The sequence below is a fragment of the Rana temporaria genome, chromosome 12, assembly GCF_905171775.1.
Source record: "Rana temporaria chromosome 12, aRanTem1.1, whole genome shotgun sequence".
Lineage (NCBI taxonomy): Eukaryota > Metazoa > Chordata > Amphibia > Anura > Ranidae > Rana > Rana temporaria.
In genome coordinates, this window is record NC_053500.1 from 125,766,325 (window position 1) to 125,834,399 (window position 68,075).

Here is a 68,075-nt window from a genome sequence, read left to right on the forward strand (position 1 = left end):
AAATTACCTTTTTTCCTTTAGAAATTACACTTTTCTAAGTACGGGAAACATGCGGGCTTACTTTACACCCCCCCAGGTACGAAATTTAAAGGAATATTTCACTTTTATTGTTTCACTTTAAGCATTATTAAATTTACTGCTCCCGAAAAAACTGCAGTTTTTAAAACTTTTTTTTTTTTTGCATTGATACTAATTCAGATTGATGTAGTGTTCAACATAAGCTTTACATGGCCAGATTATAGCCAGTTTGCCTGCCTGCCTGCTTGTCAAACATCTGGCTGCTGCAACCCCAAGTCATTCATAAAGTTGCCAGCATTTTTCTTGATTGCCGAGGAAAACGGTCGTGTGTACGAGGCTTAAGACTGGGATGCCATTAAAGTTCACGTGCGTGTAAAGGCCGGCATCCTAATATATTTGTTAAATTAGTGTATCTATCTATCTATCTATCTTTCTTATCTATATATCCATCTATGTATAGCAACTTTAGATACTTAAATTCATAACTGTTTGGGGATAACATTTCTTATACTGTATATCCTCTGTGTGAAAGAAATGGCCATAAATCCTCAAGTAGTCATTCGTATTATACAGAGTGATACCAGAGGGCAGCTGGTTAATTAACCCGTAACTAGTGTATCCACATGCAGCAATTCGCTAATCAGATATAATAACACGTCACCATCCAGTCTATCAGTGTCCAATTTCATGTAATAATGTACTGCTAAATTCACTGCGATGGCCATTGCTTTGAATTATTATCTGCCGTGTCCAGGCACAAAGCTATTTCCAAAACTCCTGCTTCAGCACATCTTACTACTAAGGTGTTATACATTTCAATAGAAGGTGCAATATTTTCTACATCAGGGGTGTAAAAGTGAAAAAAAAGATTTTGGCATTTTACAATGTTCTACAACTCTGTGCAAATTTAAACATATCATAATGTAGTATGGAGCACAATTACCGGGTGACAAAAAAGAATAGCTCACTAAAAGGTAAGGTAACAAAACCAGCTTTGGCTGCAATATTCAGCTTCATTCCAGGAATTTTCTCATACATACACTAGCAGGTCCCGCCTTCTGGAGCCTGCAGCAATTACGATGGACGTCGCACGTCCTGCGGTCCTGGCATTGGACCAGTGGGGCATCCATCATAGGCACTGCAGGCTCCAGAAGGCAGGACCTGCTATGTCACTCGGCCGCACTCAGCCCCACTCGGCGGCGCTCGGGATCAGATCGTTCCCCGGTTGGGGGCTAACAATTGAATGGTTCATGTCTTAGACCTGGGGCTTTTCGGGGACCTATTCAGGGCTTCCCCCCCTCCCGACGCCACTGCCTGTAGGTAAAACTCATGCATGAGAGTTTACTCCCACTTTAAGTCAAAACTTTTTTTTAAATTGTATAGATATCGTAGGGAAGATGTAAAATCTTTATTAGCTTATTTATTGCCGCCTGTGTGCTGCTGGGGAAATTTCCTTTTATGTGATACTAAACTCTGCTTTAAAAAATAAAAAAATCTATTAAATCTATTCAAGTATGTATTCCTAAAGGGGTTGTAACGGAATTTTTTTTTTTTTCATAATAAGCATCCTTTACCTGCAGACATTCCTCTTTTCACTTCCTCATTGTTTGTTTTTGCTCAGAAGTTGCTCTATTTCTTCTCTGTTCTGTTCACTTCCTACTTGTCTGATTTTACTGACCACCGTGAAGGGAGGCTTTACTGCGGTGGTCAGTGACGTGCTCACCCCCTCCTGGGAACTACATCTGTGTGGCAGGATGCTCTCTACATGTTAGAGACTTCAAGGAGGTGTGAATTACTGGGCGTGTCGCAATGCATACTGGGAAATGTAGTTCTTACATGAACGAATGATGCAAACCAGGAAGTGAATGAGAGAACAGAAACTAGAATGCCAGAGGTGATATAGATGAAGAAATTTAATAGGTATTTACTCGTTTTTTAACAGAATCATTACACTATTCTGTCTGTCTACCTTGCAGACATTAATTTTAGGCAAAAAAAAAATTCCTTTACAAATCCTTTAACTCAAAAAAGTATTTTTTATTGCTCTCAGCATCCTCCAAATAAATTAAAAATGTTCTTGCTTTGCTCCTACGTTCATTCTCCATGGTCCACTGTATGTCGTAACATAGCCACGCTCTCATACTCGCTCCCTAGATTGACTCCGGACTATGGGATTTGTAGTGTACATGAGCATACCTCCTAACATTTTGAGATGGGAATGAGGGAAACCTACTAGCAAACATATGTAGGTCTATGACACGCCCCCTGCCACACCCCCTTAAAGGAGAATGATCACCCCCAAGAAAGGTTAATAAAATCCACAAATGCTTTTTTTTTTACCACTGGTATTCCTTTATAATGTCTTTTAAATTTACAAATGCAGCAATTTAGAATTTGGATGAAAGGTTTATCACTGGGAAAACCTTTTTGAAAGATAAAAAGTGCATTTTATATACAACTATATAGATGAGACCAAAATGAGGGACAAATGAGGGGGAAAGAGGGACAGAGGGACATTGCTCCAAATCAGAGACAGTCCCTCGAAATCAGGGACAGTTGGGCGCTATGCATAGAGCATTACACATGACCTCAACTAACATGCACTGCTTGTTCCAAAGGGGAGTGAGAAGGAGTTCACAGAGGACATTAAAAGGAGGTCGGATAACACAGTAAGTAACAATTTCATGAAGAAAAAGATAAAAGAACCACTAAGTAGTAGAGGTGTATGGATTACTTTTTGGAAAATGGGGATATCGCTTAAGCCCCGTACACACGATCGGATATCTGATGGAATCTAATCCGATGGACTTTGTTGGATATCCGATGAAGCTGACTTTCATCAGTCTTGCCTACACACCATCAGTCAAAAATCCGACCGTGTCCAAACGCGGTGACGTAAAACACTATGACGTGCTGAGAAAAATGAAATTCAATGCTTCCGAGCATGCGTCGACTTGATTCTGAGCATGCGTGGATTTTTGACCAATGGACTTCCACACAGACGATCGTTTTTTTATCCATAGGAAAATTTTAAAACATGTTCTATCTTTTTTCACCGATGGATAACAAACCGGTGGGGCCCACACACGATCGGTCCGTTTTCATCAGATAAACCGATCGTGTGTACAGGGCTTTAGTGTCACTTCCTATCTTGGAGACACAACAGTAAACAGGAAATCTATCTAAAGTGAATGGACTTATTTTATTAGAAAGCTATCATAAAAGTAGTGGGCGAAGTTTGCAAGGGGAGCAGAACACCTCCAACAGATAGAGTGGTGGCTCCCAAACATCCTTGCTAACCTAGCATGAGTAATATAAATTCTATGCAGAAATGTATACGGGATCAGACAATCTCTAGTAGAAAATAGACATTGTAATGGGGCCCCCCAAATATTGTCCCAATCGTCGCTATCCAAACCAGGGGCCACTGCCACCCAGGCCAGCCTGCAAGTCCCGGTCAACATGACCGTTTTAGGAAAAAGGATAGACGCCAATGTTAAATGTTACTGGAGTCTTGCAATGCCAAGCTGGCCAAGAATTTCCATAGACGCCATGCCAAGCTGACCAAGATCTGCCTGGAGCCAATGCAAAACCGGAAATGATGCACAGCGCCGTGGCCCCCAAGAGGAGGAAGTGAAATTACATATAGGCATAAATCAGGTAAGTGAACAGAAAAAATAATAAAGTGCTGCATGGTGAGGAGTGCAAAATGTGGGTGAAATTCCACTTTAAGTCTTACCCAAAAACTAAAATTTCACTTTTGGGTGAATCGATCCTTTAAAGTGGAGTTCCACCCATAAATATAACATTACACAGTAGTTTTAAAAAAATGTCATTAGTCCTTTACGAATTTTTTTTTTTTTTATAGATGCCTTCAAAGTGTTGTTGCTAGGCAGAATAGTTAATCTTCCCACTTCCTGCACCTAGGTGCCTAACCTACACCGCACAGACTCCTGGAATGTAGTGGGTGTAACTTTCCAGGAGTCTGTGCACTCCCCAGTCTCAAAGAATCATGTGACTTGGACAGCACAGGTGCTGAAACCTGATCTGACACTGCTTGTGCAGCACTGAGCATGTGCGAGATTTGCAAGGCTGAAATCCAGGAAGTCATACAGTCTGGCTTCATGATGCCCACACTTAAGATGGCCCCAGTCAATTTCTATTTTATAAAGTGTCTAAATGCTGTAACAACCTAACAAAACGGACCTTAGTTTACAGACTAACTTTACTAGAATACATTAAGCTTGTGTATTACAGGGGTATTTATATTTAAAAAGTGAAATTGTGGCCGGAACTCCGCTTTAACGACTAAAACTGTCTTTTCTTATGTGGCAGCTGATAGTAGTATTTGGTAATCCCTGTCGGCTAGGCGCTCTGTAATAGTAAACAAGATGTCTCTCTCACAAGTGGCTCTTGTGTGATTGACAGTATGTAATTGCTGTGTGAAGGGTCTAGGGGTTAATGGGGTTTGGGATGTGAAGCTTATATTGCAGGTGCCATTGATTCTCCGCATCTCTGCGTTCTCCAAATTTCTTTCTCTGTTGTCCTTGAGCTAACATTAAATTCTGCTTCTCGTCAGTTTTTGTGTTTTTATTTTTTGCTTTTAACTCTGAATCATCCTTCACCCTCTTCATACTCCCTATTTATTCTATATATACGTGCACGCAAACACGCACACAGTTAATCGCTCTTTGTCTCTAATTCTCTTTCTCTCCCCCTTCATATTTATCTCCCTCATTTATGTAACATTGCCCCTCCCCTGGCCATTACAGAGCCCCAAGAGCTAGCTCTCACTGCGTCAAACATCTTGCGTAGAAATGGACGCGGACCAGGAGGAGCAGGGTTAAATCAGCCCAGCTGAGGCTGTCGGGAGGAATTTACTTCCCTGTGTTTAAACTGAGTGGGACATTTATCACTTCCCGCTCCAAATGGGTTTGTGTCACTGGCTGGCAGCTGCAATAAGTCAACCGCCCTGCTCTGCTTGCTTGCCCCATCTGTCACTGTCACCCAAGGGCCAAGAGGGAACCCAGCCCTTGAGCCCGCTGCTGTCAGGGCATCATCCAGTCTTTGCCGTACACGCGAATGTCACATTGCGACTGTGCCACTCTGTTCCAATGTCACAAATGAGAATTCCTATCTGCAGAAATGTATGCATGCAGTCATAAGGGATGTTGGAGGTTTAGCACATATACTTTTAGCTAAAGAACAGTTTAAGGCAGGGGTCTCAAAACTTTCTAAGCAAAGGGCCAGTTTAGTGTCCTTCAGGCTTTAGTGGGAGCCAGACTGGGGCCAATGGGAGTAGATATTGATAATTCCCCAGCATTAGTGCTCCATCATTGGTTCTAATGGGAGAAATAGTGCCCTATTGTAGGGTGACCAGACATCCCCAGTTTCAGGCGACAGTCCCCTGATTGAGGACACTGTCCCCGGACCAAGTCTGTCCCTGGTTTTGTCCCCAGATTGGATTTAGTAGGGGGCAGGGGCAATTTCAAAGACAATCAGTGCAGAATTAAAATAAAAAAATGAATTACACCCCCCCCGCTCCGCCGTGCCTACTACCATAGGGGGGTTGTATTTTTCCCATTATCTGTGCCCCTTTCTGATGATCATGTGCTGGTCAGAGCAGAGGGAATATTTCTTCAGTTTCGGGCGCATGCCCATTCAGCTCCGCTCTCATGTTCTTCTGCCTTGGCTCAAATCCTGGCCAGCCACCTGCCTTCCCTGGCAGAGTGATCTTCCTCCACCTCCCATCCAGTAGTAGTCGGGGCCTGAGGAATAAGACTTGAGAGGCTGTAAGGCAGGAGTCGCTGATTGTTGCCATTACTAGTAAAAAAAAAAATGTCCCCGGATTTAATTTAAAAAATCTGGTCACCTTACCCTATTGTTGATATTATTAAGAAAAATAATGCCCCATTTATGAGGTTAGTAGGAGGAATGGTACCCCATCATTGGTGTCAGTTGGTGGAATAGTGCCCTAAGGGCCAGATAAGGGCAAGCAAAAGAACCACATCCGGCCCCCAGGCCGCGGTTTGGAGACAACTGGTTTAAGGCAACAAGAGACATTGGCCACTGAGCTACTTATACAGGCCATATATGGGTCAAATTCTGAACAAATTTTCTTTTTCGAAAATCAGTAATGTTGTCCATTTTATAATCTGATGTTGCCACCATTGATTGTGAAATATCGACCAACCAAGCCTTCAATTCCCCTCATGTTGTAACAGAAAATAAACTTTGTGGACCGGAAATCTTCTTTTCTTTCCAGGTCACAGTTCATGTGCATTTCTCTTTTGATTCAATTTCTTACACAATTTTCTGATCATTGATTAGAAATTTGTTAATTTTTCAAAACATTTCCAACATGCCCGATCACTCAAATTCGATGGCCGCATGAAAATTGGCTGTTGCTGCGGCCCACTAATGGTGCGAAATTGGAGGGAAAATTCATATTTACGATTTTCAAAAGAAAATTTGTTTGGAATTCGGCCCATGCATTGCCGGCTTTATGCTGTCTGGTACAAGACACAGCTGTGCTGAGATGAGTAAGTTCAGTTTATCTTAATTTGAGTTCTGTGTAATGCATGAAGCCAGATTTTTACAGATCATCAGTGCTGGATTACACTCTATGGAGGCCACTTGGCAGCTGAAACCTTGGTGGCCCCCTTGCAGGTTTCTGGAGGTTTCTCATGTGGTGTGCTCTAGTGGGATAACATTGAATTAAGTAGTAGCTCCCAACGGTCCCTGATTTCGAGGGACTGTCCCTGATTTGGAGCAATGTTTTGCGGTGCATACTAGCTCGTTATGCCTTTTGCCTTACAAGTTTAGAAATAAAAATCAGCGGGTTTACTACCGCTTTAACCACAGCCCCACAAAACCCCTCCCCCTACATACACCGTCCAAATCACATCAAATAGTGGGTGTGGTCAGTCAAATTTCATTAAAACAGTAGGAGGGTCTTAAAGGGGCATTTTGTTCAATTCAGTTGATACGTTCAATTTGTATTCGGAATTTTTATTCAGAATTTTAGAATTTAAAGTTTTTTTCTATTCAAAATGTTCAAATCGATACATTTTCCAATCGGTCGAAACTAAAATGTTGTATTGTTTTGAATGCAGCAAAGTGAACAAACAAAAGAAAAATCTTCATCAAATGATTACAATGTTTTTTTGAATTATCTTTGGTTTAAAAAAAACAGCATTATTTAAAAAATGGTACTGTAATAACACAAAGAAAAAGTCGCGCTAATATGGCCTAATTGGCACTGTGTGCTGAAACCAGCTACCCAGAGGTTAAATTAAACAAAATAATAGTGACTGTAAGTGAATCAACTGGTCAGTAATTAAATCAAAATGTGATACATTGAATGCATAATATACATGTGAAAATCAGTAAACAGTCACAAATGAACCGTGATCCAATATAGAGTCCATCATATAGGAAAGAAAGTTCATAAGTATAGTCTCCCAAGTGAGAAGGTCATCAAAACATCCCAGGAAAAAAGGTGATGGGAAAGGCACTTCCACCAAGGTCACAGACTGCCTCTTACCGAATTTAAATGATCTCTAAATTATAGGAGATCAAATACAGCATTAACGATGATATCCTTGAAAGGTTAATCCAATGACCATCCACCATTCTGATAATTCTGAGCTGGATTAACCTTTCAAGGATATCATTGACTCAGGATTCTGAGCCGCTGCACGCCTCCGGGGGCGCGCATCGCGGCGATCGTTGTTGCAGGGTGTCAGTCTGACACCCCGCAACACCGATCAAGGTAAAGAGTCTCTCACGGAGACTCTTTACCACGTGATCAGCCGTGTCCAATCACGGCTGATCACGATGTAAATAGGATAAGCCGGTAATCGGCTTTTCCTCACTCGCGTCTGTCAGACGCGAGTAGAGGAGAGCCGATCGGCTGCTCCTGTGACAGGGGGGGGGGGTTTGTGCTGATCGATCATCAGCACAGCCCCCCCGAGGATGCCCACTGGACCACCAGGGATGCCCACTGGACCACCAGGGATGGCCATATAGACCACCAGTGTAAAAAAAAAAAAAAAAAGGATGCCACCCTAGACCACCAGGGATGAGGAGGACACACAAAATGGATGCCAATCAGTGCCGCAATGGATGCCAATCAGTGCCCACAATGGGCATCACTGATTGGCAGGCATTGTTTGGCACTGATTGTCATCCATTAGTACAACACATACAATAGTGCCCATCTATGCCCATCCGTGCCACCTATCAGTGCCCATCCATGCCGCCTATCAGTGCCCATCCATGCCGCCTATCATTGCCCATCCAAGCCGCCTATCCGTGCCGGTCCGTGCCGCCTATCCGTGCCGCCTATCCGTGCCCGTACGTGCCGCCTATCCGTGCCCATCTGTGCCACCTATCCGTGCCGCCTATCCAAGCCCATCCATGCCGCCTATCCGTGCCGCCTATCAGTGCCCATCCGTGCCGCCCATCAGTGCCGCATATTAGTGCCCATCAATGCCATCACATCAGTGCCACCTCATCTGTGCCCATCAGTGCCGCCTTATCAGTGCCCATCAGTGCAGTACCATCAGTGCCCATCAGTGAAGGAGAAAACGTACTTATTTACAATGTTTTATAACAGAAACAAAAAAAAATTCTAAATATTCGGTCATTTTTTTTATTTTTTTTTGCAGAAAATAAATATCCCAGAGGTAATCAAATACCACCAAAAGAAAGCTCTATTTGTGGGTACAAAATGATAAAAATGTAGTTTGGGTACAGTGTAGCATGACTGCGCAATTGTCATTCAAAGTGCAACAGCACTGAAAGCTAAAAATTGGTCTGGGCGGGAAGGTGTATACGTGCCCTGTATGGAAGTGGTTAAAGAGAATTCTGCTAGTTGTTATGGGTTCCCACACTCAATACTTTGCTTTTTGCACCGTTTAATGAATAAGCATCTATTTTCTATCATTTCACCCACTGGTTAATCATGTCACTTCTTTCTTCCTACCTAATTTTTCAGCTTATTTTTTCCCATTTATTGGATCTCTCCTACCTCCTCCTCACTTCTACTTTATCGTCTGTTCCCATTCATCTCATCCTGCCGTTCTGTTCAGTGATAAATCTCCTCAATGTAGAAGCATTATCATGGTGTAACAGGAGATCAGCAGCATGACAAGGGCAGAGGGGCGCCCAGATAAGTACCCGACGATTGTCATATAGCTGTACTCAGTGATAGATCTGTGGACCAAAGGGCTTGCATAAGGGCGGTTCGCCAAAGACTGTTGTATTGGCCCCTAGGATAGAGAAGCACCCTCATGAGTGTCACTGACGACCCATTAAGAGCAACACAGGTCTACAAAAATTATTGTCTACATTTCTAAGGGCAGATTTTTTTTTTTACATCACTAATATATTCCATTAAATGGGGAGAGTTGCTACTATGCAAATCAGCACATTTTCTTAAATCATACCTACAATTAAAGTGTTTCTCAACTAATATGTAATATACGGCCATTTACTGGTCCTTGGTGTGGTGGCTTTTTTTTTTACGTTTATTTTGCTTTATTGTCACCTGGCAGTCCTGCAAATAACACTTCATGTCTGTGGGTGGCTACATCACCCCTCCACTATATCTATAAAGGGAACCATGTTTGCCACCCTAGGCTAATCTTCTGATATGGACTATAAATATGTCTGTATTCCTTCATATCCATTACAGGGGGTGCAGGTAGGGCTGCTGTTAGAAGTTATGGGGCCCCATAGAGCCTACCTGACAGGGCCCCACCCTGGCCAAGAGGTACTAAGGACATATGTAGCATTACCCCTATTGGAGCTGCTGGATTTTTTGGGCAGCGTGTTACCTCTTGGCTCCTCCGAAATTCCTAGGGGTAAATGACGCATATAGCATGTAGTAGAAGTAAAGGAATGTCCGCAACAGGTGCTCTTTGCTGTGCTTTTTATTACCCAGCCGGGTAAAAACAGTAAACTTGTGGTGAGGAAAGTAAAGCTGAAGAAGATAGGAGAATAGCAGATTCAGGCGTAATGATAGGAAACAGTCCTGCTCCCAAACGTAACACTTCTCTTCACCACTCCCGCCCGAATGGGTTTAGTGTACCCGGACAGACCCCTCTCACTGACCTGGCAGCCGGAATATCACTCAGACAATTGTAGGATGAAGTCTCTGCCACAGACCCTCCTCGGTGAACTTGAACTTGGGAGAAAGTCTCTGCCACAGACCCCTCTCAATGAGCCTCAGAAGATACCTCTGCCACAGGCCCCCTCTGGGTTGAATTATTGGAGATATGCCTCCTTAATTGAGTTACGTCTGGATCTCCTTCAACTTGGCGCCCGGGTACTGACCGACAGGCGATCAATCCCTCAGTGTCCGGCTACCTTGATCCCCGGTGGTTTGTCTAGGCCCTTTTGGACCGCCAGCCTCTCAATGGCGCTCCTCAGACCGACTCCCCACCGAACAGCAGTATAGCTTGGGATCTTCAAGAATGGGGACCCAGTCACTCACTGGATCCCCGTCGCTGTTCAGATGTTCCGGGTTAGCATGGGCCCGGAACCAGGAACACCGCGTGGCACGCACGCCCCGGCCAGGTAAGCCATAACGCTGGGGCGCCGCGATGTGGCCACCCTAAAGGTGGGTGCCACACTGGACGAAGAAGACCCAGAACCAATGGTGTCTGTCCCATAAATACCCCTCCCAGCATGCACAGCGAGGACAAACCCCCGTGATTGGCTACTGGGAAGAGCACCCAAACCTTGACTCCACTGCTGCCACCTGCAGCACCGGGCCTGGAAGAACACCCCAGTACAGCAGAATGGACTCACAGCACAGCCAAGCTGAGATAGAGACCACATTTGGCTACTAACAATTAAGATCAGAGTTTAACTACACTCTGATCTACACATACATTTAGATAGCACCCGTACTGTAAGGTACATAGGCGCTACACATAGATTTATAGTGGCGACTAGTGCTCAGTATTTTGGGGCAGCAAACTAACACCACTCCCCCCCTCGCAGGAGACAGATGGCGGCGATCAACCCCCCCCCCGCGCGCGGGAGATGGACAGAGGCGATTCCCCCCCGTGCAGGAGACGGACTAGAAAGAGTCCTAAGACTCCCTGGCCAATCGGAGCTTCCTGATTGGCCAGGATGCAAATAGGCAGTTGACCTATACAAGCGCAAGTGGAAAGAGTACCCAATATGTGCAAGGAAAATGAAAAACATAATTTTTGCTTGCACATTATTGGATGATGGAAGTCAGCAGAGCTTCTGCTCATTTACTAAGCTCTGGAGCAACTGCATTTTGCAAACTGCACAGTCTTTTAACTCCTGAGTGTCTTTAGTAAATCAACTCTATTGTGAGAAGCTTGGGACACCCTAGTTTCTGAATAAGGGCTCTTTCACACTAGCAATGCTCTCTGAAGAATGATCCATATTCAGATTGCTCTTCAGAGAGCACTGGATAGGCAGGGAGGAGGGGTTGTATCGCCTCCATAACACCTGCTTTAAAACCCTTGTAGCCCCCAATTGAATACATTGCGATTGGCGGATGCTACGCCCTCCATAATTGACAGGGGGGGTATAATTCCTGCCACGGCTGTCAATTTTATTTTATTGCAGCCACAGTATGGGTATGCCCCTGCAGCTAAAAGGGAATCAGTTTGTGAAATTTCCCAGGACACGGTGAAACCGGGACAAGGGTCTAATTACCGGGAATGTCCCAGGAAATTCAGGACTGTTGGCAACTATGCTGTACTCCAATGGCCTCCACAGTCACCAGATTTCATTCCAATGGCGCGGAGACCAAATCACCAATACAGCCACAGTATGGGTATGCCTCTGTAGCTAAAAGGGAACCAGTTAGGGAGAGGCACCCATATGCCCCCCCCCACCCCCCCCCCCCCCCCAACCTCACGTGTGATCAAGTCCTAAGAAAACTGTCTGGATGTTCAGGTACTGGAGGTAATTGCACAAGATTAGGAACATTTTTCTTTTTATTACTTTGGCTTTTCTTCCAACTTACCACTGCCAGACTTGCCCTCTCATCTGTGGTATCACTCTGCCTTTTGTATTTCATTCTCTTTGTTGAATATAATAGCAGTTCCAGAATACATCAAGAAATACATGAAATACCAATGCTGCAAGAACACACTTTAGTTTAAACAGAAATACTGTATTGTAATCACAATAGCCTTCCATCATCCATCACCACTCATTCCCTCCTTCTCCAATATATGCGTATTACCTTATTTATGACACTTAATCGCCCCATAATATAGCTAAACTCCCATTAGATAATCAGCCCTGTGTTCAGAGTATATTGCAGACTTTACAATCAGCCCACCATCATTTTTACAACTGCAATGCCTCAAAATATTAACCACTTCCATACCGGGCACTTACGCACCTTCCTGCCCAAGCCAATTTTTAGCTTTCAGCACAGTCGCACTTTGAATGGCAATTGCGCGGTCATGCTACACTGTACCCAAACAAAATTGGCGTCCTTTTTCCCCCACAAATAGAGCTTTATTTTGGTGGTATTTGATCACCTCTGCGATTTTTTTTTTGGCGCAACAACTAAAAAAAGACTGAAAATTTGGAAAAAAAATAAGTTTTTATTTTTTTCTGTTAATTTTTTGTAAATAAGTACGTTGGGCACTCATGGGTGGCACTGATGGGCACTCATGGGCGGCACTGGGCACTCATAGGCGGCACAGATGGGCACTCATGGGTGGCACTTATGGGTGGCACTGATGGATACTTATAGGTGGCACAGCTGGGCACTGGGCATGGATGGGCACTGTGGGGTGGCACTGATGGACACTGTGGGGTGGCACTGATGGACACTGTGGGGTGGCACTGATGGATACTGTGGGGCGACACTGATTTACCCATGTTGCCAGTCAGTGCCCATTTGTGGGCACTGATTGGCATATATATATTTTTTTAATGCTTTTTTTTTTTTTTTTTACTTTTTTTTTTGTTTGCCCATCCCTGGTGGTCCAGGGTGGGCTTCCCTGGTGGTCCAGTGTGGCGATTCGAGGGGGGCTGCACTGAGCTGCGCTGATAAACAATCAGCGCGAACCCCCCCTGTCAGGAGAGCAGCCGATCGGCTCTCCTCTACTCGCGTCTGTCAGACGCGAGTGAGGAAGAGCCATCAACGGCTCTTCCTGTTTACATCGTGATCAGCCGTGGTTGGACACGGCTGATCACGTGGTAAAGAGCCTCCGTGAGAGACTCTTTACCGAGATAGGTGTTGTGGGGTGTCACCCTGACTGACACCCTGCAACAACGATCGCCGCGATGGTGGGCGGCAAGTGGTTAAATATCCAAAAAAAGGCCTGCAATAGACTTTTCCCTGGTCCAATTCCAGGATACAAATTTTCTGTTCTTGCCGCTGATCCAAATCTATGATGATGTAAATATATGCATGTAGAAGAAAGATCACACTAGAATACATTAGTCAGTATGAGTATGAGCTCTCTCTCATCAACAGGCCTTTATTCAGGGTCACAACCCCTTATATAAACTAAGTGACATAAGCAAACGTCATCACATATGGGTGCATCTGATTGGCTCATTCATATGGTCTTTCTCTTGTTACATCTTCCTGGCCACGAGGCAAGCATTCCAGAGCGTTCAGTCGCCATTACTTTTCACGGTGGGAGGGGATAGAAAGGAGGGGGTCACGGAGTAGAAGTGAATTGACATCTGTTTTTCATCTATATATATATCTTAGTCAAGAAAAATACCACTGTCTTGTTACACGAATACTGAAATACACATATACATACTGTGACAGGAAGTCAGGTAAATCTGTGGGTGTTGTCACAAACGGGAGATACATTTCTGCCTTGTTTAGACAATACACCAATTGTTATTAGGCGTCGGCTGCAAAAGTAGCCAGAAAAGGTTTAAGGGCGTTGGAAAACTTCAGCTGTTTAGAATGAGGCAATTAAAGCCTCTATAAGTAATCCAGAGGATTACCACTGAATTGCTGCATCCTAAGGCTTTCTGAGTGAAGGAGAGCAGTAGCTGAAAGTCTTCTTAGGAGGTGAGGTGGTGACTGATTTTTCTGTGTGATAAAAATCAAAAAGATACTATTGTTTTTCTGCTGTATGACCAGCAGTGTCTGCCCAGCACTAGGCTGTGCCAGACTCCCTAGATAGGTTCCTGTGTGGTGAAGGTAGACGCCCCAAGTGGCCAGGGTTTATTTTATGTTTGATTTTGTTTATGCTGTTTGGATGCTTGCACTTGTTTCCAGCAAGATGGACGAATAAACCAAAATATTTGTTTTTCAACCGTCTTCGACTGCCTTTCTGTATAAATTCAGTGTGTAGTGAACCCATCCAGGGGGTCACACATCCAGGGGTTCCCTTCACTGGGTGTATGGAGGGTTTACATCCACTTTAAGGGCAGAGGAGAGATCTAGAGTCTAACAGACCCCAAATTTAACAAAAGGAGTACCTGTCACTACTTATTGCTCTTATAGGGGATATTTACATTCTCTGTGATAACAATAAAAAGTGATCAATAAATAAATAAAAATTAAAGGGACAGTGAAAAAATTAAATAAAAAAGCAAAATAAATAATTTAAAAAAGATGAAATAAATGAAAGCACCTCTGTCCTCCCCTGGTTTGCATGCAAGCATCGATCATTGTGTCATATGTAAACAGCAATTGCACAATGCATGTGAGGTATCACCGCAAACGTCAGATCAAGGGCAGTTATTCGAGCACTAGACCTGCTCTGTAAATCTAAAGTGGTAAATTGTAAAGGCTTTTAAATCTTTACCAAACAATTCGACAATATATTGTGTTTTTTTGCATTTTTCCAATCACATCGTTTTGCTGAGAGGCATGTTGAGTCCATGGAATTTTATGTTTTGCCACAAGTTTCTGAGAAATTATGGAACATTTTTATTAAATTTTTTTTTACACAAAGTTGTCACTGAAATGATATATTGCTCACACGTGGCATGGGTATATGTGAAATAACACCCTAAAATACATTATTCTCCTGAGTTCAGGGATACCACATGTGTGAATTTTTTTTGTCAGTCTAGCCACGTACAGGTCCCCGAAAACCAATCACTGCCTTCATGCTTTCGAAGAGCGTAAATTGCTCATTTCACTTCCTTATTACCTATTACAGTTTTGGAGGCCCTGAAATGTCAAGATAGCACAACCCCCCCCCCCCCTCAAACAACCCAGAAAGTAGACACCCCAAGGTATTTGCTTAGAGGCATGGTGAGTATTTTGCAAATCTCATTTGTTGCCACAATTTTTTGAAAAGAAAAAAAATGAAAAAAAAAATTATTTTTTTATTTTCTTTTTTCAATTTTTAAAACCTTGTGACAAAGGTCGATTTAACTGACAATTAAAAAAAAATTAATTGCTGTGTACCGATAAAGTGTTTGGGTTTGGCTTGAAGAAAAGGTGGCAACCCTAGACTCTACTAATTCAGAAGTACATTAAAATAGAGAGCAACTAAGCATGTGCAGAGCAGAGTGAGACAGTGTATTACTGCATTTTAAACAGTATAGACACTTATTTTTAATGTTTTACATATCTATACCTGCAAAAGGGGCCAACCTGAAGTCATCTAGCAGCACTTCATTTTCTGACTAATGTTCCACTTTAATAAATCAGTTCAGTCCGAGTCTAGCGCAAGTAGTAGACTAATATTAGTTAGATAATGCTGACCTCTGCTGGCCTTATGAGGAATTGCCGTAGTAAAGACTTCAAATATAAGCAATGGTTAGTTAGGGCGCGTGCGTCCACATCAGGGCACAAGTCCTGCGGGAACGCGTGGGAACGGAGTTCCTGCACTTTTTTCACAGCAGGAACTCAGTTCCCTTTGCAGGACTAGAGCAGCCGAGCCGCCCGAGCCAATCCTTCACTAAGCGGCGATGCCCAGCTCGAGTCACTGTCAGGGGCAGGCGAACCTTAGTAATCCTTTATGTTACTGGCCGCTCCCTGTATATGGATTCATCGGGTAGTGTGCGGGTATTCCGTCACTTCCTCGATGCCGCAATGTCTCCTGGGAGCTTTTGTCATTGTTCCCAGGAGACATTGCGGAGGTCTGCCGCGAGTTATCGCGGGATTTAGAAAGAACTTGGATCGAAAAAAAAAAAAACATGCGGTTTAGTAATTATGCATATGAGCGTATCATTTTTTTTTTTTTTTGGTGGGGGAGTGGATCTTGGGTGGGAGTTCCCACACTTTTTTCCCCAGGACTTGACCCCTGGTCCACATCACAACATGCAATAATGTGTTCTATAACCCATGTAAACGCACTCTATGTGTGCTACAGTGTGTTACCAATTATTGTTTATTGGAGTGCAGCGCACTGTTTTTAAAAAATGAGGTAGGGCTTATTAATTGCTGAATTGAGGTGTGTTGTTCAATAATTCCTAATTGCCCCTCACTTGGAGGGATGGTCGTTTTTGTCCCTCTTTTCTCTCTGTTGTCCCTCTGTAAGGTCGGATGTGTACACCTTTATAAATAAATGTACTATTTAAAGCGGAGGTTCACCCACAGCTTACACATTTTCCCCTTAGATTCCTGCTCGTTTTGTCTAGGGGAATCGGCTAGTTGTTTTAAAATATGATCCGTACTTACCGTTTACGAGATGCATCCTCTCCGTCGCTTCCGGGTATGGGTCTTTGGGAGCGGGCGTTCCTATTTTGATTGACAGTCTTCCGAGAGGCTTCCGACGGTCGCATCCATCACGTCACGATTTTCCGAAAGAAGCCGAATGTCGGTGCGCAGTATAGAGCCGCACCGACGTTCGGCTTCTTTCGGCTACGAGTGACGCGATGGATGCGACCGTCGGAAGCCTCTCGGAAGACTGTCAATCAAGAAGGAACGCCCAGTCCTGCAGCCCATACCCGGAAGCGACGGAGAAGATGCATCTCGAAAACGGGTAAGTACGGATCATATTTTAAAACAACTAGCCGATTCCCCTAGACAAAACGAGCATCCATCTAAGGGGAAAAGAGAAAAAAAAACAAATTGGTTGAACTCCCGCTTTAAGGGGTTGTAAAGAATAATTTTTGATTTTTACCACCATGCCACAGCTGTGATGTTTTGCTTTGTGGCCACCATTAAAATTATACCCCATGTGACAGCACTGAAAGCTGAAAATTGGCATGGCCTGGAAGGGTGTGAAAGTGCCCTGTAGGCAATTAGTTAAAGTGGTTGTAAACACTCTCTGACATGTTTTACCTACAGGTAAGCCTAGATTAAGGCTTACCTGTAGATGTTTGCAATATCTCCTAAATCTACATGGTTTAGGAGATATTTGCCAAAAAGAATGCACTGATGGTCTGCACCGGGTGCACGTGTTTTGTCGTGTTCTTTGAAATAATAAAAAGATTTAAAAAAAAAAATGCAATATGCAGTGCATTCAAATTTAGCGCAATGCCCTAAAAATGTGTTAAAAAGCGATATATGTTTTTGACAAGTTTTTATTATATCTGAAGTTAGGATCATTGCAACAGAATTGTAGGAATACAGAACAAATCTGGCCTTGTCACTATTACTCACACCTGACCAATAGCTTTGATTTTCAATGGCGACTTTCAAACTATCAGCATCTAAAAAAGCCCAGCAAACAGCCAGAAACCTAAGTGCCCCCCTGGCGTGTACTTTCCTTTTTCACATGATGTTATTTGGTGGTCACAATGGGGTATACAGTATATGCCTACAAGGTAATGAAACCCTCTCCACTCACAGTCAAAGTGTAATAAATTGACCACTTTACTTGGTCAATATCATAAAATCATGTATACTAAACACAAATAAAAGCCTTAAAGCGGTTGTAAACCGCATAAACTTTTTTTTTTTCCCCCAAACCTGCAATGCAAAAGGCATAATAGGCTAGTATGCACCGCATACTAGCCTATTATGAAATACTTACCTCGGAACGAGGTGTGTACCCCTTACCTGGTCCACGCCGAGCAGGATGTCATCTTGCTCCGGCGTGTCTTCCGGGTATCGCCGCTCCAGCGCTGTGATTGGCTGGAGCGGCGATGACGTCACTCCCGCGCGTGCGCGCGGGAGATTTAAAATCGGCAGGGTCCGGCGATGCCGGTCCTTCAGCCGTGGATTCCCCCCTGCACATGCGCCGCCCGCATTGCGGGGGTAATATCTCCTAAACCGTGCAGGTTTAGGAGATATTATCCTTACCTACAGGTAAGCCATGTTGTAGGCTTACCTGTAGGTAAAAGTCCAAATAGTGGGTTTACAATCACTTTAAGTATTAAACATGTAATCAATTAAACCACAGATGAAATACCTACTATAAGGTCTTGTTCACAATTGCGGCCGTGTTAGACCCCGGCTATTGCTTTGTGCAATGAAGGGAGCAGCACCAGTATGTTGTATTGATGCATCCCACATTTTACTTTTAAATTTTACATTTTATATTCAATCTTATTGGAATGTCAGAAAATGTTATTTCATTAATGTATGCACCTTAATGTGTTGCAATATGGTGTAGTGGGCAGTAAAACCATGGCTCAGCGACCTGATTTTACCACCCCTAGCCACCCGTCGTGTGAAAGAGACCTTAGAGGGGGTACATTTTTCTGTCTGAAAGTGCTGATTGACCCTTTAGTCCTCATGCACACTGGACGTTTTTTGAAGTTTTTACGGCAGCTGTTTTTGGCTGCAGACATTTTTTTCTACAGTCATTAAACTCTCCATCATGTTTACGAAAGGCAAATCCACTTTGCACTACAAGTGCAAACTACAAGTGCAAATTGGATGGATTTTGGGGGAGACTCCCAAGCCATTTAAAAAAAAATTTGGGCAGAAGGTTCCCCTTAAGCACTTCAATACACTGTGTTATCTAACTACACTGCCTACATTGACTGAATATAGAGTGTACACTGGATAGGATACCTTGTTAAATGCAGAGTATATATAAGTGTACATATATATATATATATATATATGAATATATGACTTATATATACTAAATACACTGCCACTAACTAACCTGCCTGCCTAATCTAGCTCAATCTATCTCCGTCCACTCACTATACACGGCCGCTATGTAAGCAGCCTTATATAGTGTGGGGCTTGTACATAGTCCCCCTAAGCCTTGATTGGCCAAAGGCACAGGTACATTACATTACATGCACCTGACACCTACATTCTGTACATTAACTTCTACAAGCAGTAGAAGTTAAAGTTAGATTATGCCAACCAAATTTAAATAAAAAAATCCACAAGCAAACTAGGAATGAAAAAAAGAATACAGTTTTAAAAACAGCCCACATGGTGGCGCCAATGCCCTATCAGTCTATAACATAAAGGAGAGACCCATACTAACAAGTTCTACAATGTAGCAAACTGGGAAAAAAAACACCAAACATTTAATTACAAAGTATTATTATTATTTTTTTATTTGAAAGACAAACGAATGATGAATGTAAAAACAAAGCAGCGCAGCCCAGATGGCCTATACAGTGTTATATTTGCAAATACTGTACTCATATACATGCTAAGGCCCCCTAAGGCCTCACACAGGACTGAGCCCCTCTAAAAGCATTTTACATGTCGTGAGCTTAATCGTAGATTAAGCCCATGATGGGCGAAACGCGTTAGTAGGGCCAGGCTTAGGAGGGGGTGAACCTGAAGCCTTTCTGTCATAATTGAAACTGATCAGCTTTCGTTGTGCTTTCATCCTTTTTTCTTAGCCCATAAACCACTGCGACCCTGGAAATCCACTGCAGATCACTTTTCAGAGGTGTGTCTAAAACCGCAGAGCAAGGTCTAATTCACAATGGCACTAACAGGCAGTGGGGGTTGGTGCTTAATATTTTTGGGGTGAGCGCCCCCCCCCCCCTCCATATGAGAAGGCATCAGAGGCCTACTTACCTTAGGAGGCAGATAACAAGGATCTAAGGTAGGGCTGCTGCTTGATACACCTACTTATATCTTCAGGGCTATTGCTTCTCCTTCTGGCTGAACAGGAAGTGGGTCCTGAGACCTGATTGGCCGGGAGTCCTAAGACCAGTGGCGGCCCGTCCATAGAGGGCGCACGGGCGCCACCTCCACATCCATGCGTCTGGCCCCCTGATCTACATATCAGTGGTGCCGGACCATAGATTCCAATGCGGCGGGGTGCTCTAATAGGCTTCAAAAAAATGTAGGCTCGGAGAGCAGAGCATTGCGTTCCAAGCCCACCCAGTTGTTGTGACCGTAGCAAATACATTTTTAGCTATGATCACGTTAGTTCCTCCCCGCCAATCAGGAGGCAGGTCTGTGAGACCTGTTTCCCGATTGGTCAAAACATCAGGTGATCCTATTTGTATGCCTAGCGCTTTGGCGGAAGTGGAGGCACACGTCAAAGGAAGCTGGAGGAGTAGACACTGGAGCCGCCGCGGCCGCTTCCCGCACTCCAGAAGAGGAGGAGAGGACACCGCAGCACCGCCAAACGAGCGGGTAAGTGCCCGTGGATGGGGGGTGCTCTTTCAGCGGGAGGGGGGAGTGTTGCTTACTTGCTGCCATCCCAAAAGAAGAATCCACCAGCCGCCACTACCTAAGACCCCCTGGCCAATTGGGTCTCAGGACTCGCTTCTTGATTGGCTGGGAGAAGCAGGAAGAGCCCACCCCATTGAAATTCATGTGTCCGGAGCCCTGCATGTAGATTAGGGGCCGGGAGCATGAATTACAGGGTGGCCGTATGGATGGGCCACCACTGCTGGTAGGTACCAGAAGATAACCTACCTTGGGATCTGAGTGACCAGTGTACTTTCTTCTAGAATGCTTTGTATGCCTGCCTGTCTTGTCATTTTTATGTATTCTTCTAAATAAAAATTACTTGGAAAAAAATAATTACAATAAAGGTCCTCTGTTATTCCCCCTGTCCAAAACAATAAAACGTGATGCACAGCGCTTTGCCAAACACTGTGTCATCCAGCTGGGTTCTCATCTGTTTTCAGGGAATTTTTTTGATAGTGGCTGCGTAGCTTTGTATGACATAATGAGGAGGAAAAATGTCTCTTCTCATGATGAATCACTAAGGAAGTCTGATCGGCGTATTCTCCATCGCACGCTGTTGCAACTCGAAAAAATATTAATTTATCACTTCGCTGATGATGACAAATGACCACAAAAAATAAAACTCAAAGGATGGCATATCACAGAACAATAAGATGGCCTGTCACAGAAAAACCCGACTATGGCCAAAACATCAGTTGTTGTTTTCATAAAGTCGAGAAGTCATAAAGTCGAGAAGTGTTAAATCTCTATCAAGAAAAGTTCACATAGGTGGCAAAAAACAGATGGTTGACCTGTGCTTTTAGTTCCCCCCAACCACCTATATACAGTGTGACGTGAGTCTGTTTTTACATTGACGAAGCCATGATGGTTCCCTGGATGATGCAGCAATTTTAATCTTAGCATATTGCGTTTGACAAGCACCACCGCTCTTCAAACTCACTGTCAGGGCTGGGCTCAGCCCTTCCTGCTCTGAGCTGGCCGCTCAGTTGTGGCTAATTGCCAGTTTCTATCTCTCCACAGTGACTCACCTGATGATGATCCGGCTCGTCAGTCCTGCCTACGTAAGCCGTCCAGCTCAGTTGATCTCTGCCTTCGCCTTGGTCAACATCACAGAGACTATCTCCTGCGTTCCTGTTGAAAACTTGCTTGGCTGATGTTCCTTCTGGCTTCAGATCCTGCTTGCTGTTCTACTACTGGCTCTCTGACATTTGGCTTGGCTGATTATCCGATCAGGTTCTTGAACCCTGGCTATGTTTTGACTACGTTGACTACGCTTACTCTGTTTTTTATTATTATTATTAAAAAAGTGTGATTTAACTGTACTTCTGTCTCGGTCTGATACATGGTTTCTGACACTCACCCATTGAAGTCAATTGGATTGCACCACAATTGCATGCCAAAAAACAGCATAAAGCCAATCATTTATAGAAATCAAAAGCCGGCACAGGATCGCTCCTTCTTTGAAATTGTATTTTGCACCGAAGCAGTTACAGCATCTTTGAAACACTAACACGTTTCGGCTTAAGCCTTCCTCATAGCATCTTTTTTATTGTGGTAGAGCTTGGGTAAGTTCTTACACTGACAATCATTTATGGCTCAATAATCCTTCTAAAGCAAAGCCAACGGGCAAGGGTTATGCCACAGGATCTCAAGTGTGGGGCACTACAAGATAGTTGGCTAAGGGGGCAGACACTGGACATACTATATTACCAGTTAATACGTTAAGTGAATAGCTAATAGAAATCTATCCATGGGACCAATGGGAGTGGATATATGACCTTTCTATCACTCTACCCAGGCTTTCTTCTGCGGGAATGCGAGGGAACATGCCAAGGGATGCTGGAGGGTCACTGGAGGGGTGCTGAAGGGTCTATTGATGCTGGCTGCTGGGGACTCTATTGTCGCTGGAGGAATTTATCATTGCTGGGGTCTGAGGTCTATTGTTTTTTGGGGGGTCAGTTGTTGATGGGAGAGATCTCCTGTAAGGGGGGGGGGGGGCAGCTATTGTTTCTGGCTGCTGGAGAGTCTATTGATGCTGAATACTAGATTTATTGTTACTAGGGTGGATTTATTGTTGCTGAGGGTATTTGTGCTGTGAGGGGATCTATTGTTGCTGGGAGGTATCTATTGTTGCTGTGGAGATTTATAGTTGCCGTGGGAATCTATTGTTGCTGGGGAGATACACTCATTGGCCAATTTATTAGGTATACCTGTTCAATTGCTTGGTAACACAAATTGCTATCAGCCAATCACATAGCAGCAACTCAATGCATTTAGGCATCTAGACACGGTGAAGACAACTTGCTGAAGTTTAAACCAATCATCATAATGGGGAAGAAAGGGGATATAAGTGACTTTGAACGTGGCATGGTTGTTGGTGCCAGACAGGCTGGTCTAAGTTTTTAAAAAAACTGCTGCTCTACTTGGATTTTCACACACAACCATCTCTCGGGTTTACAGAGAATGGTCCAAAAAAGAGAAAATATCTGGTGAACAGCAGTTGTCCGGAGGAAAATGCCTTGTTGATGTCAGAGGAGAATGGGCAAACTTTGACATGGGCAGACAGGTTTGAAATGATAGAAAGGCAACAGTAACCCAAATAACCACTTGTTACAACCAAGGTATGCAGAATACCATCTCTGAATGCACAACACATCAAACCTTGAAGCAGATGGGATACAGCAGCAGAAGACCAAACTGGGTGCCACTGTCAGCTAAGAACAGGAAACTGAGGTTACAATTTGCACAGACTCACCAAAATTAGACAATAGAAGATTGGAAAAATGTTGCCTGGTCTGATGAGTCTCAATTTCAGCTGCGACATTCAGAATGTAAGATCAGAATTTGGCGTAAATTATGAAAGCATGGATCCATCCTGTCCTGTCTCAACTGTTCAGGCTGGTGGTGGTTGTGTAATGGTGTGTTGGGATATTTTCTTGGCACACTTTGGACCCCTTGGTACCAATTGAGCATCGTTTAAACCCCACGGCCTACCTGAGTATTGTTGCTGACCATGTCCATCCCTTTATGACTACAGTGTCCCCATCTTCTGATGGCTCCTTCCAGCAGGATAATGTCAGCATGTCACAAAGATCCAATCATCTAACCACTGGACAATGAGGTGACTGCACTCCAATGGCCTCCGCACTCACCAGATCTCATAAAATAGAGCACCTTTGGGATGTGGTGGAATGGGGGATTCACATTGTGGATGAGCAGCTGACAAATCTGCAATAACTGTGCGATGCTATCTTGTCAATTTGGACCAAAATCTCTGAGGAATGTTTCCAACACCTTGCCATGAAGAATTATGGTCATTCGGAAGGAGGGTCCAACCCGGGACTAGCAAGGTGTCCAGTGAGTGTATATTGTTGTTGATGGGATCTATTGTTGCTGGGGATATAGTAAAACCTTGGTTTGCGAGCATAATTCGTTCCAGAAACATTCTTGTAATCCAAAGCACTTGTATATCAAAGCATTTTTTAAAGGGTATAAAAGAGAAGAGAGGCACCTCTAAAGCCCTGTACACACGATCGGTTTGTCTGACGAAAACGGACCATTTTCATCGGACAAACCGATCGGTTTGTTTTCCATCGGTGAAAAAAAATAGAACATGTTTTAAATTTTTCCTATGGATAAAAAACTGATAGAAAAAAACGATCGTCTGTGTGGAAGTCCATCAGAGAAAAATCCACACATGCTCAGAATCAAGTCGACGCATGCTCGGAAGCATTGAACTAAATTTTTCTCAGCACGTCGTAGTGTTTTACATCACCGCGTTGGACATGGTCAGATTTTTGACTGATGGTATGTAGGCAAGACTGATGAAAGTCAGCTTCATCGGATATCCGACGAAAAAATCCATCGGATTATATTCCTCCTGCACATTTACGTCGGCAGAATGGCACGGCTGGGCACGTACAGTACTACAGGTACGTGCTGTGCTATTGTCCAGACCTGGGTCGTGGCCCCGCTCCCGTGACCCGGTCCGAAGCTCCGCGACCGGGACCACGGGACCAGCGGACCTGATCGCCGCTGGAGTCCCGCGATCAGTCCCCAGAGCTGAAGATCGGGTAGAGCCGTGTGTAAACACAGCTTCCCCGTTCTTCACTGTGGCGGCGTCATCGATCGTGTGATCCCTTTTATAGGGATACATAATCGATGACGTCACACCTACAGCCACACCCCCCGACAGTTGTAAACACGCATGAGGTCACACATAACCCCATCAGCGCCCCCTGTGGTTAACTCCCAAACTGCAACTGTCATTTTCACAATAAACAATGCATTTTAAATGCATTTTTTGCTGTGAAAATGACAATGGTCCCAAAAATGTGTCAAAATTGTCCGAAGTGTCCGCCATAATGTCGCAGTCACGAAAAAAAAACGCTGATCGCCGCCATAAGTAGTAAAAAAAAAAAAATTAATAAAAATGCAATAAAACTATCCCCTATTTTGTAAACGCTATAAATTTTGCGCAAACCAACCGATAAACGCTTATTGCGATTTTTTTTTACCAAAAATATGTAGAAGAATACGTATCGGCCTAAACTGAGGGAAAAAAAAGTTTTTTTTATATATTTTTGGGGGATATTTATTATAGCAAAAAGTAAAAGATATTGCATTTTTTTCAAAATTGTCGCTCTATTTTTGTTTATAGCGCAAAAAATAAAAACCGCAGAGGTGATGAAATACCACCAAAAGAAAGCTCTATTTGTGGGAAAAAAAGGACGCCAATTTTGTTTGGGAGCCACGTCGCACGACTGCGCATTTGTCAGTTAAAGCGACGCAGTGCCGAATCGCAAAATCTGGCCGGGTCCTTTAGCAGCATTTTGGTCCGGGGATTAAGTGGTTAAATGTAACCATATTCCTACACTTAGAGGTGCCTCTCTTCTTTTTTTATACCCAGTTGTGACATGACGCTACTCTTATATCAAGACATCGCTTGTATATCAAGGCAAAATTTATTAAAACATTTTGCTTGTCTTGCAAAAGGCTCTCAGACCAAGGTTTTAGTTGCTGAGTGGATCTATTGTTGCTGTGGCGATCTACAGTTGCTGGGATAGATCTATTGTTGTTGGAGAGATCTATTGTTGCTGAGGGTGTCTTTCGTTGCTTGCTGCAGGGGACCTATTTTACTGCCAAATTCCATACAAACTACTTAGCACCTAAAATGATACTTGGTTCTGTTTGTGTGTTACTACTGTTACTATTGTGCAGTATATTTATGTGTTTGGTTGGAGTTACACCTTAAATGATCTTTCTTTGAGTGTCTATTTGGAGACATTTAAATGCTGGGAGATAAAGAACATACATTACATCCACATGATTGGCTACATAAGATTTGACATTTATGTAGCCTTTAAATATGAACAATAGATGGTATGAATGTCATTAAGCACAGCTCAGTGTAATCCAGATAAGTAAAGCAATTAGTGATGAATTTTAAAAGCGTAAAGACATCAAGTAAATGTGGCGACGGCTACGAGCAATCAGCCCATTTACAGGGTTATGCCGCGTACACATGATCGGATTTCCGATGGAATAATAACCAATGGATTTTTTCGTCGGAAATCCGATGAAGCTGACTTTCATCGGTCTTGCATACACACTATGGGCCAGATTCACATAGAATTGCCCAGGCGCAGCGTATCAGAGATACGCTACGCCGCCGTATCTTACCTGGCTCTAAGTCGAATCCAGGAAGATTTTGCGCTGTAAGTTACGGCGGCGTAGTGTATCTCTCGGCGCGTATTTCATATTGGGTGGGTAGGGGGCGTGATTCATTGAAATGAAGCGCGTCCCCGCGCCGATTGAACTGCGCATGCTCCGTTTTGAAATTTCCCGCCGTGCTTTGCGCGAAATGATGTCGCTCCGACGTCATTTTTTGAACTTAGACGTGAGTTACGTCCTTTCCTATTCACGGACGACTTACGCAAAAAAAATTAAAAATTAAAAATTCGACGCGGGAACGACGGCCATACTTTAACATGGCAAGTCTATCTATACGCCGCAAAATAGCAGTTTTAACTATACGCCGGGAAAAGCCGACTAGCGACAACGTAAGAGAATGCGATGGCCGCGCGTACCTTCGTGGATCGATGGAAAAAGCTAATTAGCATACCCGACGCGGAAAACTATGCAAACTCCACCCAGCGGGCGCCGAAGTATTGCACCAATGATCCGAAGGCATACGAAGCCGTACGCCTGTCGGATCGAAGCCAGAAGCCGTCGTATCTTGGTTTGAGGATTCAAACTAAAGATATGACGTGGCAAATTTGAAAGTACGCCGGTGTATCAGTAGATACGCCGGCGTACTTGCTCTGCGAATCTGGCCCTATCAGACTAAATTCCGACTGTGCCAAAACGCGGTGATGTAAAACACTACAACGAGCCAAAAAAAATCAAGTTCAATGCTTCCAAGCATGCATCGACTTGATTATGAGCATGCGTGGATTTTTCTCCGATGGAGTTCCACACAGACGATCGGAATTTACTATTTACTTTTTTCATCTTAGAAACCGATTGTGTGTGGGCCCCATTGGACTTTTTTTCCATCGGTGTAAAAAAATAGAACACGTTTTAAATTTTTCCGATGACAAAAAAAAATGATAGTAAATTCCGATCATAAATCCGATTGTAAATTCCAAGTCTGCGCCGTTTTTTTGAATGCAGAGGCCGGGCGTGACGCCATAACATCGCGCACGGCCTCTGAACGATCATAGAGACTCCGGCGACAATCTGGTCCAACTGGAAATCTCTATGGCAGGAACCTGGGGATGGCGGATCTGTTCTCTGACTCACCGATCACAGAGTTGGTAGAAACACCGGACGGCAGCGGGAGGGGAAACACATCTTTTTTTACTGCATTTTATTTTACATTGGGTTTATTGTAAAAAATTGGTCATTAAAAACGACCGTGTGTAGGCTCCAGAGCATTTTCTCAACGTGAAAAATGGGCATTAAAAATTTAGAACATGCTCTATTTTTTCTCGTCGTTTTTCACATCGTCATTTTTCACGTCGTGAAAAACGGTCGTATGTATGCTTTAACGACAGGGAAAAAAATGCGCATGCTCAGAAGCAAGATATGAGACGGGAAATTTGCATAATCAGCCCAAAGGGTGGTGCAAATCGAATGGAACTTCCCCTTTATAGTGCCGTCTTACGTGTTGTACGTCACCGCGCTTTGCTCAAGCATTTTTTTTTTCACGATCGTGTGTATGCAAGGCAGGCTTGACAAGAGTCACATCGAGAAAAACGTATTTTCCATGACATGAAAAATGGTCGTGGGTACGCGGCTTTAGAGCCCCTACAAGTTTTAATTACTGCCTATGTCCCTGTTTAATAGGCGTACCCTTTTCCATTTGACAGGTGTCAGACAGAACAGGAAGGGATGATGTCTCCAATAGAGAAACAAAGCATTGAGGGCAAAAAGGTTTAGAATAGTGGTCGGCAACAGGTTGATCTCCATTTACTCATTAAACGTGGGCATTTGATCCTGATGCCACCATAGTGATGTGGGGAAAGGAATGCACTTCTGAACTTCTAATGGGGACATGGTTTCACTGGGGGGGGGGGGGGAATGGTGGCACAATGGTAGCACTGACGTGACAGGGTAGCATAAAGATGGCCCTGGGGTGACATGGTGGCACTTCTGATGAGGGACATGGTTTCACTGGGGGGACATAATGGTGGCACTGGGAGGGGCAAAATGGCAGCACTGACGTGATAGGGTGGCATAAAGATGGCCCTGGGGTGACATGGTGGCACTTTTGAACTTCTGATGCGGGACATGGTTTCACTGGGGGGGACATAATGGTGGAACTGGGAGGGGCATAATGGTAGCACTGACGTGACAGGGTGGCATAAAGATGGCCCTGAGGTGACATGGTGGCACATTATGATGACACTGAGGGACATATTGGTGGTACTGGTCGTACAAACTTATACTATAATGATGAACAGACCTATAATAGGGAGCAGTGTAATGGGGCCCTACAATGGGGGGGGGGGGCATGACCAGCAATGTAAGAGGGAATGTTACTGGAGATGTATGATTTATTTTACTGCCTTATCACCGACCACACCCACTTTCATTTGGGCACACCAGCATTAAAATGTGCCCCCACCAGGGATCTTTGATTTCTTCAGTGTTTTTATGTTTGATCTCCATCTCTCTGCGTTGACGCCTTTAAGAAATGAACACAAGTAGTATAATGGCACACATGGTAATTCGGTTATGAGATGTAGCAGTCTTGTATTGCAGCAATAAAACCATAGAAGAAAAATAGATGGACTGACTCATTGATAACACTATCTGTATAAACCGGTTCAGACAGATAGTCGCCGTTGTTACCCATCATTCATCCATAGTGAACATCAGCTCCCAACAGGAGGTAGTGCTGAAAAAGAAAAAAAAAATGCAGTCATGTGTTAAAGTGAATGGACAGGATATTGTATACAGTACATGGGTGTGTTTTCAGTGCAGTCTTGGTACTTATAGCTGGATTCAGATAGAGTTAGGCCGGCGTATCAGTAGATACGCCGACCTAACTCGGAATCTGCGCTGACCTAAGTTTAAGTGTATTCTCAAACTGAGATACACTTAAACCTATCTAAGATACGACGGCTTGCGCCGTCGTATCTTAGGGTGCAATATTTAGGCTGGCCGCTAGGTGGCGCTTCCATTGCGTTTGGCGTAGAATATGTAAATGACTAGATACGCCTATTTACGAACGTACGTCCGCCCGTCGCAGTAAAGATACGCCGTTTCCGTAAGAGATACGCCGCCTAAAGATAAACATGCCCCCTAGGTGGCGTAGCCAATGTTAAGTATGGCCGTCGTTCCCGCGTCAAAATTGGAAAATTTTACGTCGTTTGCGTAAGTCGTACGTGAATAGGGCTGGACGTAATTTACGTCCACGTTGAAACCAATACGTCCTTGCGGCGTACTTTGCCGCAATGCACACTGGGATATGTACACGGACGGCGCATGCGCCGTTCGTAAAAAAACGTCAATCACGTCGGGTCACAGTAAATCTACATAAAACACGCCCCCCACATCCTCATTTGAATTCGGCGCGCTTACGCCGGCCTATTCACGCTACGCCGCCGTAACTTAGCAGTCAAGTACTTTGTGAATACAGTACTTGCCTAGCTAACTTACGGCGGCGTAGTGTAAATACGATACGCTACGCCGCCGCAAAGATGCGGCAATGTACCTGAATCCAGCTATTAGCCACCATTTGTTTCAGGGTGAAAAAAAATTAACATGATGCACAGGGCTGTATTTAGGAATTACGCGGCCCTAGGTACATGTGAATGATGGCAAACTATTGTGTAAGCTCTGCCCCTGTGTCATGTGTTTTCTTTAGTAAAAACGAATGCACTGTAGGAGGGACCATGGAGTCAAGTGGCTAAACTACTGCTATAGCCACCCATGAGGTTTTTTTTGGGCCTAGGACAGAGGAAAGCCGGTCAGGACCACCAGGAGAGTTTAGCTGTCCCTTGGGGTATTTCTTCACCAATTGTTCCGTTACTTGCATGAGGTACGGCTCTGCCTTGCGCATCCCCGTCCTCCTCCCTGTCAGTGCGAGAAAATCGGAGTCTGATCCATCTGACATCAGAGCCAACAGCCAGACAATTGTCCAAAAGTTGTTTTTGGCTGGAGTTCAGTTTAAAAGTAAGGCCGCGTACACACGATCAGTCCATCCGATGAGAACGGTCCGAAGAACCGTTCTCATGGGTTAACCGATGAAGCTGACTGATGGACTGATGTGCCTACACACCATAGGTTAAAAGCCGATCGTGTCAGAACGCGGTGACGTAAAAAATGCTTCCAAGCATGTGTCGACTTGATTCTGAGCATGCGCGGGTTTTTGACCGATGGTTTTCCATACTACTGATCGGTTTTGACCTATCGGTTATCAGTCCATCGGTTCAATTTTAAAGCAAGTTCTAAATTGTTTGACCCAAAGGTTAACTGACCGATGGGGCCCACACACGATCGGTTTGGACCGATGAAAAGGTCCTCCAGTCCGTTTTCATCGGTTTTGACCGATTGTGTGTACGTGGCCTAAGTGGAAAGGTGTTAAAATAACCCACCTTTTAAATGTTGCCACCCCACACGTCTTACAGTGCCCTGAAAAAGTATTCATACCCCTTGAAATTTTACAACCAAAAAGGTAAATGTATTTTATTGGGATTTTATCTGACAGACCAACAAAGTGGCACATAATTGTGAAGTGGAAGGAAAATTATAAATGGTTTTCATTTTTTTTTTTACAAATAAATATGTGAAAAGTGTGGGGTGCATTTGTATAGCGCCCCCCTGAGTCAATACTTTGTTTAACAACCTTTCACTGCAATTACAGCTGCAAGTCTTTTTGGGGATGTCTCTACCAGCTTTGTACATCTAGAGAGGGACATTTTTGCTCATTCTTCTTTGCAAAATATCTCAAGCTCTTTCAGATTGGATGGAGAGCTTCTGTGATCAGCAATTTAAAAGTCTTGCCACAGATTCTCAAGCGGATTTAGGTCTGGACTTTGACTGGGACATTCTAATATGCTTTGATCTAAACCATTCCATTGTAGCTCTGGCTGTATGTTTAGGGTCGTTATCCTGCTGGAAAGTGAACTTCCGCTCCAGTCTCAAGTCTTTTGCAGACTTTTCTTCTATGATTGCCCTGTATTTTACCCCATCCATCTTTCATTAACTCTGACCAGCTTTCATGTCCCTTCTGAAAAAAGCATCCTCACAACATGCTGCCACCACCATGTTTCACGCTGTGGATGGTGTGTTCAGGGTGATCAGTGCCAATCCCGACCTCCCTGGGGCCCTAAGCAAAATGACATGTCACATTAAAGTTGAGAAGCGAGGGGGAGGGGCTGCCAAAAATGACATGTCACATTAAAGGGGGGCACTGCAGACAGTGGAGGAGCAGGGAGTGCTGACTTCTTACCTCTTCTCCCATGCAGCCAGCAAGTTGAGAAGCTGGGTGAGGGGCCGAAAATGACTTCTCACCAGGCAGGGCCTCTAGTAATTTGGGGGGCCCTCCGCAGCTTTGCAAGGCCCTAAGCGGCTTGCATAGTGAGCCTATAGGGTGGATCGGCCCTGAGGGTGATGTGCAGTGTTAGTTTTCCGCCACACATAGCGTTTTGCTTTTAGACCAAAAAGTTCAATTTTGGTCTCATCTGACCAGAGCGTCTTCTTCCTCATGTTTGCTGTATCCCCCACATGACTTCTCACAAACTGCAAACGGGACTTCTTATGGCTTTCTTTTAACAATTTTTAACCTGCTTTTGAGAGGCGTTGGTTCCCTTGTGGCTTCCCCTCTGACAGTGGTGGTTATAAATGACAACAGTACCATATATTGTATAATTTAATACCTCAGCAGGAGGGACATTTGATATAAGGGTTAAATCCCCTAGCTTTGAAACTGAGTATACCCCCCATGCTATGGTTTTTCCACTTGCATAATATAATTTTCCAGGATTAGTAGGACAAGGCACAGCCTAAACATTTGATGTCCATAGTACTACACTGTGTTGACATGTCATATTTATTCTAGAACTTACACTTTAAGACAAATGACTACACTGTTGTGCAGTGTATGTGATAAATCGCATAGTAGTTATTGGCCCAGATTCAGGTAGATCCGCGCAATATTTGCGTGGGCAAAGGGCAACGATTTTTGCTCTGCGCCCACGCAAATATTTCGATTTGCCCGCGATTCACGGAGCAGTAGCTCCGTAAATTGCGCGGGCGCTATGCTAATGAGCCCGGCGTAAGGGCGCCTAATGTAAATGATCCCGCCGGGGGCGGGAATCATTTAAATTAGGCGCGCTCCCGTGCCGAGCGAACAGCGCATGCTCCGTCGGGAAACTTTCCCGACGTGCATTGCGGCAAATGACGTCGCAAGGACGTCATTTGCTTCTAAGTGAACGTGAATGGCGTCCAGCGCCATTCACGAATCACTTACGTAAACGACGTGAAATTTAAATTTCACGAGCGGGAAGGGCGGCTATACTTTAGCATTGGCTGCTCCTACTATTAGCAGAAGCAGCCTTGCGCTAAAGTCGCCGTACGGAAACTCCGTACCTTGCGTTCGCAGGGCCCGCGCAACTTTTGTGAATCGGTGGTAGTATGCAATTTGCATACTATACGCCGATCACAATGGCCGCGCCCCCTAGCGGCCAACGCAAGAATGCAGCCTGAGATATGAAGGCATAAGGAGGCTTATGTCTGTCATATCCTAGGCTGCAGTCCGCGTAGCGATGTTCCTGAATCAGGGGCATTCGCTACGCAGGAGCAAAACAGCTATTGCGCCGCGCAACCTATGGTTGCGCGGGCGCAATAGCTTCTTGAATCTGGGCCATTGACTTCAACCTGATGGCCTTACAGCCTGCAAAATCATACAAAATTTCAACCTTCAGTCAATACATGATGCTGTGGATTAAAAACATAAACTGACAGAATAAAATAAAATCTATATACTTTCAATCAACATTGACTTTCTAAACTACAAAAGTAGTTATAAAGTTATAAAATTATAAACACTTGAGTCATGTATACTCCAAGTAGTACGATTCTATTGACTTACTTCATATTGCTTCAGAATAATGTTTTCAAGCTGCACATGGTCCAGTAAAGGTAAGGGAATGCCCTCATTAAGTTTTTCTAAATGAACAGGAAAAAAAAAAGGTTATCATCCAATATTTCCAGGGAAAAAAATAAAAGTGCACAGTAGCATTTCCAACACAAAGAAATATTCCATTGATATGTAATGTTCTGGTACATACCATTGACTTTAGGAAGAAGGGTGCTTGAGAGGTAAAAATTCACAGCAGTCTGTATAAGCCCCACCTGAAATATAATTTTTCAGACACAGATGTGTTATTATTTGTACATTAATCTTTGGAGTGGTGAACCCAACACTCATAGTGTTTAACATGGGGCCCTGATCCCTATTCTTAAAAAAAATTAAATCTTTTGACAGGAGTAGCACCCTTGCTCTAAACTTTGTTAAATTTAATTTCTGGCTCTTCTGTATTCAGTTAAGGAGCAATTCATTTTTAAGATCTGTTCAGGTCTATCCCTAAGCCTGGTGATTGATTGCTCCTGGCTGCCTCTGGAAGAAGCTTCCAGAGATAGAGTAGGAGGAGGGTCAGCCACTGAGTTATGAATATTTATGTGACCTCAACCAATCACTGGGAAGGGGCCCCCCGAAGGTATGACTGGGGAGAAGATAAAGGTTTTGGAGGGTCTGTTCAGAAGTCTCTTCTTCTACTGGGAGGCAGCATGTGTTACTGAAGAGCTGCTGCTGTTAGGACTCAACATTTGCCTGGCCCGAGGGCCTGAAACAAATCTGCTGGAGCACACTAAGACCCCTTTCACACTGGAGCGGTTTGCAGGCGCTATTGTGCTAAAAATAGCTCCTGCAAACCGACCCTAAACAGCCGCTGCTGTGTCTCCAGTGTGAAAGCCCAGAGGGCTTTCACACTGGAGTGGTGTGCTAGCAGGACTGTAAAACAAGTCCCGCTAGCCGAATCTTTGGAGCGGTGAAGGAGCGGTGTGTTTACTGCTCCTTCACCGCTCCTGCCCATTGAAATCAATTGGACACCATGGCTATTCCGCCGGCAATGTGGGTGGTTTAACCCTTTCTTGGCCGTGAAATTAGCAGTTAAGTGCCGCTAAAAATAGCGGCGATTTACCGTCATCGCACCTCCCGCCCCAGTGTGAAAGGGGCCTAACTTAGAAAGCTGGGCTGGAGAAGGAAAGAGTGTCCCAGGGATACTGGTGGGGGAGCTGTCTCAGGACATTGTGAGTTGGACCTTTTGTTTAAGGAGTGATTGTGCTTTGAAGGTTAGACACCAGAGGTTGCTGCAAGGACTATGACTGCTCTTACAAGTTTTGGACAAGTCTCAGACAAGTTGACTTTCCCCTTTTCCTCGAGAACTACCCAAGGCTGCTACTGAAGGACTTTGCTTAAGAATTTGTCCTCCTGTACCCTTACGGTCAACGTCACCGCGCTGTCTGTCCACAGGGATTTTGGTTTGATGGTGTGTACAACCATCAGACCAAAATCTCCTAGCAGACATGTCCGATGAAAACGGTCCACGGACCGTTTTTATCGGACATGTTCGAGCGTGTGTACAGGGCCTAAAGGAAACAAGTGCAATGCATCAATCAAATATTTGTTTCAAAAGCAGGGCAACAAAGTATGGTGTTTCAGGGGCTAAAAATCTCCCTCTTCATCAGGACATAAAACACATGACTCTAATGCCGCGTACACACGATCGGAAATTCCGACAAGAAAAGTTTGATGTGAGCTTTTGGTTGGAAATTCCGACCGTGTGTAGGCCCCATTGGACTTTTTCTGTCGAAATTTCCGACAGCAAAACTTTGAGAGCTGGTTCTCAATTTTTCCGACAAGAAAAGTTTGTCTGTATGCAATTCCAACGTGCAAAAAAACATGCATGCTTGGAATCCATTGACGCATGCTCGGAATCTTTGAACCCTCTTTTTTCTCAGCTCGTTGTAGTGTTGTACGTCTTGGCGTTTGGAATTTTGTGTGACCGTGTGTATGCAACACAAGTTTGAGCCAACATTCTGTCGGAAAAAAAATCCACGGTTTTCTTGTTGGAATTTACGATAGTGTGTACGCGGCATAAGAGGTTTAGTGAAATCTGGAGTTAAGTTGCTCCCTTCTTTAACCACTTAAGGACCGCCTCCTGCACATATACGTCGGCAGAATGGCACGGCTGGGCACAAGCAAGTACAAGTACGCGCGCCCGCGACCCGGTCCAAAGCACCGTGACCACGGGACCCGCGGACCCGATCGCCACTGGAGTCCCGCGATCGGTCCCCGGAGCTGAAGAACGGGGAGAGCTGTGTGTAAACACAGCTTCCCCGTTCTTTACTGTGGCGCCGTCATTGATCGTGTGATTCCTTTTATAGGGAAACACAATCAATGACGTCACACCTACAGCCACACCCCCCTACAGTTAGAAACACAAATGAGGTCACACTTAACCCCTTCAGCGCCCCCTTGTGGTTAACTCCCAAACTGCAATTGTCATTTTCACAGTAATCAGTGCATTTTTAATGCATTTTTTGCTGTGAAAATGACAATGGTCCCAAAAATGTGTCAAAATTGTCCGAAGTGTCCGCCATAATGTCGCAGTCACAAATAAAATCGCTGATCGCCGCCATTAGTAGTAAAAAAAAAAATTATAAAAATGCAATAAAACTATCCCCTATTTTGTAAACGCTATAAATTTTGCGCAAACCAATCGATAAACGCTTAAAAATAGGTAGAAGAATACGTATCAGCCTAAACTGAGGACATTTTTTTTTTATATATATATATTTTCGGGGGATATTTTTATAGCAAAAAGTAAAAAATATTGCATTTTTTTCAAAATTGTCGCTCTATTTTTGTTTATAGCGCAAAAAATAAAAACCGCAGAGGTGATCAAATACCACCAAAAGAAAGCTCTATTTGTGGGGAAAAAAGGACGCCAATTTTGTTTGGGAGCCACGTCGCACGACCGCGCAATTGTCTGTTAAAGCGACGTAGTGCCGAATCGCAAAAACTGGCCAGGTCCTTTAGCTGCCTAAAGGTCCGGGTCTTAAGTGGTTAAGTTGGCTTCAGAAGCTGGTTCAGATGAAAAGGGCTCATCCAAACCGTCTTCTGAAGCCTAGCTAGGAACAAGAAGCAACGTTTCAGCTCCCAAAATGCACTGGATTGTTGTTCTGGATTTGAAATGATGAAATACATTACTTTGGAGTCTGAATAACTGGTGTCATAATCTTTTTTTTCTTCAACCTCTATTGGCCAGTAAGACAGTTTATCATAGGGATGTGCCAGTAGAAATGTGGATAGCACATAGGTTTCAACAAGCCGTTTGCAAATGTTGTAATATTTAAGACCATGCGGTCCAAAGTGTCAGCTCAATATAGAAATAGAACAACAAGTACTGCTTGTTCATCCAAAGATGGTTTGGCAAGCATTGCATGTACCTTCACATAACCATTTTCTGGTAAAAATGACTACCCTAACTGGTGAGAAGAGCTTTATCAGGTTCTACCAATATACCAATTTATTGACCCAAATTATACGATCTCCTCAATTCATACTCACCGAGAATGGTCCGACATCAGAATGTTTCAGCTCAATGTCTACCCTAAATTAAAAAACAAAAAACAGCGAGATCTTGATGCTTTATAAATAATGTCTCCTTGTCTATTATAAGAAAACATTCACATTACCCTATATACAGTACATACTTGTTTTCTGCATTATAGATATAGATTATTCAGTCTCCCATACAGGGCCGCCATCAGGAATCATGAGCAGAGAAGCGGGGGGGGGGATGCTGCCCGCTCAAATTGAGAAGCGGGGGGCTGCCGCGAATTGAGAAGCGGGGGGGTGCATGTATTTCTAAATATATCAAATATATAACATTTTCTAAAAATATATATATATTTTAGGGCTGTTACTGATTAAAATCTTTGTGTTTGAGTAATCAATTTTTTTTTAATCGATTAATCAACTAATTTCGATTAATTATAACGCACATACAGATCCAACTACTTTTAGCTGATCTCCTTGCAAGCTGATTCCCAGTGCAGCTACCAACCCAGTGGCGGAACTACCGCCATAGCGACCCACGCGGGCGCTATGGGGCCCGCAGTCGAGTGGGGCCCGGTGAGGATGAAGAAAAAGCCCCGAGTGTTTGCCGCATCCAAGTACATTGTTAGCCCCGAGCGTCTGGGAGTCAGGACCATCTGATGCTGAAGGTTGCCGAGTACGGCCGAGTGCCGTCAGCGCAAAGTGTTACCGAGTACGGCCGAGTGCCGTACTCGGCGCTGGCGGCACTCTGCCACTTTCGGCCACTTTCGGCATCAGATGGTCCTGACTCCCAGACGCTCGGGGCTAAAAATGTGCTCGGATGCTGCCCCGCCTTCTGGAGTCTGCAGCGCCAATGGCGGGACGCGGGACGTGTGACGTCCCGCAGTCTCCACAGCGGGAATTACAATTCGGCCGCCGCACGGCTCTCCTCGGCTCCTCTGACTGCCAGTGCCTGCCCTGCTGTGACCGCACACCAACTTAAAGCTGAGGCTGCTAAGGTAGGTGACTCAGTGTACTTTGGAGAGCCCTTACTGATCTTCAGTTGACCTAAATAAACATAAAAGCTGCAATACTGTTCACAATAAGAAATTGTTGTTCATAGAATTACAGGTTTGTGATTAGATTGCTAACATTGCCAGTTTGATGTATCTGTAAGGTGTCCTGTGGGGGGAGAAAAACCCTGTATTCGAGTGAGAATTTTATTTTTGTCCTTGTAGAAAAAATGGCCAAAAAAAATTAAAAATCAGCAGTAATAGCAATAGTGGCAATGGTAAACGTCATACATTTATCTCTCTACAAACGTATTGAAGATTTCAAATACTGTGTCATTCCCACTATGTGAATCATATGTACGGTATTTGTCAGGATTTACTGAAGTATGCTAGCCTAGTCATTTTAACCACTTCAGCCCCAGAAGAATCTCCCCCCCCCCCCTTCCTGACCAGAGCACGTTTTGCGATTCGGCACTGCGTCGCTTTAACTGTCAATTGTGCAGTCGTGGACGTTGCACCCAAACTATTTTTTTATTTTTTTATTTATTATATGGTTATTAAAATTTTTGTTTTGCTGTTCAAAATTAATATAAGCTGTTGCTTGGGTACTGTGCCACATGAGTGTAGTAATGTGTTGTTCAATGGCGTTCGTTCATTTTTTTTTTGGAGGGGGGGGGGCCCATACAACATTTTGCTATGGGGCCCTGTGATTTCTAGTTACGCCCCTGTACCAACCACTGGAAAAAAGAAAAAAAAAAACACACAAAGGCAGCGCTCGATGGGAATAGCATTAAAACTTTTATAGTCTTCAAGTAGGTAATACTCGAAGTGGATGGTTGTGGAATCCCAGGTTGATAGAGGGAAGTGTAACAGCCCTTGCGTGTGGCAGATAGTAAGCTCCCACCGGCATGCAGATATGAAGGCACAGCAAAGGAGCCCTTCAGATGGACACGGCAAGCCCTGCTGGTGTCCGTGACGTCACCGGATCTCTGACTGAACTCCCCGAAGACCCGGAAGCCGGCAGAGAGGTGAGTGGCGATCAAAAGAATTTTGATCGATCAAAACATTTACGATTAATCAAGGAATTAATAGTTAATTTCCACAGCCCTAATATATTTACTATTTACCTGCTAAGTTTCAGGTTTCCCACAATCCTGCTGGAATTGACTGCAACATTTGCAAACACATCAGTTTTCTGTGAATGAGATTGACACATGTCAGCAAACAAGTTACAGTATTAGCAAATGAATGATTAGGTAATGTAAAGAAACCTGTGCTAATATGGCGGCTGCCATTGCTGACGTCTTCCTGGAAATGCTCATGCCTGGGTCTTTTTGTTTTTTATTAAATTTTGTTGCCAATCGGGAACAAGAACGCAACCAGTGACGCTCAATGATGATATCGATCGTCAATATCTTTTTATTTCACGTCAGCAAGCCATTGGATCAACATTAGCATCAGTCAGTCAACTTGCATTTTCAGAAAGAATGATTAGCAATGTCAGTAATGTATTTGTCTCAGAACATTTCCTTAATGACTTTAATTACATGGCTTGGTGCCCACTCAATTAACATAAGACATTCCTTTCAGTGCAGGTTTCCTTTCTGGTAAAGTAACATGTAAAAAATACACTCAGTCAAGACAGTTAAAAGTCTATCCAAAGTGTTTTTTCTTTGTAAGACCTCATGCACACAGGGCGTTTTTACAGTTGCTTTTTCCGGGGTCAGACATTTTTTTTTTTTACAGCTTAAAAATGCCTCTCTGTTATTCTGTGTCCATGTACACATATCGCTAGATTCAGCAAGAACTTACGTTGGCGTATCTATTGATACGCCGCGTAAATTCAAAGCTGCGCCGGCGTATATTCTTTCTGTATTCAGAAAGCAAGATACGCCGAAATTAGGCTAAGATCCGACTGGCGTAAGTCTCTTACGCCATCGTATCTTAGTTGCATATTTACGCTGGCCGCTAGGTGGCGCTTCCGTCAATTTCAGCGTAGAATATGCAAATGAGCTGGATACGCCGATTCTGAAACGTACGTGCGCCCGGCGGAATTTTTTACGTCGTTTGCGTAAGGCTTTTTCCGGCGTATCGTTGCTCCTGCTATATGAGGAGCAACCAATGTTAAGTATGGACGTCGGGCCAGCGTCGAATTTTGAGCCGTTTACGTCGTTTGCGTAAGTCATTCCCGAATAGGGCTTTTGCGTAAATTACGTCCACGTCGAAAGCATTGACTATTTGCGACGTGATTAGGAGCATGCGCACTGGAATACGTTCATGGACGGTGCATGCGCCGTTCGTGAGAAACGTCATTTACGTGGGGTCATGTTTTATTTGCATAAAACATACCCACCTCTTCAGAATTTGAATTTGGCGCGCTTACGCCGGCAGATGTACGCTACGCCGCCGTAACTTAGGGCGCAGGTTCTTTGTGAATCCAGCCCCACTAAGTTACGGCGGCGTAGCGTATCCGAGATACGCTACGCCCGCACAAACTTACGGCGGGCTTTCTGAATCTAGCCCATAGGCAGGGGGCAGGACCCTGGTCCCCAAACACTTTTTATGACAATAACTTGCATATAAGCCTTTAAAGTTAGCACTTTAGATTTCTCCCATAGACTTTTCCAGGGTGTTCTGCGGCTTTTCGAATTTGCTGCGAACACCCCAAATTGTTCGCTGTTCGGCGAACAGGCAATGTTCGAGTCGAACATGAGTTTGACTCGAAGCTCATCCCTATTACTGACCAGGTTTAAAAGGAAGAGCGGAGCCAGGGATGAGTTTGGAAGTATTGCATAGGCCTGGATGTCCACCAATGGCGCCATGCTCACATTTCCTGGGTTGATATTCAGAGATGGAGCAGAGTGTGATGTAATTACTAGCTTCATAAGCATATCTGGATACATCTTTTCCAACTGGAAAAAAACAAAACATAAAAATTATCTTCGTGAGTGTTTACATTGTCTTTTTTAGTATAATTATGCAAGAAAATGCAGAGATTTCAGAAATGGAGACCCTGAGAGATATAAGAAACTGCAGTTGTTTTAAAGTGTCTATTGCCAAAACTTTAGAGCTATCATAGGCTCTGTTGGAACAATCACTTCCTGTCTGATAAAGGGCAGGTCTGGGTGTGGTCAGGTATTTACTGACACGCTACAGGCTTGTGAAACATGTTTTTCATCTCACTGTGCAAGCAGGCACAGCCTACATAAGAGTGACAACTCTGCTCTGAGCTCAGGAGCAGTGTAGCATTGTTGCCACACCATCAAATGAATCTACATGAGGTGTACTTGCACTGGCAAGATCAACAAGTATCTGGGGAACTTTGCAGGGGGATCAAGAGACAATTGTAAGTGCAGATACACTTTTAAATAAACGTTTATGGTGGACCATAGTTCTACTTTAACCCCATGCCCCCTGTCTGAATTTGAAGAAGGTACTAAGCAGAGAGACAAGGCTGTTCATGCCACTAGGGAGCAGCACAGTTGAGCGTGCTATGTAAGGTTCCCATGTGCCTTTGGAATAATACTGCAACCCCCCTTACGATTAGTTGCCAAATCTCTGCAGGAGAATAGACTATGATGCTCCTTTCACATGGGCCAGATCTGTTTTTCTCACCTGGAGATCTGTCCGATGATCACCTACTGAGCTGATTGGAGCGATGACAGGTTCGTGTCCGCTTCGCTTATGCAGAGTAGACACAAACACAGCCCCTTCTGCTGTATTTGCAATCGGATGTAAATGGACCAGCTGTTCGTTTATAACTGACTGTCCCGATCCGGGCAGATCAGTGGGAACAGATCCTCTTCTGTTTGGTTTGCCAGATCAGATTTGAGGTTAGCAGATGTAAATGGACACAAGTCTGTTTACATCCGCCGATCCATAGAGGAAAATAGAGGGTCCGATCGGGTCCGCCTGAAAAACAGACAGGCGGGCCCGATTGGACTGCTCATGTGAAAGGGGCCTAAGAGTTACAACGTAGCTCTGATTAGTAGAATGGCATAATGGACGCAGGTGCAACTGTGAACCCATATTTTTCACTCACCATGCAGCACTAATGTGCATCCTTAAAATTAATTGGCATTTTTTTTTCTGTTCACTTACCTGATTTATACCTATATCTAATTTCACTTTCTTCTCTACGGGTGGTAATTTTCGATTTTGCATTGGCTCCTGGGTGATCTTGGTCAGCTTGGCATGGCATCTATGGAAATTCTTGGCAAGCTTGCCATTGCACGGCTCCAGTAACATTTAACATTGGCATCTATGGAAAATCTTAGTCAGCTTGGCATGGCTGTGCCATGCCAAGCTGACCAAAATTTCACCGCACATGCGCGAGATCAGCAGGTGCATACTGGGTAGCCAGCATGCACGGAATCCAGGAAGAATGACACTGTGGCTTCAGATGCCCACACTGGAGATAGCCGCTCTGTGCCAAAACTTTGCAAAGTAAGAAAACAATGCTGCACAGATAGAAAAATGGGCATAGTTTACAGCATACTTTTGTTACATTGCACCAGGCATGAGTATTCTAGGGGTACTTTTATCTTAAAAGTCATATTTCAGCCGGAACTTCCCTTTAAGTTAACGGAAAAGGCCACTGACGGTTCCAAATATGTAACCAAATAAATGACACATTTTTGTTACCATCACAAGGAGTTAATATTCTACTTTGTCCCAAATTAGGCTATCATACTTTACCTGTGGTATTAATATTCCAAAAGCTGAGGTATTCAGTCTCATTGGAGAACCTTTTGGAACCTACAGCATATGAAGAAACAGCCCATGAGTCAACTGCAAGGGTAGAATTGATCTAATTCTAGGAATTCAGCTTTAAAGGGGTTGTAAAGGTAAAAATAAAATTCCCTAAATATCTTCCTTTACCTTAGTGCAGTCCTCCTTCACTTACCTCATCCTTCCATTTTGCTTTTAAATGTCCTTATTTCTTCTGAGAAATCCTCACTTCCTGTTCTTCTGTCTGTAACTCCACACAGTAATGCGAGGCTTTCTCCCTGGTGTGGAGAAAGCCTCTTGAGGGGGGAGGGGGCGAGCAGGAGTGTCAGGACACTCTCTACTTTGCAGATAGACAAAGGAGCTGTTAGAGGGCGTCCTGACACTCCTGCTCGCCCCCTTCCCCCTCAAGTAATTGCAGTGAAGGGGTAAACCACTAGGTGGCGCTAAGGGGTTAAGTGTGCCCTAAGGGAGTGATTCTTACTGTAGGGTGGTGTGGCTGTAGGCGTGACGTCACTAATCGTCATTCCCTATATCAGGGAACAGATGATCAGTGTCACTGCCACAGTGAAGAACGGGGAAGGTGTGTTTACACACACCTCTCCCCGTTCTTCAGCTCCTGTGACCGATCGCGTCCGCCGGTCCCGCAGGCGTGGTCATGGAGCTTCAGACCCACGGCTGGGCTTTTAAAGGCAACGCACAGGTACGTGCCTGTGCCCAGCCATGCCATTCTGCCAACCTAAATGTGCAGGAGGCGGTCCTTAAGTGGTTAAAGGAACCTATTTAGAAAATAAAAAACGAACATTTACAACCCCTTTAAGGGGTTAAACAAATATGGATGCCTATTTTACTTATTGAACAATGGCTATGAGTAATCTTTTAAGATCATGATGTTTTTCCATGATCTGAGTAGTTGCGGAAAGCATGATGAAACAATACACTCTCCAGATATCAGAACATGTTTTTTCACGCATAAAATACTCTTGCTGACTTTACTGGCCTATTACACAACATCACTGCTCTTTATTAAATGATGAATGCAGACAGTATTTTTATAATGAGCTTTCTTACCATGTCATCAGTCACATTGAAGACAAGCTTTCCAGCTGACTGATAGACATAGCCAGCTGTATTGAATAAGTAATCTGAGACAGCAAAGTAGACCATCAGGTTGTGGTCCTCTGGTAGAGACAATGGTGGTGGTGAAAACGGCGGTGTGGCACGGTGGGCAATTTCAAAAACTTCACCCTGTGGATACAAATTTTGAACAAGTTTGTTAGTGACAAAGACACCTGCAAAAAGACAATTACTGTACATTCTTATATGTTCCCTACAAAGTGTAACTTTAAATCCCATCTCGGAAAAGCAAGCTGCAGCTAATTGCAGCGGCTCAAATGTAATCGCTCATGGAACAATTACATGCAAAAGACTGGCCTTGGACGCATCAATCATTCCCAGGTAAGTACTGCTTTAGTGATAACATGCAAGCATCTGGGGTTCCCACACAAGATCACACGTGGCTCCCTTTGCAAGTGTGAATGGGGCCTTTACTGAAAAAGTACCACTTAGGACCTTATTGTTTACTCTGTGACATTTCAGCTATTCAATCTTCAACAGGGTCAGCGTGCCAACAGAGACGGCTCTTGGCTTTGTGAGGCCTTAGGCAAAACTTGACATGGGGCCCCACTCACACCTATGATGGGAAAAAAAATTCGAGCACAAGAGCCCTCTTCCCCACAACCCTGGCTGGTGGTTGTGGGGGTCTGCGGAAAGGGGGCTTATCGGAATCTGGAAGCCTCCTTTAACAAGGTGGCCCCCAGATCCTGCTTTTTAATAACTAAGGGGCGGGGCCACCCAGTGATGTCACCTGGTGAACCCACCCACTTGTGACATCATTGACTGAGGGCATGCTGGGTCATTGACGTCACAAGGGGTTGTGTCACAGATATTTACTGGTTGTTAGGGACGCTGACGGCCCCGCTCCTGAGTCAGGGTTCTTAACACTGCCTGAGCACATCAGCGTTAAGGTCCCCTGTCCCTCAAAACTGGGGTAATGCATTGGGCCACGAGGCCCCTGTGAGTGTGATGCCTTAGGCGACTGCCTAATTTGCCTAATTAAAGAGCAGCCTCTGCGTGCCAACCATCGGCAGGCTGCTCATAACTAGAGTGTATGCATTGGCATATTTCAGTGAGGGACTTTTTGATTATCTTCAATCTATGGAGTAACCTCACAGCTCCGAACAATTAAAATATAATTCTGGCCTGCTAGCGCTTCAACTGATATAGAGAAAAGGGAGCAACTTATGGCCCATACACACGATCCAAAAGTCAGACGAAAAATACCACTTTTGAATTGATCATACGATAATCGGATCGTTAGTACAGAGCTTTCGAGAGCCGATCACGACAGTTCATCCAATATTATCCGATACGTTCGATTTTCGTTTAATCAGTACAGTTGTCACCAAAAACGCAATGCAAATACACTACAACACATAACATCAATTTTTTATTCTGTCATACGAGAATTTTCGTTACTTTAGTATTGGTGAGGTGCAGTAATTCTGTGCAGTGGGGGCCCCATGTCCATAGTATTCCAGGGCATCAAGGGAACTGATCTAAGTCGAGGCAGAATGGGTTGAAGAGACTTTCAACTTCAAGCCTATAGGGGAATCTCAGGGAGGGAGGGATCTGTCTAGCGTTCCTGGGAAGATATTTGCTAATCTGTAGCTAAATATGAGCCAATCTCAGATGGGATTAGAAAAAGTATCAACTAACACGGTACCTTCATGTGCACATCCAAATTTCCAGGCGTCACAGTTGGAGGCCCCGTCAGTGAGTAATCAATAGCTGCCACATGATCAAGTTTTACTGAAACTAAAAACAAAAATGGTTTCTATTAGATACGTGCACTGCGAAAAATGTGTTCATTTTCGTTTCATTTGTTTTAATTATTTTTTTGAAATTTGAAAATTCTGAATTCTTAAATTTGAAAATTTGTGACTGTAACGAATACGAATTTATCTGATTCGGCAGGAGAGAGGGGGCGGCGCCTGTGCTCCCTTATGGACGCACCACCACGGGATATTAGTGCAGCAAAAGCACTGTGTTGTCAACCCAAATATTGTTCACTGGATTTCTGGTAGATTTATAGGCAGATTAAGAAAGATTTAGGCCGGCGTATCAGTAGATACGCCGGCCTAAGTCAGAATTTGCGCCGACGCAAATTTAAGCGTATTCTGGTAACCAGATACGCTTAAATTAGGCTAAGATACGAGCGGCGTAAGTGTCTTACACCGTCGTATCTTAAAGTGTCATTTTTAGGCTGGCCGCTAGGTGGCGCTTCCATTGCGGTCAGCATAGAATATGTAAATCACTAGATACGCCGATTCACGAACGTACGCCCGGCCGACGCAGTACAGATACGCCGTTTACGTAAGGCATTTTCAGGCGTATAGTTATTCCATCAAATAGCTGGACTAGTAATTTTAAGTATGGCCGTCGTTCCCGCGTCGAAATTTGAAGATTTTACATTGTTTGCGTAAGTCATCCGTGAATAGGGCTGGATGTAATTTACGTCCACGTTGAAACCAATAGGTCCTTGCGGCGTACTTTGCCGCAATGGACACTGGGATATGTACACGGACAGCGCATGCGCCGTTCCTAAAAAACGTCAATCACGTCAGGTCAACCCATATTAACATAAAACACGCCCCCTCAGCCTAGTTTGAATTTGGCGCGCTTACGCCCGCCGCATTTATGCTACGCCGCCGTAACTTAGCAGGCAAGTACTTTGTGAATACAGTACTTGCCTTGCTAACTTACGGCGACGTAGTGTAAATACGATACGCTACGCCGCCGCAAGGTTGCGCCCGCCTACCTGAATCCAGCTCTTAGTATTTTTCTGCATTTGCACCACTTCTGTACTTCTTATTTTCCCTTACATACATTTTAATAACAATGACTACACATGACCGTCTACTTACCTGGAAGGCTCTGCAAAACAGGCTGCAGATGATTATTTACTGCATCAATAACCTGCGGACATATCTAAAAGAAGATATATGTTAGCACAACTGAATTTTGTAAGCGTAAAGTGAATCTGTTGCAAACCAGCGTAACTCAAAATGATGTGAAAAAAAGAGTACAGACCACTTGTCAAGAAGATTTGTAGATACAGATATTAGAGATGAGGGAACCGGGCAAAGTTGGGTTTGCAGGAGGTAAAAGTACTCAGGAAAAAATCTGCAAAACCAGGTTTTTTTTTTTTCTACAGACAACAGTTAGGAATCTGTAAATTAACTATTGTAGCCTCTGATGGACCGTTTTCATCGGACCGAACCGATCGTGTGTAGGCCCCATCGGTTATTTATCCATAGGTTAAAAAAAATCAATCTTGTTTTAAATTTAACCGATAAAAATCCACGCATGCTCAGACTAAATTAGGGGACGGGAGCGCTCGTTCTGGTAAAACGAGCCTTCGTTATGGAGATAGCACATTCATCACGCTGTAACAGACAGAAAAGCGCGAATCGTCTTTTACTAACACAAAATCAGCTAAAGCAGTCCCAAGGGTGGCGCCATTGGATTTGAACTTCCCCTTTATAGTGCCGTCGTACGTGGTCTACGTGTCCGCGTTCTGACACGATCGGTTTTTTAACCGATGGTGTGTAGGCACGACTGACTATCAGTCAGCTTCATCGGTTAACCGATGAAAACGGTCCATCAGACTGTTTTCATCGAATTTACCGATCGTGTGTACAGGGCATTACTGTTACTAAATGACAGATCCCTGTCAGCCTATGTTTCTCAACAAACCATGGGATCTGTCATCTAGGCCCAGTTCGCACTGATGCGGCGTGGAATTTGCAGCAAATTCTGTGCGGTTTCCGCACCACATCAAAATCGCACCCCGTTCATGTGATCCACTACAGGTGTGTATGTTAAGTTAACAATGGTTTGCACAACGCAGTGTGATTTGCAGAATCAGATCGCATGGGTGTGAACATCCATGAAATCAGATTTTGGTGAAGCAAAAAAAGAGTCCTGCACTGTTTTAGCCCTGGTTTACACTGGGCTGCGGGAGTGAAGCCGTGCGAGTTCAGCTGAACTCACACGATTTCACTCCCGCTGGCAGTCCCGATTACGGCCGCAATTTAAGAGACATCTGTGCAGGTTTCTGCACAGATGTCAATGTAAATCGCGGCCCGAAATCGCAAAAAATAGTACAGGAACTACTTTTTTAAATCGGTGCAGCGCTGCAGATGCGGCGTCGCACCGATTAGGACGGTGCCATTGCCGGCAAATGCCGCCGATTTGAGATGCGATTTGACATGTGAAATCGCATCTCAAATCGTACCAAATCGTACCCAGTGTAAACCTGGGCTCCATGCGGATGTAGTGCGATTTGAGATATACAGAATGAATGGCTCAAATCGCACTGTTGCAAAATTGCATGTGATTTGAACAGGAATGCAGTGGAATTCCTGTCCAAATCACATGCGTGTGAACTAGGCTTTAGCTTAGCACTACCACTTCGAAACAATTTCTGCTGGGTTGTTTGTAAAGTAATGGGCCAGAGATCCCAGATGACATCATAGATCATGATGATGAGTGGTGGCCAATTATTCTGATCTGCTACAATGACAGAGGATCCGCCATACCCAACGATCTTCACAAATGACAGATCTTCTCTCTGTAGTGCTGAAACGTAAACACAGCAGTGGGTGACATCATTCAGCCAAAATGGTCATGACCATATTCGATCATCGACATCACCCAGAACCCCGGTGGCTTGTTTACAAACAGAAGACAATGGGGATCCGTCGTGTACTTTAGTGCTGGTAGTGCGCACTGCTACCACCCTGAAATGAACAGACGTCTGGCTACATCAGATGGGTATTCAAGCTGGTGGACAAACTTGCCCTGTTGACCCAACTGCCCTGTTACCTGTTGCTAAACTACCTGCAAGCAGACTGGGTTTGGATTGAACTCATATTCAAGCTGAACCTAAAGCTCATCCCAAGTTTGCAACCTGAAACAAAGGAACTGAAACAAAGGTTGACAAGAACATCCAAAACTCCCAGAAGGACAAGAACCAAGTTTTTATAGCAGGGAGGTCCCAGTGTTTTGTAGTAGCCAAGAGATATAGGGGACAGGAGTGAATCAGCCCACCAGGCTCCACCTATAAATAAAATATTGCTTTGGGGCTGGCAATTGGATTTCAGTTTAGTGACCTTAGATTACTGAAATAAAAACTGTCACAGGAAAAATACAGGAGTTTGTTGAAGTTTTGAAAGGATGGGAGCGCCACACCAGCTTGTATAGCCTTTTGAAAAAATATATTTTTCAAACACTTTTCGGAAGCTCAGCACTCCCTCTTCTTCAGGGCTAAAAACAGAATGATGCAGGCACTTGGATTGAACTTTCCAATCCAAGTGTCTACATCATCCTGTCTTTAGCCCTGATAAAAGGGAAGTGCTGAGCTGACGAAACACGTTGGTAAAAATTAATAAAAATAGTATATACAAGCGGGTGTGGCACTCCTATCCTTTGAAAACTTCAACAAACTCCTCTGGGGGTCCAGCAAGGCCCCACAGTTACCGGTGAGAAGCATCTAGGACCACAAACCACCCATCACTTTAAAATGCATCCACATAAGTTTCAGTGCTCCTCAATCACAAAGAATAATAATACAGGGGCTCAGAATGAAGACTTTCTTTTGACAATGTAGTTGTCTCTGCCTTCAATGCCCTCTCAATCACTAATGTAGAAAAATCATGCAGCTTGGAGCTCCTTATTTATATATATGTTCCAGGGTAGCAGTATAGCCAACCGTCCGTATTTTTACGAACAGTTCAGAAAAACAGGCACTTTTCCTCCCCGTTCGTAAATGTCCGTGGTTGTGGGAATGTGCCAGTAAAAATAGCCGAGATCGGTTCGGCTTGGAACTGCGCATGGAGGTTGGAGGAAGGGGGTGTTAGTGGCAGGGGGTGATTGGAGGCAGGGGGTGTTGGTGGTACGACAGTGGGGGATGGTGGTACCGCAGAGGGTGGGGGATGGAGACAGGGGTTGTTGGTGGCACCGCAGAGGGGGATGGAGGCAGGGGGTTATTGGAGGCAGGGGGCCTGGGGGAGATTGGAGGCAGAGGGAAATTGGCGGCAGAGGGGGATGGAGGCAGGGGGTGATGTGACTAAATAATTTGCCCTTATTATATCGAAAATTACAAAAATATGTTTTTTTACCTTAATATCTACCTTAAATCACATTGCTATTTGCCTAGCGTACTTGTTTGTAGCCTAAATACTGAAATTTACACCTAAAAATTTAATTTAGTAACTTTTGTGAAATGCCAGTAAAAACGTGGCTGCGCCAGAAAATTTCGGGTGTCGTGCCAGTAAATTTCAATCTGGTAGATTGGCAACACTGCAGGGTAACATCACATTAAGAAATTAAGCCAGAGGATAATCATGGCAGCCAGGCAGATATCTTTTTTAATTGGAGAGGTCAGCAATGGTTGTCTACATTTTTCTCCACACCGGCTTGCTTGAGTATTCTATTTGCTTATGAATTACTTTACTTTCCACAAAGCATGTTTGGTTATTAAATAAGCCCACTTATGTCTCTTGATATTCATTCATTCATAATCATATAAAATAAACATCTTCATATACAAAAGGAGGAATACACAATGGTAATAATCTTACATTTATCTTAGAAGCAGGAAAGGCTGTAAGTAGCAATTATATAAATACCTGATTTTGCATAGTTTGCCTTAGGGATGATGCAATGGCGTCATCAAAGAGGTTAACAAGCCAGCTAGAATGCCACAGAAAAAAAAAAAGTATAGTATATGTTAGTTATTTCTATGGCCAGCTGTAGATTTTATACATTTTTAAGCTCAAATACAGACTATACACAAATTGTTTAAAAGAAATGGGCATTGTATTCTTGAATCTTGATGTACTTTGTGTATTTCCTTCAGATCTGTGCATTTATCCAGAATGTATGAAATCCTGCATGTTATCTCTGTAATAAAGACCAGTCACTGCTGCTCTCCCTCTATGTGCAGGGTGAGTGGTCTAGTATCCGCCCCCTCCTGTCATTTTCTGCAGACAGCGTGTAGTGGGTGGGATTACTGGGTCCCTCCCACAGCTCTGCTTTCTGCACAAGTTATGTACAGTACATTGATGATGTCACTGCTACTTCTACAAAGATTATATCCAGTGGCGGCCCATCCATTAGGGGCGCCACCTCCCCTTCCATGCGCTGGCCCCCTGATCACCATACATGGTGCCGGATGCATGAAGTCCAATGAGGGGGGGGGGGGGTTTGAAGCACTAATAGGCTTCAAAAAATTGTGGTCTCGTGCACAGCGCACCGTGGTCCGAGACCACCCTGTTGTGTGTCAATAGCAAATTAATATTTACTATTCTCACACCAAATGTCCTCACGGCCAATCAGGAAGCGGGTCGTGAGACCTGTTTCCCAATTGCCTGATCGGACAGGCCATCCTTTTGGCTGCCGAAGAGGAGGGATGAGGAGGAGGGAGGAGACGTATAGAGCCGGGACAGAGGATACAAGCCGTTGCTGCCACTGCCGTTATAGGGTAAGTGAGCTGGCGATGGGGGGTGGGTGTGGATATGGTTGGGGGGGGGGGGTCCATAGTCAGGTCTGTCTGCTTCCCCCCGACCGTTGGAGCACCAGCCGCCACTGGTTATATTTGTATTTGCAACAGCATTGGGTGCACAACAAGTGGACTTATAGCCTGTGTTGCTTTTATTGAGGAATACATTAAAATAATAAGCTAACAATAAACATAATTATAATAAAAATTACACAATATATGCCCCCACCTCTCTCCCCTGCAGGTTTCTAATTTTTTTTGGGGGGGGGTGGTTGTGACACCAGATTTTACCGCACCAGGTAACATCAACCCTAGTGATGCCACTGGTAATCCTTGCTATACACTACATTGTGAACAATCTTTTTTCGGAAATAGAGAGAATGAACTTACTCGATGGTGTCTGTGAAGTGTACTTTCATGTCTCCAATGTTTGCACTACAGTCGGAGGTGGACACTGTTGGCCTACCAGATCCATCACTTCCTAAACTCAGCCCAACAGAAATTGATATTCTCAGGACCTGCAAGTCGAAGTCACCGCTGTCTGATCTATTGGAGGGAAACATAGTAAAACATGGATAAGCCTTCTGTTTAAAGGAAATTACTTTTCCCAGTATTGTCTAATTTGAAATGTAAAGGAGATCAGCTTGCTGTAAATAATGTTATCTGTGTTTGTTTATGGGCCAGATCCACAGATAATTAGATGGGCGCAGCGTATCAGAGATACGCTACGCAGCCGTACCTTACCTGGCGGATCTTCGAATCCTCAAAGAATTCGCGCCTTAAGTTACGGCAGCGTAGTGTATTTCTGGCGGCGGGTAGGGGGCGTCATTCATTTAAATGAAGCGCGTCCCCGCGCCGAATGAACTGCGCATGCGTCGTTCCGAAATTTCCCGCCGTGCATTGCGCTAAATGACGTCGCTAGGACGTCATTTTTTTAACTTAGACGTGAGTTACGTCCATCCCTATTCACAGACGACTTACACAAAAAAAATAAAAATTTCAAATTTCGACGCGGGAACGACGGCCATACTTAACATGGCAAGTCTATCTATACGCCGCAAAATACCAGCTTTAACTATACGCCGGAAAAAGCTGACTACAGACGACGTTAGAAAATGCGACGGCCGCGCGTACGTTCGTGGATCGTCGTAAATCGCAAATTTGCATACCCGACGCGGAAAACGACGCAAACTCCACCCAGCGGGTGCCGAAGTATTACATCTAAGATCCGAAGGCGTACGAAGCCGTACGCCTGTCGGATCTTACCCAGATGCCGTCGTATCTTGGTTTGAGGATTCAAACTAAAGATACGACGCGGCAAATTTGAAAGTACGCCGGCGTATCAGTAGATACGCCGGCGTACTTGCTCTGTGGATCTGCCCCTATCACCATAAAATAGGTCAGTGTTCACCCAATAAGTTCAGCATTTAACCACTTTGCCTCCTATGGACCAGAGCAATGTTTACATTTCTTCTATCGACCTGTTTATTCAATGATTACTTTATTATTACTAAAGGTAACAAGGTAATACATATGTTTTTTTCTTTAACCACCTTAACTCCAAAAGGCTTTACCCCCTTCATGACCAGGGCGTTTTTTGCTACTCCACACTGCGCCACTTTAACTGGTAATTGCACAGCCATGCAATATGTTCACAAATTACTTTTTTTTTTTCACACAAATAGAGATTTCTCTTGTACTCTCTGTCTACTAGTGATCTGTGATTGGCTACACCTAATCACATGATAAAGGGTTCTGTGATTGGCTCAGGTACCATGTGCTCTCTGTGGGCCAATCACAGCATAGGAAGCAGAGTGGTTACAAATTAATTAATTCATAACAGCTTTGTTAACATTGATTCTGTGATTGGCTCAGGTTCCATGTGCTCTCTGTGGGCCAATCACAGCATAGGAAGCAGAGTGGTTACAAATTAATTAATTTATAACAGCTTTGTTAACATTGATTCTGTGATTGGCTCAGGTTCCATGTGCTCTCTGTGGGCCAATAACAGCATAGGATGCAGAGCTGTTACAAATTAATTAATTTATAACAGCTTTGTTAACATTGTGATCATGTGATCACATAGCAATCATATAATCACCGGACTGCAGGTACTGGAATCTACGATCTGCTGTGTCCAGTGGATACATCGGTTGCACAAGTGGAGATCTATGGTCCCCTAACCTGTCGCCAAAAATAAAAGTATTGTGGGAGGTCAGCAAGACAAACAAGGCTTCCTTTTTATGATGCTGTTTTGCAACAGATATTTTTTTTTTTACAATTCATAGACAATAAAGTGCAACAAAACTAAACAAAACACACATTTTTTTTGAGTATTGTTAATTAAAAACAAATAGTGTTACTGCACATATTTTTTTTTTTCAATTTTTCACTTTAAATAGGAAGTGTTTACATATATGTTAAATGTGTGAAACTGTTACCACACAAAACAAAACATTTATAGTTAATAAAATAGAAACAAACAAAAAAATCAGCAGGAAAATAATGTTGAAAAGAGAAGGAAACTAGGGAGTTAATTAGGGCTGATTCTAGTAAACTAAAAGTTGATAAGATGTTAAACAGAGAGACATTTTATTGACAAAAAAACAACAACTTTATTTTTACTTGTCAGATTGTTTTAAATTAGTTGAAAAGGCAGAAGGTTTTTTTTTATCCTAATGCATTCTATGCGTTAAAATAAAAAGCCTTCTGTGTGTAGCAGCCTCCCCAGCACCCCCTAATACTAATGTCCCCTAACGTCCCATCAACATCTGTACTAGTGTACCAGTGTCACATCAACATCTGTTACAGTGTCCAATCAACATCTGTACCAGTGTACCAGTGTCACATGAACATATGTTACAGTGTCCAATCAACATCTGTACCAGTGTACCAGTGTCACATCAACATCTGTTACAGTGTCCAATCAACATCTGTATCAGTGTACCAGTGTCACATCAACATCTGTTACAGTGTCCAATCAACATCTGTATCAGTGTACCAGTGTCACATCAACATCTGTCACAGTGTACCAGTATCACATCAACATCTGTCACAGTGTACCAGTGTCACATCAACATCTGTCACAGTGTACCAGTATCACATCAACATCTGTCACAGTGTACCAGTATCACATCAACATCTGTCACAGTGTACCAGTGTCACATCAACATCTGTCACAGTGTACCAGTGTCACATCAACATCTGTTACAGTGTACCAGTGTCACATCAACATCTGTCACAGTGTACCAGTGTCACATCAACATCTGTCACAGTGTACCAGTGTCACATCAACATCTGTCACAGTGTACCATCGCACAAAAACATCTGCAATAGTGTTCCATTTCAACATCTGTCAGTGTCTGATGATGGATGATCAACATCTGTGACAGTGTACCAGTGCTCAAAAACACCTGTCAGTGTACAAGTGCACAAAAACATCTGTCAGTGTACCAGTGTCCCACCAGAAAATAAAAAAAAGGCACCCCTGTCCCCCCCATGCTCTTGTGCAAAGGCATACACATACACGTTGGTCCCATGCGCATATGTAAACGGCGCTGTAGATCTGAAATGAGGAGAAGCTCTGCTGATTTTATTATCCAATCATGTGCAAAGCTAAAATGCTGTTTTTTATGTTCTTTGCATGTCCCCCTTGGATCTACAGCGGCTGCACTTCCAAGTGCACTTTCAGTGCAATTTCAAGTACGCTTTTAATTTGCACTTGTAGTGCAAAGTGGATTTGCCTTTCGTAAATAACCCCAATAGTGTCTAAATAAATAGAAATAAAATACCTCTGTTATAAGCATGAGTCATTTTTTCTGGCACCAAGAGGTAAAAAGGTGACAGGGAGGACACAGCCTGTGATTGATAGCTTCAGCTCTGTTCCTGTGTGCTGTGTGAAGGGGGTCCCTTCCCTCCAATTAGCTCTCAGAGCTCTTGTACAGTGTGTAACTGCAGGTCCTCGCACACTGCTTTGGGAGTCTGTGAAATATCCTTTCTATCTTTGAGTTTACAAGGGTGTGCAGCACAACTTCACAGCTACATCAATTCCATCCCGTCCCTGTTTTTCACCACCATCTTCCAAAATCTGGCACATGCGCAGATGCACCACTGGTCTCTGCCAGATATTTGTGACCTGGCACAAAATGGTGGCACATCTACACACATGCGGGTTGGGTTCCTGAGCATTAATCCCACCCTCGCCCCTTTTTTGCACCACCATCTTCTAAAATCTGGCACATGCGCAGATGAACCACTGGTCTCTGCCAGATATTTGTGACCTGGCACAAAATGGTGGCACATCTACACACATGCGGGTTGGGTTGGGTTCCTGAGCATTAATCCCACCCTCGCCCCTCTTTTGCACCACCATCTTCTAAAATCTGGCACGTGGGCAGATGCACCACTGGTCTCTGCCAGATATCTGTGGCCTGGCACAAAATGGTGGCACAAAGGCCTCTTGTTTCTGGTACATGGGCAGTACAGTGACCCGCAGAATTTGTGCGCATTCTCAAGAACTCAGAAGCTAATGATGTAATTTAGAAAATATAAAACATTTCTTACACAAACAAGTACTTTACTCCCCAATTTCCATGTATGGCAATAAAAGCCTGATCAATGGAAACCTTCAAGCCGACGTTAGGAACAAACACAATCTGTGAGCTGGGCAGCTGGACACTGGTTATAGCCATGCTGAAAAATAATACAAGACGGAGAAGATTAATACAGGCATATACTCAACCTTGAAAATACCTTCATTCTAGAGGAAATATATCACATTTATAATGACATTATGACATGGGGGGAGGGGACAAGGAAGCTAAAGAGTAGAAGGTCTTGGGAGGAGCTAAGAGAATGGTTTTGTGCAGGGCTGGACTGGGACAAAAATTTGGCCCTGGACTTAATCCAGACTGGCCCACTTTGACAGGTCTCTCCCATGGCGGCCGGACAACTCCCGCACCCCTCCCCCCCCTGGCCACCCAAGCCTCCTCTCCCCCTTCACTAGCCACTAGCCGTTCTAATTTATTAGTAGAACGGCTGGTAATGGTACTCTTATAGGCAGTACCAGTGGGGAAGGTAGACATTATTTCACCCGGGGGAAAGAATCATTTTGGTGCCCCCCCTTATGGGACAAGATTAGGCAGAAGTGAGAAGCTCCCAGGCCATAGCTGTTGAGTCAGCTGTCTGTCCTCCCCCATGCTCCTCTGTCATCCCCCCTGCTCCTCTGGTCCTCCCCCTGCTTCTCTGTCCCTCCCAGGTGAGCGCTGTGGGGAGGTAGAGGAGGTGAGCGCTGCGGGAAAGGAGAGACAGAGGAGCGAAGGGAGGCGGCGGTCCGCTGTCACTGAAGCCGGCCCACTGAGCCATCGGCCCACCGAGAAACTCCCTGTAGTCCCAATGGCCAGTCCATCCCTGGTTTTGTGTGACAGACCCAACCAGGACAGGGGCTTTTGGAGAGGACTAGGGGCAAGCCTCCTACCCACTGATTATGGCCCATGGAGAGAGCAGATCATTCTATAATGATGGACAACAACGTGATGAATGCTGAGAGCGAGGCTTGGATTAATTCTCAGAATGAGGACGATAAAGCTTCCCTTCTGGAGTGAATGGAAAGAGGTAATATTAATGTTGTACAGGTTAATGGTCCGTGGAAAAATGGTGGTCCTTCTGCAGACTGGGTTGGAGCAATGTGCTATTCACTGGGCATGCTCCAACTGTTCAACATAGCTCAACATCAATTCTTTATTTACAAATAATAACAGACAGTTAAATATTCACCCAGAGATGTGATAATCCACACTTCCGAGAAATCCGACATCATAGGATCCTGAGTAATCTGGTAGCTGAATACTTGACAACTTCTGCTGCAGGACATTGATTCCTATCTGGCGGGCTGTAAATGAAAGTGAAATTATTCCGATCAGTATATATCTTTTAAAGCTGAACTCTAAGCAAGCAACAAAAAAAACATGAAATGTGTAAAATGAGTTGTTTTACCTGTCAAAGGATTTGGATTTCTGTCTTTCTAGTTATACGATTATCACAGCTCTGCCATACAACACAGCCCTGTCTGGCAGGGGAGGAAACCTGATTTTGATCTGCTGCAGTTAAAGTGTTACTAAACCCACAACAGTAAAATCAGCCTGTATATATAGTAAAGCATGCTTGTTATACTCACTGTTGAACCTAAGGGGTTAATCCTCTGCATTGTGTAAAAAGGTTTGATCCTGTCTTCTCTGATCCTTCCCTTCATCCGCAGTCCCCAAACCATCTCCTGATAGTACAGAGCTTTGGAGGCACTGTGCACATGCTCAGGTTAACGTGACTTAGGCCCCGTACACACGACCGGATCTGTCCGCTGATATTTGTCCAACGGACAGTTCCAGCGGACCGATCCGGTCGTGTGTAGGCCCGACCGGACAATTGTCCGGCGGATCGGACAGTTTCCAGCGGACAAAAATTTCTTAGCATGCTAAGAAATCTGTCCGCTGGAAACCTGTCCGTCGGACGTGTTCCCTCGGACGCCATCCCTCGCATGCGTCGTACTGATTCGACGCATGCGTGGAAACTTTAAACTTCAAGCCACGCCCAGCGTATTGTTTACGCGCGGATTTCTGTCTGATTTTTGAAGGGTGCATGTGCCAATCAGCACTGCCCAGACAGAGGGTCGGGGGTCATGTAGCATCATAGGACAGTCAGAGGAGAATGAAAACTCCTCCTACAAGCTTTAACCAGACACTGATGGAAGTCACAAGACTGCTATATAATAAGAGTATGTTGTTGCGCCTAGTGCCCTTGATAGTGTCAATAAAAAAATTATAAAGTGCAAACAAAATCTGAAACCTTCCTCCTTGTTGTCCTTGGTAAATAATAATTATTATTATTATTATTATTATTATATTATACAGGATTTATATAGCGCCAACAGTTTGCGCAGCGCTTTACAACATCAGGGAATATTAGTGAATACACAAATGTACCGTAAGTGAAAATGTGAAACAAAATCTGTACTTAAAAAAATCGCAACAAAATGGCATAATCGCAAAATCACAAGCTCACAATAAAATCGCATTAAAACTGAGTCCGACACTGCTATATACTGCTGATGAGAAAAGGTATTTAGCAGTTTATATTTACAAAAATATTTGCATTTTCATGTTCTGTGTACTGTGGGAGAGCAGATCTAGTGAATGCAGGCTCCTGGGTTTAGTAACACTTTAAGTAACACTAAAGGTCGTGTCTCTCCCCCACTCTGTGAGTGGGCAGTGAAAGGAGAAGCTTCAGACTGATGAACTCATCTCTCTGTCACTATGTTATATCCTTCTATCAGTATGTTCCTTGTTAGTACATGAGGAGCTGATTTTGCTCCTTCTCCCTTTCCCAATCTAAGCTCTGCTTTACAGGGATAACTCCCATTATTTACGAAAGGCAAATCCACTTTGCCCTACAAATGCAAAGTGCACTTGAAATTGCACTGAAAGTGCACCTGGAAGTGCAGTCGCTGTAAGCCTAGGTTCACACTGCTGCGAATTCAAAATCGCGGTAAAATGCGCGATTTTACCGCGATTTCGCGGCCACGATTTTGCCGCGATTTTGCCGCGATTTGCCGCGATTTCGGCCGCAATTTAATGTAAATCGCGGCCCGAAATCGCAAAAAGTAGTACAGGAACTACTTTTTGAAATCGCAGATGCGGCGTCGCACTGATTAGGACAGTGCCATTGCCGACAATTGCCGCCGATTTGAGATGCGATTTGACATGTCAAATCGCATCTCAAATCGTTCCAAATCGTACCCAGTGTGAACCAGGGCTAAATCTGAGGGGTAGATCTGAATAGAGGGGAAGCTCCGTTTATTTTATCATCCAATCATGTGCAAGCTAAAATCCTGTTTTTTATTTTCCTTGCATGTCCCCTTCGGATCTACAGCGACTGCACTTCCAAGTGCACTTTCAGTGCAATTTCAAGTGCACTTTGCACTTGTAGTTTACACTTGTAGTGCAAAGTGGATTTGCCTTTCGTAAATAACCCCCTATGTCTCTTCTGCAATTAAACCAACATACCTGCCTGTTCACAATCCACTATTGATGAACACTGAGCTGGGCATGCCCAGCTCAGCATACATTCTCGGCACGGTGCCAGCATGCCAGGATGAATGACTCAAGAGGCTGGAAACCTGACACCCTGAAGAGATCAGGGGAGAAGATTTCAACAGTTGGCGAGGGATCCACGATTACAGTATCAATATCCTGTGGTCTTTGAAGGGGTTGTAAAGAAAGACATTTTTTTCCCCCTAAATAGCTTCCTTTACCTTAGTGCAGTCCTCCTTCACTTACCTCATCCTTCCATTTTGCTTTTAAATGTGCTTATTTCTTCTGAGAAATCCTCACTTCCTGTTCTTCTGTCTGTAACTCCACACAGTAATGCAAGGCTTTCTCCCTGGTGTGGAGTGTTGTGCTCGCCCCCTCCCTTGGACTACAGGAGTGTTAGGACGCTCTCTACGTTGCAGATAGAGAAAGGAGCTGTGTGTTAGTGGGCGTCCTGACTCTCCTGTAGTCCAAGGGAGGGGGCGAGCATGACACTCCACACCAGGGAGAAAGCCTTGCATTACTGTGTGGAGTTACAGACAGAAGAACAGGAAGTGAGGATTTCTCAGAAGAAATAAGGACATTTAAAAGCAAAATGGAAGGATGAGGTAAGTGAAGGAGGACTGCACTAAGGTAAAGGAAGCTATTTAGGGGGGAAAAAATCCTTACAACCCCTTTAATTCAGCTTTAAAGGAAACCTGTCATTAAAAAAAAAAAAATTCTAATGATTTCCTGCTGAAAATGCCAGTTTCCTGTCTGTTTCTGGCTTCAGCATGTTGTGAGTATTTAACCAATAACACAATAACAAACATATATAAAAGCCAAACCAAAGTATAGTACGTATTTATTGCGTCTTCCTATTCCTGGTCAATAGAATCAGAAAGAAAACCCATTTTTAAAAGTAAATTATCAAGGGAAGCCATATTTCTCCTAAGCACCATAATACAAAATCTAGGCAGAGTGCAAATAGGTAAGCAAAGAGTTTTGCTGTCAGCAACATGAATGGACAACATACCATAATCCAGTCCCTTCTGTGTGATTCTCACCACTGCTCCCGGGTTCCCAGTGTCTGCTCTTCCTAACACAACCAGACAGGACATCAGGATTAATGTGCAGGAAAATGCCATCTTGGCAGAGCTTGGTGCTGCCACAAAGACAAACTGTAGGCTTGTAAAGCCCTGACAATGTGAAACTGGAACGGAAGATGGAATGAGGAAGTGGTCTCAGATTTACATGGGCCGTCCCCGCCGAGGATTCTGAAGCATAACTAGTTATACAACATGTGTGCTTTTTACACACTTTTCCCTGGTGTTCAAGTGTTTTTTTTTATACAATGACTGATCTTTGATTAATTGGTCTGAATGCCGAATGCAGTAATCTGTAGTAACTACGGTATATACTCGAGTAGACCCGAATATAAACCGAGGCACCTAATTTTACCACAAAAAATTGGAAAAACTTATTGACTCAAGTATAAGCCTAGGGTGTCCATCTGCATGCCTCACTGTGTCCATGCCTCACTGTGCCCATGTCTCACTGTGTCCATGCCTCACTGTGCCCATGTCTCACTGTGCCCATGTCTCACTGTGCCCATGCCTCACTGTGTCCATGACTAGACTTCCGTTTAACATGGAGTATAAAGAAGGGGAGCCCGGGACAGTCCCGCATTCTGCAGGTCTGTCCCGGGCACCTTCATTCCAGGACAATACAGTGGTCAATCTGATGCCCCCAAAAAAAAGCAGCCGCATCACCGTTTTACTCACTGACAGTACTTGTCCTGGCCAGGAATACCTGAAAGAGCACAATCCCCACCCCCTGCTTGTGATTTGAGAAATCATAAACCCCACCTCTTGTGTCCAATCACTGTGCTGTGATTCGTTACAGCACAAGCTGACATTTGGGAAGGGAGGGTGTGCCTAAATGGTAGTTTGGAAATGTGGTCACCCTAGGAGCCCGGCTTTGAAACATTGTGCTCCCCGGCAGTAGGTCCCCCAGACAGCAAACTTTGTACGGTCGGCCGGTACCGGGTCCCCAAAGTTACCAGAGAAATTACCTTTTAAAATGGGAGTCTATGGAAGGGGTGCCCGACTTTGAAAAATCGGTGCTCCCCGGCCGTAGGTCCCCCGGACAACAAACTTTGCACACTTGTAGAGGCTATGTGTGTGCTATATGTGTGCCAAGTTTTGGGTCCAGGAGAGCTACGGCCGGCTGGTACCGGGTCCCCAAATTTCTGGAGATCAGGCGCAAAAATGTGACTCGAGTATAAGCCGAGGGGGGCATTTTCAGCAAAAAAAAATGTGCTGAAAAACTCGGCTTATACTCGAGTATATACGGTAATCAACCTTTGAAATAATTTACAGGTCTCAGGAAACTCCAGCTAAGATTGTAAAGCTACGATCAGTGAGAAGAATATCTCCTACATTGATGTAAGGTGGTAAAATGCTCATCCTACTGACAGCTAAAAAGATAATTTGGTAGCCTCTTCTCTGATAATTAATAATGCAAGTTTACTTTATAAATGTTATAATATGTATTTCTTCATTTGTTTCAAATCAATTATTCTGTAAAAATGAAGCACTTTACTCCAGTAGAATGTGAAAACCCTAATCTTATATTTCAAGCATTAATGTTTTAGTATATTAGGAATGATTTTTTACCAAGACAAGGATAATTGAAGTAAAATTCAATTATCTAATATTCAGAGGCATACAAATGGATGGGCTAACGTTTTGATTATAAATATGAAAATATCTAGAGAAATTGATATTTACAAGTGCACAGGAGCAAGAATGGACACTGCTGTCCAGATACAGGTAAGACATTTCATTATTAAAAAAACTGAATAATAATAGTTTTTGTAACGTCTGTCTCATGTCATCACATATGCCAAAAATAAGAGGATTATTTCTCATTTTAGGAAAGTGGGTACAGCCATGCCAATCATTTTTTTGTTCGCCAAACAGCCAAATAAAGTCAGAAGAATTGTGGTATAGTGCAAATATCAGTATTAGTATTATTTGTTCTAGATTGCTTACAGCTGTTTTAGGATTTTTGGTCATCATCATCAGTGCAGTGTATGGAAACTATTGCTTCTGGACAAGGGCTTTGGACTCAATGAGAGAATACGAGTGTAACAGAATGGCCCGTGGGACCCAGAAGCTCTTGAAAAGTATGAGATACTCCTGTTTCAGCTTTACCAATGACTCTTATGTCTAAAATCATCCTATGTCCACTAGGGCCATAGGATGACTGAGGTCCCATACACACGAGAGAATTTATCCGCGGATACGGTCCAGCGATTATGACGCGGCGACTGGCGCGACGCTGTCATATAAGGAATTCCACGCATGCGTTGAATCATTGCGACGCATGCGGGGGATCCCTTTGGACGGATGGATTCGGTGAGTCTGTACAGACCAGCGGATCCATCCGTTGGGATGGATTCCAGCAGATGGATTTGTTCTGCATGTCAGCGAATATCCGATCTGCTGGAATCCATCCCAGGGGAGATATATCCGCGGATAAAGATCCGCTGGCGTGTACACACCATAGGATCTATCCGCTCAAACCCATTTGATGGGATTTATCTGCGGATGGATTCTATGGTGTGTATGGGGCCTGAGAAATTATATCTTGGATTGCTTTAACATGGGTATGTAATTCACAATGTATTCCAGCATATCTGGAATTTACAGGTTGTTAATTCTGAACTCAACAGGTTAATTGAAAGAGGGACTCATCTCAATGTGGGAACACACACTGTTAGGTGTTAAGGTCATCTGCTATTGTGATGTGAATGAATCTTAGTATGGCTCCTAAGAACCTGTCATTGTGTTGTGCTAATGGACACTGTATTGTGTGAAGTTCTATTGATGATAAATGTGTATTGTGAGTAACACAGTCTAAAGGTCAGATGTCTGACTTATCAGCTATAGTTAATTAGCTCATGTAAATTATGTCTACTAAAGGAATGTGTATTGTATAGCAGGTGTCTATCTTGAAATGTTATATCTCGGAGTCACCTTGTCTGGGTAAATGATTAGTTAATTAGCTCATGTAAATTTTATCAACAGCTGGTGCCAGAAGGTCTACTAAAAAGATGTGTATTGAGCTCCTTGTGTCATGTTGTGGGTGGAGTTATTGTTCATTTTTGGTGACTGACTGTATATAAAGAGCCTGATTTTCTCATTAAAGAGTCTATTCGTTTTGAACCAGAGAACAGAGCTGTGTGTCTAGTTTCTGGGGGAATCCATATGGGTCGTGTTCGCCGGATTGTGGAGTGTCCATTAGCTGTCTTGGGTTCGGAATGGAATATCTTAAACGGCGTTAACCCCTGTCCCATTTGGGGTTACGTTACAACGAGGATATGGTAAGATGGGACCAATGGAATCAAAGAGCCTTCCAACTAATGCATAGTTTATTTTTAATCCTATATCCCCTTCTCACTATAGCCTGTGTGGTTATACTGTTTGTAGCATCTATAACATTTAGAAATTAGAGTTAAAGGACAATAGTGCCAAGCCGTAGGGATTGTTCCAGGTATGAACATTTATTTGAAATAAAATGACAAATAAAAATTAGCATGGCACGCTTATCCGTTCACTTCATAAAAGCTGACTTCACAGAGAAAATCCAGGGACAAAAGTGTGTTGCCATACTTGGAGCAATTATTTGATTTAGTTGGAGCTCCCACCTAGCTTGGAGCCCAGCTGTACATCACCCTACTTTCTGTTCGAAAGCACGCTGGATGCAGGGCAGCCCAGCAGCTCAATTATATACTGGACAAGTTCTGGCCAGTGGTCTATTCTCATGAACCTGACGTCCCCCCCTCCCGCTGCCATCCGGTGCTTCTCCGGGCTCTCCCGTGCCATCAGGGGCCCGGAGAGCGAATCGCCCAGCGCTGGCTGGGAAGCATAGAGATGACTGGTCACCAGTCATCTCTTTGACCATCGGAGGCCCGGGCACGGCGTTATGACATCACGCCCGGTACCCGGAAGTAAACAAAGTCGCAATGACCGCCATTTTATTCCCTAGGGTGTCTGCTAATAAAATATATATAATGTTTGGGGGTTCTTAAATAATTTTCTAGCAAAAAAAATGTGATTTTTACATGAAGGAGAGAAGTGCCAAAATAGGCCCGGTTGTCAAGTGGTTAAGGTTTAACGTATGTCTTCCTCTGCTCTTTCTCCACCCCCACCTCCCTCTCCTCTTGTGTGTTCTGTGGCGTCACAAGAATGTTGTCTGCATGAAACAAGCTTTGAGAGGAAAAGAAGTCACTCATCATCAGCATCCCCTCCATCCCCATTATCACTGGAGCCACTTTGGCAATATGCTGTGACTGGGGGGGACATGAGTGCCAATTTGTTGTTTATTAGTGTTCTCCCCTCTCTGTTGGCTCATGTCAGTCCCTTCCTTAACCTCAGAACCAACATTTGAATCAAGTAATGTCTGCATCCTCAAGCAGCAAGTGGCTGACGATGTGTTCAAATAATTCAGCTGACTTCTCCATGCATGATGCTGGGGCTATGGCAGGAGTAGCTGCGGACAAGAAGGCAGAATAAGGCACTTTGGTAGTTGCGATGGACTGCACACTAGTTCCAGCTTGAAGGGTCATAGAGGATGAGGAGGATGATGGTGGTTTAGTGAGCCAGTCCACCACCTCCTCTGTATGCTGTGGCTGGATAGCACGGGCAACATCAAGAGACAAACGTGCCCTGTCTGAGGATGGACAAGTCCACTTTTGCCTGTGTACACAGATGCTGCTGGCCCCCTCATAGTGGCATGGGAATGTCGGCCTCTCCTGGTTGGCCTCCCAGATATGATGGGGGGGGGGGGTTATTACCCAAATTGTAAAGATACTAGGAAATGTGTAATTGGATGCACTTTATTCACTGAAAAGTGTTTGGTGCACTTTAAATTGAGGACTGACAAAAATTTAAAAACTATAAAAAAAAAAAAAAAAGAGGGGGAACACCACGTCATAGTCAGAAAAACTGCTGCTGACAATTTTATAAAAAGGAGGCAGGCAGGGGACAAAAAAACCCCACAAAAAACAGGCAGCAACCAAAAAAAGGTATACAGCACTATATACAGCACTAAGTGTAATGTAATGTAATGCTGTGTTAAACTCTGCAATACACTAACTTTTTACACTTACACACTATTCTCACATGCTATACTAACAATAAACTATGGGCTAGATTCACATAGAACCGCGTATTTTTGCGGCGGCGTAACGTATCCGATTTACGCTACGCCTCCGCAACTTAGACGGGCAAGTGCTGTATTATCAAAGCACTTGCTCCGTAAGTTGCGGCGGCATAGCGTAAATCGGCCAGCGTAAGCCTGCCTAATTCAAATTTGGATCAGGGGGGCGTGTTTTATGTAAATGTACTGTGACCCGACGTGATTGACGTTTTTCCCGAACGGCGCATGCGCCGTCCGTGGAATTTCCCAGTGTGCATTGCTCCAAAGTACGCCGCAAGGACGTCATTGGTTTTGACGTGAACGTAAATGTCGTCCAGCCCCATTCACGGATGATTTACGCAAACGACGTAACTTTTTCAAATTTTGACGCGGGAACGACGGCCATACTTAACATTGGTACGCCGCACTTACACCACCATATAGCAGGGGTAACTATACGCCGGGAAAAGCCTAACGTAAATGTCGTAACTTTACTGCGTCGGCCGGGCGTACGTTCGGGAATTCGCGTATCTAGCTAATTTGCATACTCGACGCGGAATTTAACGGAAGCGCCACCTAGCGGCCAGCGTAAATATGCATTTACGATACGACGGTGTAACACAGTTACGGCAGTCGGATCTACGGGAAATCAATGCGTAACTGATTCTAAGAATCAGGCACATAGATACAACCGCGCAACTTAGAGATACGACGGTGTATCTGGAGATACGCCGTCGTATCTCGTTTAAGAATCTGGCCCTAACACTCTACACTCAAGAGTCAAAATAAGTGAACTAACTGTTAGTAGCAAAATAAGCCCTGCTCTATGTATCTCCATTCTAACACACAAGAGCTGGCTATGGTTAGTTAGCTTTTATAGTGTGGGGTGGGACTAGGAGTACTGAGCCGTGATTGGAGAAAGTAATCATCACTTTGTTCAATCAGAGCTCTGACAGTGCTAATTGGCAAAACCTTGGATCTGACCAGCGGTCGGGTCCAAGGCTTCATCCTATTAGGGCCCTAGAATGCAATGTAAAGCTTGCAATGGGATGCTCAGTGGGAGCACACCCCGCAAATTTGGATGTTCGCCAAGCAGGCGAAGTTTGGGGCAAACTTATGCTCGGCTTGAACTGTTCGCCCATCTCTACTGGTGACCAGTCCTTTGCCATCTGCCTTTTTTTTGGCACAGCTTTCAGAGTTAATTTCCTTGTTAGGACTGTTTGCTCTATTTAGTTTGATTAAGATGTAAACATGTGTAAACAGATGGAATGGCATGTTGCTATTTGTAACAAAGAGTATCCTAAGCAATCAGGGAAGATCCCACAAACACAGGCAATATGTAGATAGAAGAACAGGGTGCAGATATGCATCAGTAAAAAGTAACTTTAAAAGAGCAACAAAACAATGTAACCACTTAGATGTGTAAACAGATTGTATGGCATGTAACTATTTGTAACAAAGTATATTCCACAGATTGAGTTAAAAGCAGCAAGCTGCCTGTGCCGGACATGACAGGAGAGGACACCTGCCAGTGGTCACCACACTTGTGCAAACAAAAAATAGGATCAACAGGAGCCGCAAGCACGCTATGAGATATTTAAAATAGCAATATACAAGTATACAAAGTGTGCTGCCCTAAGGATTTACCAAATAAAAAATGTGACCAAACAGAAAATATGTGAGTTCAAAATGTCCAAACGTGAAAGTCATAAAAATAGAAAGAGAAAAATTTATTTTCAAAGAACCTCTTCTACTGTGATACATCACCAGCAAAAAAAAAAAAAAACTTAAAGTGGTAGTAAACTCTGTACTACCACTTTAACCTACAGTTAAGCCTATAATAAGGCTTACCTATAGGTATAAAGAATATATTCCCCACGCAATGTGCCGCTGACTTCAGCGGCGCATGCGCAGCGGCGATCCTCGGCTAAAGGCCCGGCAGCCACCGGACCTCGCCGGGGAGTGACGACATCGCCGCTCCAGCCAATCACAGCGCTGGGGCGACACCCGGAAAAGACACGCCGAGGAAAGAAGACATCTCCCTCGGCGTGGACCAGGTAAGTTCCTCTCACCTCGTTCCAAGGTAAGTAGTTCATAATGAGCTAGTATGCGGTGCATACTAGCTCATTGTGGCTTTTGCTTTTCAGGTTTAAAAAAAAAAAAAGACAGCGGGTATAGAACTGCTTTAAATCTGCTTACTGAATAGATATGACTCTCATATCATCAAGTGTCATATAATGCTTGTTTTTAATAATCCATACAGGTCCTCATTCCGTTCTCCAGCCATTTCTCCCTCTGGAAATGGTCTCTCGCTACACCAAGGAATACCTCCACAGCTCCCGTCAGATTGCTTATACATGGACGCAGGTAAGTACCCAAAATAGAAAGTCAAAAGCTCAATATAGGGGGGCTGATTATTTTCTATACCCACTGTAGAAATAAGTGCTGTGCGTCTGTGACTCTGTTTCAGAGCCGAATGGAGCCAAAAATGTGTCCCTGATTCGTCCCTGGAACAGAGAACAGAGAGGCACATGTCTAATCTTTTCTCTCTTTGTCGAATAATCTCGGACTAATAGAGTCAGGTTAGACACATTCGACCGCAGGTTCGATAGACACAGATAACTATTGTCACCGTCATGTCGAATCTTCTATCTATCTATATCGAACTGTTGTCACAATGATACGAAAATTTAATGAATACGAAAATAAAGCATTTTTTTATTTTGGATCTTTTTTGGATTTCGGATTCTGTGCGTTCGTTATAGTTTTGTTAAAACGAACAAGAAAATCC

General features: G+C 44.0%; 1 protein-coding gene across 1 annotated transcript; it reads right to left on the minus strand.

The window, feature by feature from the left end:
* Positions 1–28,322: 28,322 nt before the first annotated feature.
* LOC120918783 (bactericidal permeability-increasing protein-like) lies at positions 28,323–60,307 on the minus strand. The gene is made up of 15 exons (XM_040330573.1): positions 60,114–60,307; positions 56,793–56,907; positions 55,581–55,709; positions 51,408–51,563; positions 50,146–50,209; positions 46,378–46,441; positions 45,177–45,268; positions 43,463–43,639; positions 42,362–42,421; positions 40,408–40,575; positions 38,791–38,858; positions 36,681–36,723; positions 33,337–33,400; positions 33,138–33,214; positions 28,323–28,937 (listed from the first exon to the last, which is right to left on the minus strand). Exons 1-15 carry the CDS (start codon positions 60,223–60,225, stop codon positions 28,899–28,901), a joined length of 1,428 nt encoding a protein of 475 aa, XP_040186507.1. The 5' UTR covers positions 60,226–60,307; the 3' UTR covers positions 28,323–28,898.
* Positions 60,308–68,075: the final 7,768 nt, after the last annotated feature.

Coding starts and splice junctions, on each gene's coding strand:
- LOC120918783 (XM_040330573.1), bottom strand. CDS start 60,225: ATGGCATTTTCCTGCACATTAATCCTGATGTCCTGTCTGGTTGTGTTA. Junction 51,564..55,580: donor GGAGTAAAGTACTTGTTTGT/GTAAGAAATGTT, acceptor TCCCTCCAATAG/ATCAGACAGCGGTGACTTCG. Junction 28,938..33,137: donor TTATTCTGAAGCAATATGAA/GTAAGTCAATAG, acceptor TTTCTTTTTCAG/CACTACCTCCTGTTGGGAGC.